Raw genomic sequence first — 54,787 nt, forward strand, 5'->3', positions numbered from 1 at the left:
TGAGAGGCGGGGACTGCTTCTAACTCTCCTGTCCTGAACACTGGCCACAGCACCGCCGGCCCCACTTCCCATATCTAAACAGAGGGCCCTTTCTCCTTGCCTTCCTCCTTGTAGCTTTCTCTGTTCATGGGAGGAAGTTGAAGAGGTGACTCTCTCTCCCTGGCATGCCTGAAAGGAGGGTGTCTGAGCACCCCAGGAAGGCTGGGGTGGGGGCTGGCCTGGGCAGGGGTTGCTGGACCCTCCTCAAAGCACAGAGATGAACTGACAGGTTCGACGGTGTGGAAGGTCACACTGAGAAGAGTCCCTGGTGGACAGAGGAAGACTTGGCTCCAAGTTCAAAGGAGACTGAGCCAGCAGAAACGTTAAGCAACTATCAACTTGAGGGAAAACAAGAAAGCTGTGCCAAGATGAAAATGTAATTATCATGAGTGCACTTGGCTCGGCAGTGCACATTTACACAGTCAGAAGAAGGGAAGCACTGAGCCAGGTTAAAAATAAAACTGTGATAACAGCTCCAGCCAGAGGCGAGGGGTGGGTGGGGGTGTGAGGCACTATCACCTCCTCTACCAGAACAGGAAGGACACAGTGCTTTCCCACACCGCTCCCCTCAGCACAAAGGCCGGGCTGATCTGTGGGGCACCCACGGGTCAGGGGAGGGCATCAAATCCTAACCCAATCCCCTGGGTCGTTCCTCTCCTTCCTGGGACTTGTCACATTGCCATTTCCTGTTCAGTTTGTGTTTCCATTTGAGAACATCTTGGTGGATGCACGGCCATGGAAAGTCTGGGTTGCCTCCATCTAAGCAGGTTTTGTGTCTTCCATCCTGGATGGAGTAGCTCAGTTCCCACATTCGTTGTTTGGGCTCCTCCTCTCCTGGGGGCCCAGCTGCGAGCCTGGAGGCCGAGGCTAGGGCAGCCCTTGTACTTGGGGTCTAACAGCTGGCCTTGGTTTCCTACAGTCTCCCCCTCCCCCAGGTTGTGAGCATAAGTGAGGACATGGGAAAGAGTCCTGCAGTGGGCCTGGCACACAGCAGGTGCCCAGTAAATGTAAAGATTAAATCATAAAGAGAAGACTGAGACGAGGTCCCAGCCCTCATGTAGCTTTTTTTTTTGAAACTTCAGTTCAGTTCAGTCGCTCAGTGTGTCCGACTCTTTGCGACCCCATGAATCACAGCACGCCAGGCCTCCCTGTCCATCACCAACTCCCGGAGTTCACTCAGACTCACGTCCATCGAGTCAGTGATACCATCCAGCCATCTCATCCTCTGTCGTTCCCTTCTCCTCTTGCCCCCAATCCCTCCCAGCATCAGAGTCTTTTCCAGTGAGTCAACTCTTCGCATGGAGGTGGCCAAAGTACTGGAGTTTCAGCTTTAGCATCATTCCTTCCAAAGAAATCCCAGGGCTGATCTCCTTCAGAATGGACTGGGTGGATCTCCTTGCAGTCCAAGGGACTCTCAAGAGTCTTCTCCAACACCACAGTTCAAAAGCATCAATTCTTCGGCGCTCAGCCTTCTTCACAGTCCAACTCTCACATCCATACATGACCACAGGAAAAACCACAGCCTTGACTAGACGGACCTTTGTTGGCAAAGTAATGTCTCTGCTTTTCAATATGCTACCTAGGTTGGTCATAACTTTCCTTCCAAGGAGTAAGCGTCTTTTAATTTCATGGCTGCAGTCACCATCTGCAGTGATTTTGGAGCCCCCCAAAATAAAGTCTTAATTAAATAACTTTTGGCTGTGCTGGGTCTTTGCTGCTGTGTGGGCTTTTCTCTAGTCACCGTGAGCAGGGCTACTCTCTAGTTGCTGTACTTGGGCTTCTCAGTGCAATGCCTTCTCTTGCTGTAGAGCACGGGCTCTAGGGCATGTGAGCTTCTTTAATTGCGGCTCCCGAGCTCTAGGCACACGGGCTTCAGTGGCTGTGGTGCACAGGCTTAGTTGCCCCTTGGTATGGGGGATCTTCCCAGACCAGGGATCGAACCCGTGTCCCCTGCACTTGCAGGCAGATTCTTCTTTTTTTTTTTTTTAATTAACTAATTAATTAATTATTTTTTTTTAAGTTAGTTAATTTATTTTCGGCTGTGCTGGGTCTTTGTTGCTATGCGTGGGCTTTCTCTAGTTGCCACAAGTGGGGGATCCTCTTTGTTACTGCGGTACTTGGGCTTCTCATTGAGGTGGCTTCTCTTGCTGCAGAGCACGGGCTCTCGGTTGCAGGGGCTTCAGGAGTTGCAGCACACAGGCTCAGGAGTTGTGGCATGCAGACTTAGTTGCCCCGCAGCACGTGTGGAATCTTCGAGGACCAAGGCTTGAACTTGCATCCGCTGCAATGGCAAGTGGATTCTTAACCACTGGACCACCAGGGAAGTCCTAATTTATTTATTTTTAATTGAAGGATAATTGCTTTATGATATGGCAGGCAGATTCTTAACCACTGGACCACCAGGGATGTCCCACTCATGGAGCTTTTGAAAACATTACAGATTTTTTTTGAGGGGAGGGTCTATATCTAGATTTACAGAGCAATTTCTCATTAAATTTCCTGCTTCTACTTCCTAACGTTGAGCTTGGGAGAACAATTTAACTTCTTTGCATTGGTTTCTTTTCATGTAATAACAGGAATCAGATTCTCTACTCCTTCCCTCCCAGAAATGCAGTGCAAAGGTGAACCTGGCTCCATGAGCTGAGAGAATGTATTAAGGAGGAGGCAGAGGAAAACGTGGCAACTGAGGCCTTCCTGGGCCGGCGGCGGGGGCGGGGCGGGGGGGGGCGGCGGTGCGGGAATGTGGCACCACTGGTTCCTGCCCACCCCCAGGAGATGGTGGGTTTGGGGTTGTGAGATTTCGGGGGAACATCTGAAGAATTCTCTCCCTGCTCTCTGCCAGGATCCCTGGGAAGGTCCGTGAAACCCCACTTTCAACCCATTCTCCGCCACGGGGATCCCAGGCTTCAGCCACATCTCATTACCTGCCACATCCTTGTAGTCATCTATATTGTCACACCTGCATGGCTGGCTATGAGTCCACCGCCCCCCCCACCCACACATTCCATCCTGAAGGGTCCCACCTAAACCCTGCTGGCCTGTGGACCCCTTGTCCCTGCTGTGTTCCTAACTGGTCAGGAGCTGTCCCTTCCTCTGTCCTCAGGTGGCACTTTAGAGGCAGGTGTTGCATTGGTTGTGCAGAGGTAAAGGGCACTGGCTTGGGTGTGTGGCCTGGGACTCGGACTTGAAGCCAGACCCTTGCCCACCAATGAGAACACTGATCACAGTGCTGTCACCCAGCGTGGGGTTGCGAGCCACATGGTCACAGAGGAAGTGCAGTGGGTCTGGAGGGTGGCAAGAGGCAAACTTTCCTGGGGAAAAGCGTATAGCACCTATTTTTGGCCTGGCTGGCCATGTGACGTGTGGTGTGACAGCCACAGCCCATCATGCTGTGAAGAAGCAACGGGGTTTAAAAATGGGCAGAGGGTCAGTCTGTGGGTTGGGGTTCCCAGAACTCACTAGAGACCAGCAGTTCTCTGGGAGTGAGCACACCGGGGCGAGGCGCGGGGGAAAGAGCACTTGGGTGCCTGCTGGGAATGCAGTGGGTGCATGTCCAACCCACTGGATCAGACTCACTGTGGGGCTGGGTGTCTGTGTAACACAAGTGGCAGGTCATCAGCAGGGGGGACAAGCCCAAATGGGACCCTGAGCCCCATGCCATGCTGGCCTGCTTGGGAAGGTGCTAGGCACTGGGGAGGAAGGAGAGGTGGGAACAGAGCCTGAGACCACCCGACGCTGAAGCAGACCCTAAGGGTCATTGCTGTCTTGGAAACCTCTCTTGGCTTTCCTTGTCATTTCAAGACTCCTCCTGTTCCACCCAGAACCTCCCAGGGTGTACTAGTGGTAAAGAATCCACCCGCCAATGCAGGAGTCACAGGAAACAAGGGTTTGATCCTTGGGTCAGGAAGAGACCCTGGAGGAGGAAACAGCAACCCTCTCCAGTATTCTTCTTGCCTGTAGAATTCCACGGACAGAGGAGCCTGGCGGGCTACCGTCCATGGGGTCACAAGGAGTCAGACACGACTGAGCACACACACAGTTCTTCCTCCACTGCAGCACCTCACTGGCTCCCCAGTTCCCACTGAATCCCGAAGGTGGGTGTTGCTGTGCCTGGCCCACTGGGCTCCCCTGGCACCCTTGTGGGCATCTTCCATGAAGTGGCCATGTGCCCCCTCTGCACATCTGCTCCCTCCTCCTTCCCTCTCCCTCCTCCTCCCTCCCCTCTGGTTCTGGGTGCCAGCCCAGTGGCAGCCTCTTGGCCCAGCAGGACCTCTCCAGAAAGATCTCACATCCTCCATCACTGGGAAGCCCCTGCAGCTCAGGGTGGTGGGGTGGGGGTGGGGGTGGGGTGCGGGGTGGGTGGGGGAGTGGTGGGGGTGGGTGGGTGGGGGTGGGGGGGTGGTGGGGGTGGGGTGGGTGGGGGTGGGGGGGGTGGGGGTGTGGGGGGGTGGGGGTGTGGGGGTGGGGGGGAGGGCGGAGTCTGCGTTCTGACTTCTCCCGCTTATGTTTTCTTGCTCCAGGAACTAGCCGCATGGGCTCCATGGGTCAGCCTTGCTGCTGGCACCCAGAGGCGCAGGGTGAGTGAGCAGTGGGGGGCTCGGGGGGGGGGGCTGGGGTGGAGGACCAGGTACACCCCTCCCCCTCAGGGCAAGTAGCTCCAGGGTCTTAGGCCAGTTCCTCGAAGGTGCCCTTTTCTATCTGTAAAATGAGGGTGGGGGGTCCGCCTCTCAGGAAGCTGGGATGAAGTGCAGGAAGCTCTCAGCAGAACCTAGGAACATGGAGGCTGGGCAAGGTCAGGGCCAAGCCAGGTCTAGGTCAGGGCCAAGGCCAGGTCGCAGCCCAGCCAGGCTGCTGAGGGAGGCAGGGCAGAGAGGAGGAGGGGAGAGCGTGACACCCAGAAGGCGGCCACCGCTGGGGTGAGGCAGAGGGCAAGCAGGGAAGGAACATTTGCCTAGATCTGGGTGTGGCACTCCCACAGGGAGTGACCCTAGGAATCACGTGGGTGGGAGGCCGGCCTGGCTGACAGGCCAGCCAGCCGACCCTGGGCTAAGTGCTGGATGGGTACCAGGGAGATATAATCCCTTCAGTTCAGTTCAGTTGCTCAGTCGTGTCCGACTCTTTGTGACCCCATGAATAGCATCACACCAGGCCTCCCTGTCCACCACCAACTCCCGGAGTTCACTCAGACTCATGTCCATCCAGTCGGTGATGCCATCCAGCCATTATTAAAATTCCTATTGACTAAGGCTGCACTACCCCCGTGGGTGGGGGCAGGAGAGGAAAGAGGCTGCAGGCGCCTGGACACTATGGGGCACCTCTGGGAAATGGGATTGAAGGGGTTTTCACCTTAGAAACGGATTTCTGTATTCTCCAAATTGTCTATGAAAGCCATGTATTAATTTTATAACCAGAAAAGCATGCAACTATAAATTAAGTTAATGAAACGTAAACACAGAAATCAAGGGACCCACCCGCTCCCCCATCAGCGGGCTCTCTTCCTAGCTGCGGGAGGGCTGGAAGCGGGAAAATGAGCCTAGCTGGAAGCAGGGGCTGGCGGGCAACGGGCCAGGAATGCGACGGGCCAGGGCCCCCGCGGAGTCAGGTGGGAAGCCTACTGCCAGCCTCATCCTCTCGCCCCTCCCTCTCCACTTCCTTCCGATCACCCCGGCGACCACATTTAGGGCTCACTATTTTACCCCAAGAGTTTCTCATCGCAGCAACTCCACCACTCCCATAGTTTGCATTAGACCTTCCTGTCGCGTTGCTGGGCGTGGACGGGCGGAACCCGCTAGCCCCGCGGTGGCCGCCCGCGGAGGCGCACCGGTGGGGCCCCGGCCAAGAGGGATTCGTCCTCTTTCAGGGACGCTCAGACGACAGATGGCCCCACGAAGACCCAAACCGACCGTTTTCAACTCCAATGCCGGCCTCAGTCTAGCAGTCTGTAGCCAGTGGGGGAAGCCACTCCTCCGCAGCCTAGGGGGGTCTCAGCCGCAAGCCCCGGGATCCTGGAGCCTCCTTCCGGAACCCTTTCCTTAGGGGCCCTCGGGGCGGGGCAGGAAGGTCTGCAGTCGCGACTTTTCTTTTCTTTGCCCCCTCCTGGCTCAGGCGTCCCCAGGTCCGCACGCGGAGCCTCCGTCTGCCGCGGGGCGACCTGCCGGGTGCGGACAATCAGATCCTGAGCCTCACGCTCCACCGCGTGCGCTGCGCACCGGCTCGCGGCTCCTGCAATCTGAGCACCGGCCGCCCGCAGGTGCTTCCTGGTGCTTTACCTGTCGGCCTCAAAGAACCCCTACAGCAACTCAGTGTAGTGATGGGGAGACAGGCTCCTACCTTGCTCAGGTCACCTCCAAAACTGGCCAACTCCCCGGGGGCGCGTAAACCGGGCCTCCTCTCGGAGGAGAGGCCAGGCGGGGGCTGAGCGGAGAGGAGTGTGGCGGGTAATGGGGCAGAGAGGACGCATTCCGGGGCTGAGCAGGGCTAAGACAGGCTTATCTGGATTCACGCGGGGAGCTGGTGCAGCAGGACCACCCAGGACGGGCGTCCTGACACGGGGCACGTGGAAACGCGTAGGGACAGGGCAGCGTCCGGATGTATTGGGCCCTCGGGCTCCACATCCCAGCAAGATCGCTGGCCAGGGCGGCGCCCACGCTGCAGGGAGCTGGGCGCTGGGAGGGGCAGCGGGTCAGAGCCTGGCATCTGCAGCCCGGCTGTTCGCAGGTCCCCGTCCGCTCTCACGCGCAGCCCGGTGGGGTTTGGGAAACCCGAGAGCAGAGCTAGGGGCTGGAGATCATCAGGAAGTCCTTGCGGCGGGCCCCGAAGGACCGGGTGGACAAGGATGGACTGCGGGGTGTTTGCCCCGAGGCTTTCCCGGAAGCCATCCTTCCACGACTGCGTGGGACCCCTGGACCCGCTCGGAGGACCGCGTCCTGCGGAGGCTGAAGGCGTTCCGGGGCCGAGAAAGGGCCCGCGCTGGGATCCAACCATCCCCCACCCCCAGCATCTCCGCATCTGCGCCCTCCGCGCCCCAACTCCTCTGCAGAAACCCACGCGGGCCGTGGGCGCCCTCGTGCGACAGAAGAATTAACTAGCGCCGCCAGCACGAGGCGCAGGGTCTGTCCAGGGACCATCAGGACCGCGAGGTACCGCTGGGAGGCCCTCAGAGGGAACAGAGGAGCTGTGGCTCAGCGCTGGGAAGGGCAGAGCTGCTGAGGGAGCGGGGCGGCCGGGAAGGGCAAAGCCGGGGGTAGGCTTTCCAGGGTGACCATGGCCACGACCCCTGGGGAGGCAGGGGCTGCTGTAAAGCTGAAGGGGCTCCATCCTGCCCAGGGGTGGAGGCAGAGGGCAAGAGGCTCCAGTGAGGTGGCCAGGGCAGAAGCCCAGTGGGGGTGGAACCTGATGCTGGGTTGGATGTGACGGGGGACTGCATGCAAGCAAGGTGACATGTAAGCTAAGGTGGCACCCTGGTTTGGGGTTTGGGTGGCTATGTGAGTGCCAGTGCCATTTCTTCTGAAGGGGGATGCACTGCGGGGTGGTGGGGCAGGTTGGGATGGGAACCAAGAAGTACACTTTAAGATTCCCTCAGTTTCAGGTGGAGACCCAGAGAGAGGTGGAGGCTGCAATGAAAGTGTCAGGGTATTGGGATGTGACCTCATTACCCAGGAAGATGAAGGCAGAGACGGAAGGGGCCCCAGGATTAAAAACTAACATATCCATTTTGCAGCAGCTGGACAGTCTTTTCCTTTAATCGAGAAAGCATGGACTGCACAGAAAGGGCAAAAAGCAAACCTGAAGTGCAGGCTGCCTTGCGGGCCTCTGGAGCTGGCCAGGGGCCCAGCCACTGGGAGTCAGGCAAGGAAGCAGGCCTCCAGTCCAGGGGCCAAGCCCGGGCCTCCCTCCCTAGATGGCTCAGGAAACAAGCCTGATTGGATGCAGAGGATCCAAGTGTTGATGATCAGGTCCAGTGATGCTGGGACCCATAGAACAGAGCTGCTCCTGGAATGCATCTCCCAGTGTCTTGGCACTGGCTGCCAGGAGGTCGTTCCTGGATGCCAGCTGGATTAGCGTGGTGTCTGCATGCACCATGGCCCTAAGTGTACCCAACAGTCATTACTTTGTGTCTTCCTTAGATCAGGGCTTCCCTGGTGGCTCAGATGGTAAAGAATCTGCTTGTAATGTGGGAGATTTGGGTTTGATCCCTGGCTCAGACCTCTGGGTCAGAAAGATCCCCTGGAGGAGGGAATGGCTACTCAGTCCAGTATTCTTGCCTGGAGAATTCCATGGACAGAGGAGCCTGGCGGGCTGCAGTCCATGGAATCATAAAGAGTTGGACATGACTGAGCAACTAACACTTTTTCACTTTCACTCCTTAGGCCTGGCAGAGCTGCAGAACGAGAGAATGTCTCCTGACACACTTTAAAGAAGTTGCAGGTGCCACCAGATGGGTGGGGATATGACTGGGTGGTGGGCTCGGCCTTTTCCACGCTCCAGGAAGCCTCCCCAGCAGTTCCATTAGGCTTGGTCGCAGGCTGGCAACAGGTTCTAGCCAAAGAAAGCTGGTCTAGCAGGCACTGGTCAGACATCCACCCTGGCCCTGCAGAGGCGGTGATAGCAGGACTACAGACAGGGTGGGAGCGCCGGACCTGAGAGCTGGCTTCTGGGGCTTCCTCCAGGGACATTTCTCTCCAGCCCCAGTCCAGATCCATGTTGTGAAGTCGCCCCTATAAGTCCTGGCATGATGTCTCTGAGGTGCCTGCAGCCTTCAGTCCTCTGCTCTCTTCCTCCCCCGAGGGCACTTTTGACAGGCACAAGCAAACACACTCGTGTACTTCACACTTGATCTCCTCCAGCGTTCTAACTCATCATTCCCCAGATCACACTGAGGGTGGGATTAACCAACCACACCTGCCCTGGGCGGCGGGGCGGGGCCGAAGGCGGGGCCAGGCGCCCCAGGACCCCGCCGTCTGCACCGCAGCCCCGCCCCCCTGTGGCCCCGCCCTACTCCTCTCTGAAGCCTAACAGCCGGCGCGGGCAGGATCGCGACTCCTGTTTCCGCCCGGCAGTCAGAGTGCCGGACCAGCTTCCGGCAGCGTGTGCCGCTTCAGCCCAGCGGCTTCCAGCCGGCTGTGAGTCTTCCCTGGGAAGATGGGGAAAGTGAGGAGCCTGAGGGCCCGGGTGCACCAGGTTGCCGTGAGGCCCACGGGGGAGGCAGCCCCCGGCCTCGCGTCCCCCGCCCGGGAGGTAGCCCCTCTGCAGGCCTCGACTGGTGGAGTCGCGGGGAAGGTAAGCTGAGGATACTGCGGGCGGTAGGGGTGGGAAGGGGGAGCGGGTGGAAGAAGGGGGCCGCGGGCCGGAGTCGGGCGCCACACGGTGCGGCCCTAGGGTCCCCTGCCGCCCCCCGAAGCGTCCCTGCGGCCCCAGGACCGCCCTCGGCGGGCTTTGCCGCACGGTCTGTGAGCTTTCCCGGTCCACGAAGTGTCGTGGCCTCCGTGGACCGCCAGGCTCGGAGCAAGAGGTTGATTTGCTCCGCGTCTGGAGTTATGCGAGGGAGAACCAGAAACCTTCCACCTCGACTTCTAGAAATCTGCGCGAAAAAGGTAAATATTCCTTTACGTCGTAGCTGCGCTCCAAGGAAAGGAAAGGGGATTCCCAGGATTAAAGAAAAAAGGAAGAGCAAACTGAAGAGATCATGCTGTACCCTGGAGCTGTTCCCTCCCGGTCCCCCATCCCCTGCCTCGACGGTCCCCTCAGCCCTCCCGGCCCTGAGCAGCCGCTCGTCTTTGCCTGTGTCTGTACGTTTCACATGGATGGGGTCGTGTAGGTTTCCGCCTTTGAGTTTGGTTTTTTGGACTTAGCACAGTGTTTTCAGCTCTCACGCAGGTTGTGTGATGTTTAACAATGCTTCATTCTTTTTTATGGTGGAATCACCTTCCACTGTGTGGTTAGACCGTGTTTTGTTTATCCAGGTGCTGACCCTGGAGCTGCCTGGAAGCATTTACTGGTGTTTGTAGTCAAGGGGCCAACACTTGGACAGTGGACAAAACCCTCTTGGTTTGTGGGAACCATGGCTTTGGGTCAGTAATGCTGAAGAAAACAACCATGTTTGTTAAGCATTTGCTATGTGCCAGTCACCTTACATCTTTGTAACAGTCCCAGCCCTCATTTTGCAGGGAAAAAAACTGAGAGTTTAAATGAACTACCAAGGGCATTCAGCTGCTGATGGAGGAGCTGATGTGTGATCCCAGGATCTGGCATCAATGCCCTGGCTTTCATAAAACTTTATTGGGATAGAATTCATGCCATAAAATTCATCCATTTAAAGTGTACAATTCATTGGGCATTTTAAAAAGAATATTCACAGATTTGTGCAACCATCACTACCAATTTCTGAACGTTTTTGTCACCGCCAAAGGAAATCCCATACTTAGCATCAGTCATTCTGGCAACCACAAATCTGCTTTCTGTCTCTATATATTTGCCTCTCCTGGGCATTTCATATAAATGGAATTAATACAATATGTGGCCTTTTGTGTCAGGGTTTTTTCACTGAACATGTTTTTGAGGTTTGTTCTTATAGCATTATTTTCCTAGCACTTATTTCTCTGTTGTCCTCATTCTTTTTATGGCTGGAAAATATTCCATTGTCTGAATAAACCAGACCACTCTGCATTTTGTTTATCCATTCATAAGTTGGTGGATAGATTGTTTCTAATTTTTGGCTGTCATGCTGCTGCTCTGCACTAATTTTCCTGTGGATTCATGGGACGGAATTGCTAGGATGTATAGAATTCTAAGTTGAGCTTTTTGATGAATTGCCAGTTTACTTTCCACAATGGTGGCACCATTTTACATTCCCACCAGCAATACATGAGGGCTCCAATTTCTCCACATCCTCACCAGCAATGGTTGTTGTCTGTCTTTTTGATTATATCCATCCTGCTGCATGTCAGGTGGTATTCACTCTTTAGATTTGCATTTCCCTAAAAGAGTCGGACACGGCTGAGCGACTGAACTGAACTGAACTGAAGAGATAATGAATAATGTTGAATTTTTTTCTTTTTTTCTGGGCTTGTTAGCTGTTTATCTTTGGAGAAATGTCTTTTCAAGTCCTTTGCTCACTTAAAAGTTGTTGTTTCTCTTTCTGTTGAGTTGTCAGAGTTATATATTCCGGATACTAAACTTTATCAGATAAATATGGTTTGCAAATATTTTTTCCACTTCAGTGGGTTGTCTTTTTATTTTCTTGATATTACCCTTGGAAGCATAGAATTTTTAATTGTTGTAACATCAGTTTCTCCTGTTTTCCCTTGTTGCTTGTCCTTTGGGTGTTGTGAAATGTCAGGGTTTAGTTGAAAGGCTCAGGGGAGTCTGAGCAGTTTGGTCATGGCTCTGTCTCTTTGTTGGTGTTCTCTGATGAGACATTGTCATCGTACTTCCCTGGTTCTTTAGACATGCTCTCTTTCAGTCCTGTGGCTGAGATGAGGTCATTGCCAAGTCCAGCACGTGGGCCCCTCGGACACAGCTTCTGTTGCCTAGGTCTTTTTTCCAGTCTGTCTGCGTGTGTCCTGCTCTGTTGTTCTTGAAAGCTGGCTGTCTTCGGTAGTGCTGGTGTTTGCAGGTCATCTCGGTTGTTCCCTGGCCTGGCTCAGCTCCTGTGTAACAGACCATTCTACACCAGTGTGCACCCTCCTGTCTGCCTATTATGTTTTCTTGTTTTTGTGTTGTAGCCTGGCAGCCTGGGTCGGCGCAAGCCTCTTACTGTCAGATTGTGCTTCAGCCCCCGTGGCCATAGAAACCTTTGCCCTTTACCGCTGGGTGTGCCTGTGTGGCTGGGAGGCTGCCTTCACAGTTCAGTCCCACCTTCAGCAGGGACTGGAGGCTTTGCGAGTGCAGTTGGTCACTCCTGAGCCAGTGCAGCCTTGAGCTCACACTGCTTCCAACCTGCCATCATGCTGCTTCCTGGAAGCTACCCCCAGGCCAGGGCAGCATGGTGCCTGGCCAGTGTCTGCTCAGAGGTTGTACCTAAGCTGCCGGGTTACTGACGCCCCTTCCAAGGCCCCCGTCCTGGAGCTTGGACCTGAATGAGGTGGCCGGGCCTCGGAGGCGGGGTCTGGGGTAGCATGGTGTGCCAGGCAGAGTGACCTGGAGGGTTGTGAGACCTCGGTGTGGGATGAATATGGTCAGAGACCCAGAGATTGCTGGGAGAGTGTGGAGGTGGAGGAGCAGCCATGAATGACAGGAAGAGTAAGATGGTGGGAGGTTTGGGAGGAAACCTGGGTCCCGTCTCGGGGGTTCCTGAATGTTGTGATTTGTAATTGTTACTGATCCTGGGTCTAGTCTCAGATGGTCCCGAGGCTGGAGCCAGGCCCAGGGGCGGGCGTTGGGGGGTGGGGGATGAGCTGAGGCTGCAAGGAGCATGTGACCTGAGAGTCCTGGTGCCTGGGGTGGGGGTGGGCCTTGGGTTCCTCTCCAGCTCCTGCTCTGGAGAAGCCAGGGTCTGGCCCTTGCTGAGGGGTCTTGAAGCTGCAGAGCGAGTCTTAAGTCTCCTGACTTGCCTCTTCAGGAGTTGGCTTGCCTGAACGCTGATGTGTTTGCTGGGACCACGATAGACCCCAGTGCCTTGGTGCAGCAGCTGGACGTGGAGACGAGGAGCGTCACCTCCATCAGGAGAGGTGAGAGCTGAGAGCGAACAGCATGGACCTCGGGGTGGGGAGCTTCGGTGCAGGCGAGCTTCCACATGCCCACAGGCACAGGCCGGAGCGCAGCTCAGGTCGCCCTGTGCACCTTATATGTGCTTTTATTTATTTATTGGGCTGCTTCGGTGTTAGTTGTGGCATATGGGATCTGGTTCCCTGACCAGGGATGGAACCCAGGCCCTCTGCACTGGGGGCATGGAGTCTTAGCCACTGGACAACCAGGGAAGCCCAAGAGGTGTTTTTTCTTTAGTGGAAAGTTTTAAAGATGTGCTGAATAGAAAGATGGTATTAAACATTCCATGTGCCTATCTCCTACCTTTAGCACACAGCGCTGGGCTATTTTGAGGCAAACAGCATTTCCGTCAGGAATCCTTTAGTCTGTATTTCTTAGGGCTCTTAGAAAAAAAAGACATACATGCCTACAGGGCTGTTAGCATACCTGAACACGTCGGTTGTAATAACCTTATTGCAGGTGAGCAAAGTAGAAGGAGCCCCTGTCTCCCTGACGCCTCAGGCAGGATCCAGGGTGCACTGTGGCCCCCAAGCCCCTCTTCCTTCCCTTTTGTATCGTGGGGAGAGGTCTTTCCGACTGCACACCCCCCATTTCGGGCTTTGTGACACTGTTAGCCCGGTGTCCTGTCTGGGCTGGTCCTGGAGCAGGGGGCGGCTCTCCTGCCCTGGGCAGCCACACCTCGTCCGCTCTCGGCAGGTGAAGCCTTCATGCCACCTATGCTAGCTGCGTGTTTACGGCTGAGCGATTGAGAGAAGCGTTCTCAGTCCTGTTGAAGCACTCTGGCCTCCAGGGCAGGGCTTCCGGTGTTCAGCATTATTTTTCTGAATTTCCATGTACAGTCTGTGAACTGCTGCTGGAGTTATAAGTTGTAGTTATTTCACAGGTAAGCCTGTGTTGAGTGTTTCCTGTGAGATCGTGTTGTTTGCAGCTTGGTTTGGATTTTTTTTTTTTTTCACTGGAGAGTTATCCAGATCTCCTTGCTATTCTTTGTACATTGAGACTGTAGGGAGGGAAGCCTTCTCGTCTCTGCCCTCCTAGATTCTCAGCTAGGACCCTGCAGGTTAGACTAAGAGAAGACAGATTAACAAGAGAAAAACAGAAAAACTGCTGTGTGCAGGTCACATCCCGTGACCGTGTGCAGGCTTCGCCCAGGCCTCAGTGACGGCTCAGAGGCGTGGTGAGCACCTGGGCCTCTGGAGCGTCTGAGGAGCAGCAGCAGTGCTGTGGGTGGTGAGCATGGGGAGGTTCGTGTGTGCGGCTCCCTGTGGTCCTGATTCTGGCGTCCTCATGGCGTTAAACCTCCCCGGAGGAGGGGACCCAGGCAGACCTCACCTCAGAAGCTCCCAGCTTAGGTCAGATGAGGGGAGTCGCAACCTGCTGGCTCTGTTGGCTCCAGCCCGGAGTAATCCCGGCTCCCAGAGCGGTGTGTTTTCAGCGCCATCTTCTCACCCTCAGACCCTCCTGCTGCTTCTTGGGCTGGATCCTGCAGAGCTCTGGCTGCGTCCTGCCCGAGTACTTGCCCGTGCTCAGGGGTGGGGATCGGGGGGGTACCAGGGCACTTGCCCTCGGGAGGGCAGGAAGGGTCTGGGGTCACGGCCACTCAGGCCCCTTTGGTGACACACACGATCCAGCAGTTTTGTGTGTTAACTGGTTCTCCTGTGGTTTGTGTACTGGGCAGTTTTGATCACTTTTCTTAATCATGAAGAATTTTTATGTGTTATGGAGAGCAGCTCTTTATCATTTTGGGCAAAAACTCTTCCAGGGTTTTTGAGTTGCCGAGGGAGCTAGTCCTCCAGGGAGCCGATGGGTGCTGCCGTCCCTGCCCTCCTACATACCTCTGTCTTTCTCACTCTGTCCATTGGCAAGTGCTGGGCACTTGGCGCTCAGCGTGGCACTCGGACATCTCACCTCCGTCCGGGGCTCGCATTCCTGCCACAGGAGGCTCGCATTCCTGCGGCAGCTGACAGACGTCCCCTCGCTGTGAGCCATGTCCACAGAGGCACAGCACACGGATCCCCACTTACCTGAGAGGGTGGGTCCCGCAGGGAACAGCCCACAACCCAGCACTGCCTCTGACCTCCCTGTAGTGGGACCTCCATGTGGGGCTCAGGGGACCCAGCAGAGAAGCCGTGCTGCCACTGGCGTCCCTGAGAGGTGTGCAGGGAATGGAGGGACACGGCCATGCTCTGCTGGCGCTGCATCTTGAGCATCTGTTACCTGCGTCCGTCAGGCGAGCGTGGCGTCTGCTGGGCAGGTGTGCTGTGGGCCTGCTCGGGACTCGTCCGGGCCCCTTCAGCCTCGCGCTGGTGAGGGGCTGATGCACACGCACTGTATCCTGTGCAGACGAGGCTGCGGCACCAGCGGAGGGGGAGGGCAACGTAGCCGAGCTCAGAGCCACGCAGCCGCCCTGGGAGTGACTGCAGGCCCGCCCCTGGCACAGCTGCGGTGCTGTCTCAGCTCTTGCTGTCCTTCCCCCGTGCACCGTGTGGGTGGGGTGGGTCTGAGGCTTTGCACCCAGTTCGGGGAGGCCTGGGCCGGCACCAGGACCACTGGGGCCCCATCCCAGACCTGCCGAACCTTGTCTTCACACACCCCTCCAGAAGTCTCTGATGCTGCCAGGTTTAGGATACTGGCCCACAGCCTAGTGGGTCCTGCCTCTCAACTATGGGAGCACAGAAGTGCCCATCTCCTCCTGGACCCAGGGTCCTCTTGGTCCTGAGCTGTGATGGGCTGTCATTGGGTCTCCTGATCAGTCCTCGTGGTCCTGGTCGCTGTCTCTGAGGTGGCAGCGCCTTGGCGCATGCCTGTGGGCATGACAGCCTGTGCTCATAGGACTGTCTCAGTGCGCCGAAGACACTCAGTTACCCTGAGCCTTCACGCTGAGTCTGAGGGGTCGTCGGAAAGGCCGCCACAGACAGCGTGGGCTGCCCGGGGAGCGTGGCTGATCAGAAAGATGAGGTGTCACTTCGAGGTGGAGGGGACACTAAAATCTGAGTGGCATGGCCTGAAAACCACAGGGGTGCTAGAGGGGCAGGGAGAGAAGAAAGGAAGGTGTTTTCTTCTATGGGCTGGTCAGGGAGGAGAAGGAGCCACGGAGGAGAACATCTCTTATAGTCTGAGGGGCTGGCATGCAGGGCCAGGAGGCAGAAGACGGGGACTGGCCGGCTCTTGGAAAGCAGTCTCTCCCCAGTCAGAAGCCTTTTTGAAAAAAAAAAAAGTCATAGTGTACAGAAAGCTAAAGGAGAATGGCAGGAGGAGAGGGCCCAGAGCTTGGAGCTCAGCAGCGGGCTATGTGCCTGTGGCCTTGCGGCTGGCAGAGCCCCGAGAGCCCCAGTGCCGAGGGTGGAGAAGGTGGGTGGGCGGCCTGAGGCCGTGTGCTCAGGAGCCTCCCGCTGAGGGTCGGGGTAATACCAGGCCTTATTTCTGTGTTGGGGTTGAGACAAGTCTGTAACTGTGGAATACTGGGAACGGTGCCTGGGCCTGGCCTTAGGATGGGGAAGCTGTGGGCCTGACTGGCCACACGTCCCGTTGAGTGGGCCTCCTCTCTGCAGGCCGAGGCGCCTGGTTCCCAGTGGCAGGTGTCTGTCACTGTGCCCACACCTCCCTCTGCAGCAGCAGACTTGCTTCCGCATTGACCCGTGCCTTGGCTCCCTTGGGCGCTGGGCCTCGCAGCCCCCTGGGTTTGAGCTGGAGTGGTGGCCAGGGCAGACACAGGTCATGGGGAACGTGGTGTCCAGTGACTCAGCTCTGCTTGTGACCTGCTGGGCCGTGCAGGCAGGGTACCTGTCCACCTGGACGAGAGCGTCCTCACTGCGGGCTGGGGGCAGGCAGCTCTACTGTCCAGCTCCCTGGCCCCTGTGGGCACGTGCTACACTGCCCTGTGGTCATGTGGTCCCAGAGACTGGTGGTGCCCCCCTCCCCGGGGTCTGCTGTGCCCCCTCCCCTGCAGCCTGGACTCAGTGGGGCTGGTGGACCCCAGGGTAGGGGGGCTGGTGGGCCTTGCTGGTGGCATCTCTCTCAGGGCTCCCTTTGGGAGCCCTGCCAGCCAAGGACTGCCCCCTTCTGATTCAGGCAGGGGCTCAGCCTCCTAGGGGGAAGCACTGGGTTCTGAGGTGATGGGCCTCCCCACCCTGCAGACCGCCCCCACCCACCACCAGCAGGACTCAGCTCTGGGTGGGGACCGGGGACTGGAGGGCCAGTAGAGGTCTGGGGCCCTTCTGGGCTCCCACGTCCTCTTCCCATGGGGTGCCACTGGCCAGTTCTGTTTCTAGTTCTATATTCCCTTGCACTGCGACCATGCAGGAAACAAGCTCTGTGCTCAGATAAGCGCCTGGGTGTCCCCAGTCCTCTGTACCCTGGGCTGGACAGTCCCCACCCCTAGACTCAAGCGGAGGCATGAGCAGGTGGAGGACAGGCCTGGTCGGGGATGCAGGAGCAGAAGGACCAGAGAGAGGAGGTGGCCATGCAGCGTGTCTGCAGGGGCTCTGGGCGGAGAAGTTGGGGATGTGACAATGGTGAGTGGCCCTGCTGGCCTGGAGGTCGCGGTGGAGGGACCGGGTTTTGGGGGCTCCTGTCTTGTCTCCCGGGGGCCCCAGGCAGAGAGCTCTGTGCCTGACCTTCCCTCTCTCTGTAGCCGAGCTCCCCCTGCTGACCGGCTACCACGGTCTCCTCTGAAACTCAGGCAGCTGCTCAGCAGAGGGCAGCAGTGCTGCATCTGGTCCTCAGGCCTGTCCTGCCTGGGGGAGGAGAAGAGGCTTGGGCAGGCTGACCTCAGGCATTGGAGTATCTGAGCACCTCCCAGAGGGGCTTGAAGCTCCCCATCAGACCTCCCCACCTTTCCTGCAGCTGTGAGGTCAGGGCTGTGACAGAATCCAGTTCTCCTCACTCCTCTCCAAGTGGAATAGGAGGTGTCCAGGCTGAGAGGAAGCTGCCATCCATTGCATCCGGCCCTGGGTGGGGTCCGCTTTGGGTTGGAGGGGTGGTGGTTGGCTCTCCCCTCGGTCCCCCTGACCTCCAGAGGATGCGGAGGGGAGGCCTGGAGGTCTTCGGTGGACAGCAGCGTGTGTGGGTCTGGGGGCTGGAGGATACCACACTGTCCTGGTCCTGGCTGTGGCGCTGGTTGCCTGCTGCTGGAGGCGCTGTGACCTCTGTGGCCGCAAGCTCTGCGCACCTCCCCTTCTTGCCCAGGCTCTTGCCTCCTTGCCATGGGGAGGCCCTGAGGGGAGGAGCCCACAGCTTCTGGGGACACCCTGACCCTGACTGGCAGGGCCTGTGTTCTGGGTGCTCGACCAGTGAGTTGGAGGGCACAGGCCACTGCGTTGGGCCTGCTGGCAGCTGGAGGCAGGGAAGGCCACTGCTGGGCTCGTCTTGCTGTCGTCTGGTCAAGCCCTTTCTGCCTGACAGGGAAGTTGGGAAGGGCAGTCAGATCCAGCCCGGAGGACTCTGCCTGCATGGCATCAAGGGAAGGGCTGGGCCCTTGGGCCAGTGGGAGGAGGAGGAGGAGGACAGATGTTTCTCAGTGCCTCTTCTTGGCTCTGGGTGGGCTCTTGGCTGGTGCCACAGGCAGGAGGATTTGGCTGTGGCGTGGCTGCATGAGGATGCATCCGGACAGGCCTGGGGTGCCAAGGAGCTGGGTGCACTGGGACCTCCAGGGCCCCGCAGGCAGTGGGGGTCAGAATCACGGGGCAGGAAAGTGGATGGTTGCTGGCCTGTTGCATACAGCACAGGACACAGGTGGTTAGAGGGGGAGACGATGGCAGGAAGCGTCCAGCCTGGCACCAAGTCCCTGCCCTCCTCCTCCTCCTAGTGGGAGGGCCGCCCTCAGGCCACCCTCTGGATCAGCCCTGAGGTTGGGTTCAAGTCACTGGGCTCAGGTCTCTATAAGGAGCCGTGCTTCCCCAGGGAGCGGGCTGGGCTTTATCGGCCATTCCTTCTGTCCCAGTGAGTTTTCACTTGAAGTGACCCTCTCACCTGAAGCATCACTAAGATGCTCACGGTTCTGCAGCGCAGGTTTCACAGCAGCCGATGTGGAGGTATGCGTTGGTCACCCTGCCTTCCCCAACGCCTGGGCCTCACAGGGTCGGCATGCTGGGACCTGTTTCCTGAGTGTGAGTCGGGGGTCCTGGCTGCTGAGAAGGGGTCCTGGGTGGTACAGGGTGGGCTTGACCCACCTGCCAACTTGTCCCTTGATCACAGGCTGCAGACTTAGGATTCCATCAGTCTCCATGTGTCGTAGACTCTTTTTTTTGAAATGATTTCAAAATCTTAGAGAAGTTACGGGATTGGGGCAGAAAGGTGGCTTCCTGGACCTTTGGGGACAGGTGTCCGGCTTGAGTCTTGTCCGAGGTCCCCATGTAAGGCTGCCCTCTGCCTCCTGCCACCGCCCCCCTTACTCAGCTCCCCTCCCGGACAAGCCGTCCTCACCTCACCCCTGTAGCCTGGCACCCGCGTGGGCCCCGCCGTGCAGGCCCTCTGTCCCGCCTCCCTGCCTGGGCACCTGCAGCCCGCTGACCAGCCCCGGGTGACTGGCGGCCCTTCCTGCTAGGGATGAGGGGCCAGGGTGAGTGGGGAGGAGAGTGGGTCAGCCTGGGGCACGGGCAGAGGTTAGGCATGAGGCTGTGGGTGTGGGCTGTGACTTGGAGAAGAGGTGGGAGCCCCGTGGGAGTCCTGGCTTCCCTGAACTGACTGAGCAGTAGGCCACCCTGACAAGCGTATGTCCTCTCAGCTTCTACTTAGATGCCGGAAGTCTGCGGCCATTGGATCTTGGAGAGTGCACCCGCCGGGTGTGTGTGTTGTCTCTGGGGAGACCAGTGAGAGCCCAGTGTGCGGGCGGCCTGCAGCCCCTGGGTCCCGGGTGTCCCGCAGCCACGGCCAGGCGCGGCGGCGGGCGCCCTGAGCAGAGGTGCAACCTGGGCTCCTGGTCTGTCCTGCTCACACGTGTTCTCTTGGCAGGTGCTGAGGCCAAGACTGTTCTGCCCAAGAAGGAGAAGCTGAAGCTGAGGCGCGAGCGGTGGCTGCAGAGTAAGCTTCCCCGTCCTGTCCTGTCCCGTCCCCAGTGGACCCTTGTCCTGGGCTGGCTCAGAACCCGGCCTCTGGGTGGTCCGGGCCCTGGAGGAGGCAGCCTGCACTATAACAGGCAGATGGCAGCGGGGTGGCCCTGTCACCCATGCGAGGGTCTGCACGGCCTTACCTCACTCCCCACCAGGAGTGTCACCCACTCTCGGGGGTAAAACGTCAGAGAGGGAGTGCCTGAGGGTCAGGTGATTTATGACACGAAATTTCTCAGATCACCTTCCTGGCCTGCGTGTGGCCCTCGGGGTCCCTGGCAGAAGCTGCCGTTCACCCACTGGTGGGGTCAGGGACCCCGGCCTTCGCCCTCTTATGGGGGTGCCTTGGCCTGCCTATCAGGGTGGGTTTCTTCTTAATAATTTTGGAAAATATACTTATTTTTCATGATGCTGAATATTTGCTGGTGTTTTTCTGAAGGTTTTCTTGTGAACATTGTTTTGTTGTTTTTTTTTCTTACAGTTATCTTTTTAGTCTGATTTTGCTGACTTTTAAAACTACTTTGAAATGTTTTTTTATGTTCTCACACCGTTAAAATATGACCAGCATTATTTTTTTCCTTGAAGGTTTTAAACAAATTATATGTTTAATAAATTCAAAATTTTTAGAGAAATGTATCAGTTTCATCCATAATTGTTAATTTTAAGTTTTCTTTGAGTTTTTGGATGTGTCTTAAGGAAATGTCCATTCATGCATTTTCTTTTCCACGGTCTGTAGCATGGGGTTGTGCAAAATATTCTTTGTAAAATGGATTTGGAAAGTTAATAGGCCGGGACCACTGGACCCCTGAATATTCTGGGCTATAGTTCTCTGATGATGTTTAAGTTTTCTTCTGTGACGGTTGGCCTTTTTTTAACTACTTGAGCTAATCTTGGTCACTCACTCATTTTCCCATAAAACCATCTAATCAGATCTCAGCCTTTATTGGCAGAGTTGCTAGTTTCTCATTATTTAACCTCTTTATTACTCTTTATTTGTATCCCCTTCTCTCTCTTCTGATTGATTTTGTCTTATCTGTTCCAGGAATGCCTGTCTTTAGTTGTCGTCTCCTGTTTTGTTTTCTAAATTGTTAGTTTCTGTTGTTTTAATACCCTGTTCTTGGTTTCTCCAGGTTTGTTTTAGTGACTTAGTCATTTATTTTTGAACAAAAGGCTAAATGTTAGCCTCTGACTGTAGCTTTAGCTACAGCTCCCAGATTTCTTTCACTGAGTACTTTATTATGAAAAGTTTTGTACAGAAAAGTGGGAAGAATTTTACAGCGGACACCCATTTGCCCACCATCCAGACTTTACCATGAGCGCATCACTTCTTTATCACGGCTGTCTGTCTGTCTGGTCCAGCCACCAACCCTTGTTTTAGCTGTATGTTCCAAAGTGGATTACAGATTGAGCACACTTTCTCCCTAGTAACTCTGCTAGAGGTCAGTATTTGTTTACGGTTCGTTTTAGTTTTGATCTTGAGGTAACGTTTGCATGTGGTGGCCTGGGCCTTCAGTGTGCTGTGTGGTGACTTGGGGCCAGTGCGCGCGCACACATCAGAGTCCTCTCGGGACGTCGGCCGGGCCCCGCCCCCAAAGGCAGCTCCGTCTGCTCTTTTCAGGTCGAGTTCAGGCTTCGCTGCTCTGGACGTCGGGTAAGGGCAGTCTTTGTGTGTCTGGGTTCTCCTGCTCAGCTGGGCGTTGGGCTCATCTGTGCTGGGTGGAGCTGTGGTCTGGGCCTGTGTGTTGCTGAGAAGTGTTTCCTTATGTGGACACACTGCTTGGTATCCACTTTCCTGTGGATGGACACCTGGTGTCTTTTCTCTTTTTAGCTGCTGTGAATAGGCTGCGATGAACATTCTTCACAAGTCTTTTTGTGGACATATGTTTTCATTTCTCCTGGGTAAACACTTGGAATGGAATGCTGGGTCATAGGGCAGGTGTATGTTTAGTTTTACAAGCAGCTCCCAGACGTTCCTCTCCTGTGGTTGTACGCTTACGCCCCCGACAGCGCGGGGGAGTTGGGGTTGCTCACAGCCCCTCCAGCACGCCAGTCCTGCAGTCCTGGCCGTTCTGCTGAGCGTGAGGTGCCTGTCACTGTGGTGAATGGGCGTTTCGTCTGCTGCTGCCCACTGGGGCGTCCTGACGCCCAGGCCTTGTTTCCCGAGGCTCCTGAGGGCTCTTTATTATTGAGCTCCAGGAATCCTCTGTCCTGGAGGTCAGTCTCCTCAAATGTGTTTTGCAGATAATTTTCTCCCAGACTGTAACTTGCCTATTTATTTTCTCAACACTTTTTTTTTTAAACTGAACAGAAGTCTAATTTTGAGGACACTGATTTTGTCTCTTTTCTTTGCATGTTTAGTGTGTGAGCACGTTCATATGTGTGTGCACGCGTGCGTGTGCCTTGTTTAAGGAGACTGCCCAGTCCCAAGACAGGACGATAAATCCTACCCTTCTGAAAACTTTATGGTTTTAGCTTTGATATTTAGATTTCTGATCCATCTTGATTTATGTTTGTCTGTGATATGAAGCACTGGTTCAGGGTTTTCTTTCCTTGCGTTTCATCAGTGTTTGTCATAAACACTCTCTCCTTGCGCAGTCATCCTGATGTCTGTGGAAAGCTAACGCCTCTCACCATGGTTCTGCTCACTGACCCTCCTCGGTTCCAGCCTGTTGAAGCTGCAGCTGTGAAGCAGGTCCTGGGGTTGGACAAGGAAGTCCTATGTCTGTCCCTCAGTTTCAAGACCGCTTTGGGGGGTCCAGGTTCTTAGCATTCCCGTGTGACTCTGATCACAGGCTGGTCAATGTCTTAAAGCCGCCACCTCCACCTGGTGCAGTAGTGACCTATGGATCATCGCTTTGAACCCGTGCATCAGTTCAGAAGTGCTGTTTTAACAAGGCCGGGTCTTCATCCACGGACACGGTAATTTTTCCTTTAATCTTTTGTTGTTGTTCAGTCACTAAATTGTGTCCGACTGTTTTTGACCCCATGGACTGCAGCATGCGAGGCTCCTCTGCCCTTCAGTTCAGTTCAGTCGCTCAGTCGTGTCCGACTCTTTGCAACCCCAGGAACTGCAGCACACCAGGCCTCCCTATCCATCACCAACTCCCAGAGTCCACCCAAACCCATGTCCATTGAGTCTGATGCCATCCAACCATCTCATCCTCTGTCGTCCCCTTCTCCTGCCCTCAGTCTTTCCCAGCATCAGGATCTTCTCAAATGAGTCAGCTCTTCGTATCACGTGGCCAGAGTATTGGAGTTTCAGCTTCAACATCAGTCCTTCCAATGATCACCCAGGACTGATCTCCTTTAGGATGACTAGTTGGATCTCCTTGCAATCCAAGGGACTCTCAAGAGTCTTCTCCAACACCACAGTTGAAAAGCATCAATTCTTCGGCGCTCAGCTTTCTTCACAAACTCTCACATCCATACATGACCACTGGAAAAACCATAGCCTTGACTAGACAGACCTTTGTTGGCAAAGTAATGTCTCTGCTTTTTAATATGCTATCTAGGTTGGTCATAACTTTCCTTCCAAGGAGTAAGCGTCTTTTAAGTTCTTCTTCACTTTCTGCCATAAGGGTCTTGTCATTTGCAAACCTGAGGTTATTGATATTTCTCCTAGCAATCTTGATTCCAGCTTGTGCTTCCTCCAGCCCAGCATTTCTCATGATATACTCTGCATACAAGTTAATAAGCATGGTGACAATATACAGCCTTGATGTACTCCTTTTCCTACTTGGAACCAGTCTGTTGTTCCATGTCCAGTTCTAACTGTTGCTTCCTGACCTGCATACAGGTTTCTCAAGAGGCAGGTCAGGTGGTCTGATATTCCCATCTCTTCCAGAATTTTCCACAGTTTATTGTGATCCACACAGTCAAAGTCTTTGGCATAGTCAATGAAGCACTGCCCTTCACTGTCTCCCAAAGTTTGCTCTGATTCATGTCCATTAAGTTGGTGATGCCATTCAAACATCTCATCCTTTGTCATCCCCTTCTCCTCCCACCTTCAATCTTTCCCAGTATCAGGGTCTTTTCAAATGAGTCAGCTCTCTGCAGCAGGTGGCCAGAGTATTGGAGTTTCAGCTTCAACATCAGTCCTTCCAATGATCACCCAGGACTGATCTCCTTTAGGATGGACTGGTTGGATCTCCTTGCAGTCCAAGGGACTCTCGAGAGTTCTCCAACACCACAGTTCAAAAGCATCCATTCTTCGACATTTAGCTTTCTTTGTCAACCAACTCTCACATCGGTACACGACTACTGGAAAAACCATAGCTTTGACTGTATGGACCTTTGTTGGCAAAGTAATGTCTTTACTTTTTAATACGCAGTCTAGGTTTGTCATAGCTTTCTTTCCAAGGAGCAAATGTCTTTTAATTTCATGGCTGCAGTCATCATCTGCAGTGATTTTAGAGCCCAAGGAAATAAAATCTGCCACTGTTTTCTTTGTTTCTCCCATCTGTTTGTCATGAAGTGATGGGACCGGATGCAATGATCTTAGTTTTTTGAATGTTGACTTTTAAGCCAGCTTTTTCACCCTCCTCTTTCACCTTCATCAAGGCCTCTTGAGCCTTTTTAGTTCCTCTTCATCTTTGCCCTTAGGGTAGTATTATATGCATATCTGAGGTTGTTGATATTTCTTCTGGAAATCTTCATTCCAGCTTATGATTCTTCCAGCATTTCGTGTGGAGTACTCTGCATATAAGTTAAATAAACAAAGTGACAATCCACAGCATTGTCATACTCCTTTCCCGACTTTGAACCAGTCAGTTGTTCCATGTCTGGTTCTTCTGTTGATTCTTGAGCCGTATACAGGTTTCCCAGGAGACAGGTAAGGTGGTCTGATATTCCAGTCTCTAAGAATTTTCCATAGTTTGCTGTGATCCACACAGTCAAAGGCTTTAGCTTAGTCAGTGAAGCAGAATTTTTTTGAAGCTCCCTTGGTTTCTCCATAATCCAACAAACGTTGGCAATTTGATCTCTGGTTCCTCTGCCTCTTTGAAACCTAGTTTGTACATTTCCTTTCATGTAAATTTTTCTCAATTTCTGTCATCCTGTTGTGTGATTTTCAGAGTAGAGGTCTTAGATTTTTTTTGTTTGGATAAGCTTATTGCTAACTGTTCATTAGCTTATTGCTAATAGTTTTTGAAGCTATTATAAATGGAATTCACAAAAGTTTCATTTTCCAGTTTTTACTATGTATTATTATATTATCATTTATTAATTACTATTAACTCTGTATCCTCTGATCTTGTTAAAATTGTGTGTTCTGGTAATTATCCTGTGGATTTGGTAGAATGTTTTACATAAACGATCGTGCTACAATACTTAAGATAGAGACAGTTTTACCTCTCTTTCCAGTCTCTGTTTTATGTCTTCTCTTCCTACTGCAGCAGCTAGAGGGGGTGAGGATTGTTTCTAGTCTCTGGGAGCCAAGGGCCCATGGTCACTGTCCTGTGAGCTTGCTTTGCTCAGGGTCAGTAACCTCAGGCCACGTTGGGGCATAAAGCCGGTAGTGCTCACTCGAGCTCTGTTTGTTATGGGTGAGCTGATGCGGGCAGGGAAGCAGGGGAGGGTGACCAGGGTGGACGGACCCTCCAGGGAGCTGTGCCTGACCTTCTGGGCACCACGTGGACTACAGGCCCTGTTGGCACTGCGGCAGGCTTGAGGCGATGGGGGGAGGAACTGCTTGCTCGTGTCGCCCACCCCGGGCTCGGAGTCGCCCTCACCTGGGCTCAGCTGGGTCAGCGTGGGTCTGCACTGTCCCTTCTGTGGCCTGCTTCACCAGAGAGTGTCTGGTGTGTATGAGACGCGGTTTCTGGTAGATAGTGTCTCAGATCGGGGAAGTTCTTCCTGTTCTTGGTTTCCTTGTGATCTTTATCCTGAGTGGGCAGTGAATTCTGTCAGATTCTGTGGACACTTCTTGTGGTAACTGCGGCCTTTTTTGAAGCAGCCGCTGCAGTGACTCGCCGGCACGTGTGCCCGTGTTGTGCCGTCGTTGCACACCTCAGATGTGTGCTGGGTGGACCCCACCTGTTACTAACCTAAGACGCTGATGTGCTGGCTCCTCTGTAGGCAGACAGGTGTCCTGTGTCCTGCCAGGAGCCAGGCCTGCCCTGCCCTCTCTGGTCCCCTGCAGCCTTGGTGCTGGGCCTGCCAGGAAGGGAGCTACCTGTCCCTTCCCCTGCCTGACCCCTGACCCCCAACTCCTCCTGGGTGCTAGGCTCCCCGGGAAGAGGCACCAGCTTCACAAGCTGAATAAATTGCCCTGGCAGCATGGAGAGCCCTGGATCGTTGCCTTTAAATCCTGGTGTCCCAACACTGAGGGGTGGCCTGGGCCAGGGCCCAATGACCCGGAGGAAGGTGGTCTTGGTCCCACAGCCCAGCTCTCTGGAGTGAGGTGCAGGCCCCTGGACTGCGGCAGCCTGCTTGCGGCTGGGGCAGGTGTGTCCTGCTGGGCTTGTCTGGCTCGCCCTTGCTGGGCTTCTCTGGGCCTCTGGGGGTGACTGCTAGCTGGGAGGGGCTGCTCCTGCCAGGCTTCCCAAGTAGTCAGTTTCTGGAAATTACTCTCTTTTGGAGATGCCTGTGGGGGTCAGCACGCACCCCTCACATTTCACACACACCTCCCGCACTCGGGGTGGGCTGTCCTGAGTTGCCCAGCCCCCGTTTTCCTGGCCTGCCCTGTGTCTGGTGTCATCACCGCTCCCCTGGTTACCGTGCCCACCTCCATCACCTCTCACACCTGCCCTGAGGGGCAGCTGGGCAGCCACACACCCACATCCCCTTGCAAGGAAGAGGTCCCCTGTCGGGCCCGCCTAGGCCACTGGCTGTCACCTCTCTCCTGGCTTCTCCTGGCCCCTTGGCTGCACTCAGTCCACCGACCGCTCGTCGGGAAGGTGCTTCCAGTTTTTTTTTTAGAGGAGATTCAGTCTGCAGCTGGTTATTTATAGCCCAGTAAAACTCGCACAGTAGGGAGGCGGGGAGCGTCTCTGCTGTGGTCTAGCCGTCCCAGATCCATCACAGCCTCATTTCCCAGCTTTTTAGAAGCAGAGCTTTTTTTTTTTTTTTTTAAGGAATCTAATACAGAACAATTAACAAATCGCTTTTCACAGATTCAGGCAGCCTCCCGGAGCAAGGTCTGCACACAGACTAGTGAGCTGCCGGGTCCGCACACCACACTGTGGAGACAACGTGCTTGAGAGCGTGTTTTATTAACAGTTTCAGAATACACACCGCTTATAAAATGGAATTCAGATCTCGAGGCCCTTCCGTGTGTGGTGGCCACAGCCCTGCTGGCCGACAGCGGCCTCACCCAGCGGCTCACCCACGCCCTGCCCTCCACCTGGCACCCTGGACCTGGGCCCTGTCACCCTGTCTCTCTGGCCAGTGCCCCTGCCCCTCCTCACAGCCCCCACATCGTGCAGGAGCCCCCTGGAGACCCCCCCTTGCTTTGCACCTGGCCAGTGTTGGGGACCCTTCACCCTGTCACCACCTCCCATGGGGACCACTTCTCTTTTCTGGGCGCATCCCCAAGAAGCTGACTGGGGGGCAGAGGGGAGGGTACCAGCTGCTCTGACTCTGCAGGCCCCTCTGTCTGCCCACCCCTCCGCCCACCCCCTCCTCCAGGCCTCAGGGCCCTGGCCTCCCCAAGGGCAGCTCCTCTGCCTGCAGCCCGTCTCCCCAGGCTTGTAATTCCACAGCCATCTCCAGGATTAAGGGGAGCAAGTCGCTTGGGCTGCACCCCTCTACCCCCTCCCACCCTGGGTTCCCAGCTAAGCTCTGGCTATGCAGGCTGGGAGCCGGGACCCTCTGCTGCTAAAGTCCATGGCCGAACACTTATCCTCCTGGGTCCTCTCTCACTGACCCTGTGTCCCTCTTCCTCAGAGATTGAAGCCATAAAGCTGGCGGAACAGAAGCTCAAGGCGGAGAGGAGGCGGAGGGCCACGGTGGTGGTGGGGGACCTGCAGCCCCTGAGGGACGCCCTCCCTGAGCTGTTGGAGCTGGAGGCTGGCGGCCGGTGGCCCCCTACCCGACGGTGAGTGTCGTGTCCGCAGGAGAGGCTGAGCAGTGGTGTGGCCGGGCCGGGCACTGACCCTGCAGAGGCCCGTCTTGACTTGGGACACCCTTGTCTCAGGCCCAACCATGAGGTGGGGGCCCTGGGCCTTCTCAGGAGTGGGTGCCCGGTGGTGCATCAATGGCCTCCCACAGCCACTCAGCCGGGCGCTGTGCCTGGGGGTCCCTCCAGCTCCATTTTCCCACCCGTTGCCCAGCCACTGCCCTTGTCACCCCAGCCCCCTGCCCCAGGCTGGGCCTTCCTCCTGGGGCTCGTCCTGCTCCCCTGGGACCCCGTGCTGCAGAAGAGTGTCCTGCTGTGCACCAGCCAGGTGTGACCGTGGCTTGGCTTCAGGACGAATGGGGAGTTGGAGGCCTTCCTGTCCTATCATGGTTCCTGGACCTTCATCGTTGCCTTTGTCTTTGATTTTGTCTTTTTGAAATAATTCTTTTTCCTGCTGAATACCCCTCTGAGGAGGAAGGGTTGGGGTGGTGGGTGACAGGCTCAGGGCCCCTTGGCTGCAGAGTTAGGTGGTCAGTTCTAGCCAGTCTGGGATGGGAGTGCCCAGAGCGTGGGGTCCAGACAAGGAGTGGCCATCGGAGCTGAGGTTTGGTGATGGAGCTGGAGCCTGAAATGCGCATTCCATTCCTGGTTCTTGAACAAAAATGTGACCCGGTCAAGCGTCCTCACCCTGCTTGCAGTTTTCTCATCCAAAAAATGTGCTTGGTGCTCCCAGAGGGGAGAGGGCTGTGCGGACACCGGCCTTCAGCGGAGGAGGGCCCTGCGAGGCGGCCGGGGCGGGGGGCGCTCTCCCGGCCACTGTCACCCCGCCCCCAACTGCCTCTTGGCACCAGGAGCTGTCTGCCGAGGTAAACGTTATTCTAGAGCAGAGTTTGATGATAGAAAAGTTACGATGGTGATGCCCAGAGTCACACGGCTCTCCTCACGTCTGACGTCAGCCTGTGCATTTTTCATAGTCAGGAACCAGCTTCATTCATAAATAATAGTCGGCTAAAAGCTCAGTCTGTTCAGACTCCTCAGTTTCCCCTACTGACCTTCTGCTGCCCCAGGGCTCCAGCCAGGCCCCCACATGACATGCAGCCATCGTGTCCCCTCAGAGCTCCTCTGGGCTGTGACAGTCTTTCAGACCTTCTTGCCTTTAACGACCTTGACGGTTTGGAGGAGGAGCCAGGCGTTTTTCAGGACGCCCCTCAGGGAAGACCACAGAGGGGAGGGGCCCTTCTCACCACGTCCGGTCAGGGTGCGTGCTGTCACGTGACCTCCATGGTGGACGCTGACCGTGGTCGCCCGGCTCAGGCAAGTCTGGCAGGTGTCTCCACTGTGCTGCCACCACCTCCCACCGTCCTCTGGAAGGAGGTCGCTGTGCCCACCCCCCACCCGAGGAGGGGCGCTCCCCTCCCCTGAGGACGGGACAGCTGCAGAGCCACGTGGATCCTCCTGGTTTCCTTCTCTGTCACTTGTTTACGTCAGGCTGGCCCCGGGGGTATTTATTTATTTTATGCTTTGGGCCGTGATCCAGTACTGTTGCTGTTCTGTTGCTGAACCGGCTCTGGCACTGGCCCTCGGGAGTTCCTCGATTGGCTCTGCTGTCCCACCCCGACACTCCCATCTGTGGGGGCTGTTGTGTTTTGTTTCTGAGTACGTCCCTTCCTCGGGCACAAGATGCTCCAGGCTCATCTAGGCATTTCCTGTTCCTGTCTGAGAGTCAGTGTTCCTCCAGGGAGCCTAGTCCCTTCCGCTGGAAATGGTGTAAGAGACCACGATCTGGGTGCCGACGTCTGACCACGGCTGGGGAGTCCTGGCCCCTCTCCGCAGGCTGGGGTCCCCAAGACCACTCTTAGGCTTTGCGATTCCCACGGGACTGTTACCCTCACAGTCACGATTAGAGTGAGCTGAGGAAGGAGGGACGTGGGGAGGGCCCAGGAGAGTCACCACCGTGGGCCCCAGGGGGCAGCCCTGGAGTCTCGCCCAGGACCGCAGGGGTCCTGCCACACTCGGCCCTGGGGTGGGCTGTGAGGCCGCAGGCTTCGATCCCTCCCCTCCATCCTGTGCCCTCCTCCCGTTGGCAGGGTGGAGTGGAATTGTCAGCCACGGAGGTCTGCTGGGCCGGGTGTTTGACCTCTTCTGCTTCACAAGGGCAGGGCTTTCGGGGCCTGGTGCAGGAATGCCCACCCTCCCAGCTCCCCCCGGCATCAGAGTTGGGCAGGATATGTTGTGGGGCAGCTTTGTGCCTGGGAACCCAGACCCCAAGTGCCTTGCCTGGGTCCAGTCGCCTGCTGGGATACCCCAACAGAGGCCCTGGGCTGCCCCAGGTTCATCCCACATCTGGGTGGTGTGGGGAGAGCCCGAGGTTCTGAGTGGGCCCAGTGGGCTGTTGGGTGTTCCCCCCGACAGGTGGCACTGCCCAGCACTGACCTGGCCCTCAAGCCCCTGGAGAGCCTGAGGGGCCCAAGACCAGAGCAGGTGGTGCTCTGCCAGTGGGCTACGCTCACCAGGGAGAAGGGTTGAGTCTAGAGAACGTGGTTCCCCCATGGTCCAAAGGTTGTAGAGGACGAGAGCGGGTGGCCTGACACGGGGGGGCCTGACCCTGGGAGCGGGCGCCTGTCACCAGCTGGGCTTCCTGGACCTTGGGGCCTCGGGATCATCCACCAGTGCTGTGGATTGAGACGAGAGTCCCATTTGGTTTTGGGCCCCAGTCCCCTTGGGGTGGGTGCCACAAGGGTTTGTTCACATCGGAGGGGTAGGGATGGGGTAGCACAAGAGCCCCGAAGCTGAGAGCCACCTGGGCCCACTTGCATCCCCAGGCACTGGGTGCCAGCTGAAGGGAGCCTGTCAGGACAGCACTGGCCTGTCTTGCATTCTGGGAAACAGACTTCTGCTGGAGCAACTTCCCCAAGGGTTACCCCAGGGCATTCAGCACCCAGAGCCGCAGCCCCCAGTGCTGGCAGGGCCAGGGTCGTCTTCCAGCTCTGTGGGTCTCGGGAAAGGGCAGCTGCTTCGGTTCTGGCAGGAAGGTCTCTGTCCACTCTTTGTCGCTTCTCAGTGCGCTCGGCCCTGCAGCAGAGCTACCCAGGTGCTGGGTGAGCTGGGGCCCCAGCCTTTGAAGCGGGTGGGCAGGACCTGGGCTGGTGTCTGGTGTGAATGTCCCCGCCCTGGGCCGCTGGGGTGAGCACGGGGGGGTCAGTTCCCTGCGCCCCCGTGGCCTCCGGGAATCCACCCTGCCTGCCTTTGTCCAAAATGGAAAACCCCAGCGGGGAGGGGCGTGCCATTCCCGTGAGCAGCCTGCCAGGCCCTGGACATGTCCTGAGGCTTGGGTGAGGGTCCTGCCTCTCCTTGCCACCCTCCCCATGTCACCCTAGGCTGCCTCTGGACCCTGAGGGGACTCCCAGGGGTGTGCTTGCACCTTGGGGCCCTTGACTGTCAGAGCAGGAAGAGGCCGTGGGAGGCCTTCTTACCTGAACTAGATGGGGATGAAGATTCAGGGCATGAAGTCCCCAGGCCTCCTGACTTCCCAGCATGGAGGCGCCACCTCCTGGGTGGGGGGCGTGGCTGGGGGAAGGGAGAACCAGGCCCTCCGGATTGGCAAGGGTGGGGCCTCTGGGAGCTCTGTGGTGGACACAGAGAGGGGTCAGTGGTGAAAGGAACAGGGCCACAGTGTCCGGGGGCTGTCCTGGAGCTCTGGAGCGGGAGGGAGTCGGGATGAAGTAGCCCCAGAGCAGCTGAACAGGGAACAGAGGGAACATGAATAAGAAATGGGGGCTCCTGGTCTGCAGGCCAGAGTTAGGTGGTGTTTCAGGACTCACAGGTTTTCTGGGTTCCCGTTCTGCCAGGTCCTTCCTGCCGTGTCGCATCTGTAGCCTTCCAAGCCAGCCGAGAGCCCTGTGTAGACTGTGGCCTCCAGTCGAGACTCGAATGTGTGCCACGCTGACCCCTTTCTCCGTGTCCCCAGCAGGGCGGCCAGCAGACCCCGGCCCGCCGAGCTGAGCCGGATGAGCGCCATGCAGAGACTCCAGCTCCTGTGAGTACCACACGCCCTGCCCCCTGTCCCCAAACACACACCCGCAAAGGACGCCCGGTGTCCTGCCTGCCTCCACATGGCCCATCCAGGGCTTCCCCCACCTGAGTCCTTGGTGTGTTGGGGCTCAGCCTGGGGGGCGTGGACGACTGTCTCCAGGGACCAGGAAGCCCCTTCCCCTGGAGTGCTGAGGGCAGCCGCTGGGTCTTGGGGGGCCGCCCTTGGGACCCGGGTCCCAGGTGTCTTGGGAGTGTGGACACCTGGCCAATCAGTCAGCCATCTGTTGGGGTCTAAAGTCTCCCTGTTAACAGCACAGAAAGCTGGGGCATGGTGGGGTTTGACCTTGTCTTTGGGCACGCACCTGTGGAGGGTACAGGCTGGGCTCTCCACCCTGCCTCGCCACAGTGCCGTGGAGGGCCCACCACCCTGAGGTCCGGACAAGGTCACCTCAGTTTCAGTGGCAGAGATGTCCCTAGAGGCACCTGACCAGGTCACCCATGGCTGTGCTGGGCTGCAGGGCCGAGGTGTGAGCCGGCCCTGGCGCCTCAGGGAGGTGACGTGGCCGGCTGGGCTTAGGGATGGGCACAGAGAGGCAGCCCCCCCCGTGGACTCAGGGCCCAGGGCCTTCTGCAGGAAGGGTGGGCCCACTGCAGACCCCCATCACCACTGGGCCCGGCACCCCTGCTCCTGTGGGACCAAGCTGGCGAGGAGCTGCCGTGTGAGGTCTTGAGTGTGCAGTGCGCATTCCCCGCCTTAGACAGCAGCTCCTTGTCACAGTTGTGGCGAATGAGGGGCCTGTGTGCCCACCAACAGGCCCTAGGACAGCCCCTCCGCTCCTACCTGAAGTGCCCCCTCCCCCGGGCTTCAGACACCCATCTGCCCCCACACCCAGACCCACCAGGCAGAATCTCAGAGCCCCGCAGCCTGCCTCACACCCCGCCCTGTCCAGCCCTGGACCAGCCCTGTGCTGGTGTCCCTCCCTGCGGGGTGGCTGTGCCGAGGCTGGCCCTGCGGTTGCTGGTTGCTCTGCACCCACCCTTCCCACTGACCTCCGCTCTCCATTCTTGCAGCGAGGAAGAACGGACGCGGTTCCAGGAGCTGCTGGCCAGTCCGGCCTATAGAGCCAGCCCTCTGCTGGCCATCGGGCGGCAGTTGGCCGAGCAGATGCAGCTGGAGGGCGGTGGGCAGCCCTGACCCCGTGGGGCGTGTGAGAGCACCGAGGCCACCCACGAGGAGGTGCCCAGGGCCGGCTTGGCCACTGTCCCCTGGGCTGCCAGCCCCTTCTTCCGCGACACGGCTGCTGTGCTTGGCAAAGGTGGGAGACAGGCAGTTGACACGGGAGTATTGTGACGACACATTTATTTTTGCAATAAAAACACTGCTGGAAAACCCAAGGTGTCCATGGAGCTCAGTGCCCGCCCCACAGGAGGTGGTGCAGCCATGCGGCCGGCCTTCTCCTCCCTTTTCTCTTCCGTCTGGGTTTGTGGGCAGTGACTTGCACACATGTGTCATATTAAGAGACAAGCCTTCTGGCTTGGTCCTCTGGGGGCTCCAGGCTGACTGCGGCTGGATGCAGCTTGGCCACCTTCTCGCAGTGCCCTCTCTCAGGGCCTCTGACCTCTGCCTGATGTCAGGACCTTCTCCTTGACCTCACCTGTGGGGCTGGGGGGAGGACGGGGAGGTGCGGGGCGAGCCCGACGCTGCCGTCCTCTACAGCGGCCATCCACTGCCCTCCACTGCGGCGGACTCGCCGGGAATGTGGCAGAGAAGCCGAAACCGTCTGGGGATGCCGCCCGCCCCCAGCAGAGTGCCCTGCCGCCCAGACGGTTGGGGGTGGGGTGGGGGAGGAGGGCAGGTGGGAGAGACCCCCTCTCCCTCCCCACTCTTGGGAGCCTGCTGGCTGCCGTCTCTGACCCGGAGGGACTTCTGTGCTGCTTACCTTGTTTTTAATCTTCATAGAATGCGCTTGGATTATTTGGTAATAAAATTAAGTGACAAACGATTGGGTGGTTTTCATGTGCGTTTTAAACTCGGTTTGCTTTCGGGCTCTGAAGGCTGGTGAGCCTGGGCTGCGGTGTCCGCCCTACAGGGCCTTTGAGGGGTTCTGGTCATGGATGGGGCTCCCCAGCCAGGTGTTCTGCGGCTCCCAGCAGTGGGCGGAGGCAGGGGCAGAGTCCCGCGAGCCCCCAGGCCTTCCAAAGTGTGCAGCCCCAGGCCTCGGAGAGGGAGTGGGGGCTGGGGGAGAGGGGAGTGGGCCAGTGGAGGAGCCCCCTGAGGGGTGTGGACGTGTGGCAGAGTGGCCTGGGCAGTGGTGTCACTCAGCAGAAGGAGCAGCGGCTGCTAGGCGGAGGGAGCGAGGGCTCCAAGCAAGACAGATGGGACGCCAGGGCAGAGTCCGTGGCGGCGGGGGTGGTGGGTCCCCTAGGAAGACGGACCTCAGTCAACATGACAAGCAGTGGGCACCTGCTGCTGGCCTGGAGGCGCAGGGGGCAGGATGTGAGCATCAAGGAGAGGGGACTTGAGAGTGGGGACAGCAGAGCCCTGGGGGGGTGCTAGTGTCCTGGGTAAGGCCCTGGTCAGCGTCGCCTGGGGCCCCCAGTGAATCCCTCTGCTGCTCTGTGGGGCAGGGCTCAGGACAGGGGAGGGAGGGGTCGGCCTGGGGACCGGGGGGGTGGAGGGCTGGCTCGTGCGGGGGCCACACCCTCTGATGTGGGTGCTTAGTTGCTCAGTCTCTTTGTGACCCCACTGACTGTAGCCCACCAGTCTCCTCTCTCATGGGATTCTCCAGGCAAGAGTACTGGAGTGGGTAGCCATGCCCTCCTTTAGGGGATCTTCCCCAACCAGGGATCGAGCCCAGGTCTCCCGCATTGCAGGCATTCTTTACCAGCTGAGCCACCAGGGAAGCTTCTGTGTCCCGCATCGGTTCTGGTGTCACCCAGCCTACAGCAAGCCGGCCCTGTTTGTGCCCGGCATTGGGCATCTCAGATTCGGTGTCCTGGGTGGGCATCCACTAGGTGGGGCCCGTCAGGGAGGGGACGGTGCACAGACAAGGCTCCCGGGATGACTGAGGTCCCGAGCCGCCTTCAGCCAGGTTTGCACGACTCCAGATGTGCCGCTGCTTGAACGCTCCTTGCTCAGTGATAACGCCGGTGACTCAGCCTGGCTGAGGTCATGGTGCTGAGAGGCTTTCAGGGTTCCCAGGGTCAGGAGCTCCGGAGGCAGGGGTGGTGGGGGGTGGTGAGGGGTTGGAGGGCTTTCACAGCGGCTGCCGCTCTGTCCTGTCTTATCTCTCTAAAGAGGCTCAAGTGACAGGTTAAAGTGTCGCTACAGGCGTACTCCTGATGTTGGATCATGTTTCTAAAGTCTTCCTTAAGGTTAAGAAATCTTTATTTTTAGATTCTGGGGAGAAAGTCTGTGATTATTTGTATCTCTGAATCCAAGTGTTTCCTCTGGTGCCACAGAGGCTTCCAGACCGTGGGCCTCCTGCTGGGCCTGAGCCTCGTCCCTCCTGTTCCTCTGGTCCCTTCCCTCCAGAGGGAAACTGAGCCTGGAGACAGGGGCCTCTTTCCAGCTGGTGCTGGCCACCCATGACCCCACTTACCCTTGACCTCACCCTCAGTTTAGGCCAACACCAGGTGTGCCACAACACGAGGCTCGGTGTACCCCGGGGGAGCAGCCCCTTTGCCCCCCAGCGCCCTTCTGCCTTGGGTCTGGTTTCTAGCTCAGCGGTAATTACTCCCACCTCAGCGTCTCCTGGGCTGGGAGCAGAGTAATTACATAATGATGTTTAATTAGAGTGCCAGGCCCAAGTCAGCCCTCCAGCTGCAGAGCTCCTACAGGGAACGAGTGGGCCGGCCTCCTACAGCTGCCCGGGCCTGAGGACCTGGCCTGGATGACCCAGTACCCCCCCTTCCCAGAGCTGATGCACCCTCATGCTCGTCGCATCATCAGCAGGGCGCACCTCCAGCTCCGTCTCATTTGGCCAACCCTTGCAGGCCTAATCTGTGGCCAGCCGAGCCACCCCACCAGGTGAAGAGACCCCTCCCTACAGGGACCTCTGTCTGGTGGGGCAGGCCCAGCTGTCCTGTCAGCCTAGTCTGGGGCTGGAGGAAGAGGCAGCGGGGCAGCAGCAAGTGTGAGTGAGGGGGTACCAGCTCTGTGCTTGCGGAACTCACACCCCAGAGCAGACAGCGGCAGAGGCCCCGGGCAGGCCCCTCCTGGCTGTGCGTCTGCATGGATGGGGCCTTCCTGACTGTGCACAGATGGGGTTCTGGAGGCACTGGGCTGGGTGGCCAGTATGCAAGGGTGGGTTTGTCCTGGACCTGGGATTACCACAGAGCAGGCTGGGGACACTGTCCTGCTGAGGCCCAGGATGAGGGGTGCCTTGGTCATCTGCTAGTCCCTACTACAGACTGCTAGTAACAAAGAACTGTGGCTGATGATGTTTAAAATGGGAAGGGTTGCCCCTCGTATGATGAGGGTCTGGAAGCAGGCAGTCCAAGTCTTCAGGGTGTCATCAGCAGCCCAGGTGCCACTGTCCTCTACTCATCCTGGTGCTAATGAAGCTGCCAGTGCCCCAGCCATCACGTCACACTCCAGGCAGGAAAGGGGGAGAGGCAGAGGGAAAACAGCAAGAGGAATGGGGAAACCTGCTCTACTCCCATTTTAAGGTCTCCTCAGAGTCCCACCCAGGGATGTCCCTTCTCAGCTCACTGGCCAGGACTGGGTTATGTGCCCTCCCTAGACTCCAGGGGAGCTGGGCAGGCAGGGACAGTCTCTGCTATGGAGAGCAAGGCTCTTGCACCTCTGTGTGGGGGGTGAGTTGAGATTTGGACACCAGGCAGGTCTGGGACACTGCTCTGGGCCTGCAGAGACCTCAGCTATGGCTAGGCCATATCCTGGGGAGGAGCTGGGCATGGCCCTGTCCTTGCCCCAGCCCCACTCAGGTGGCCCAGCTGTCTTCCCGAAGGCCCCGTCCACTCGACCTGTGGCCCAGGGCTCTGCTCACGCACAGGCCCTCTGGGGCCTGGTCACTGTGACAGTGCCCCTGGGTTTCCTGCCTGGCCACAGGAGAGTCTGCCTGCTGGGCTGGTCTCCTGAGCCCCTGCCAGGCCACCTCCTTCGTGGAGCCTGCCTGTAGCCCCTTGGGCAGACCCACCCTCCTTCCCTCCCTGGCTGCCCTCCTCCTGTCCCCTGGGTGGACCCCAGGGCTCCTTTCCCAGAGTCAGGTCAGGCTGACCTGCTGTCCTCTTTGGGGCCCCCCTGCCCTGGGTCCCAGGCTCTTCCAGGAGAAGCTTACAGACTTGACCCAGTGGATTCCCGTCCACTGTTAGCTCTTCCTGCCTGAGGCTACACGTCTGAGTGTCATCAAGCATCCCTGGGGTCCCATCCCAGGGTCTCGTGTGTGTCCTGTTGGAGTCACTTCACCGAGTTCTGAAGTCACCAGGATACGTACTCGCTCTGACTGTGTTGACCGGACACAGCCAGCTTCGCCTGCCTCATCCGAGGCTTAGGAGTTGCTTCTTACATATTTAATGTTGTAACAACATGTTAACATTCAGTTACATTGTAAGGGTCTGGACTGCAATCAGGGTGGGTGGGCTTGCTCCTGTTCTGGTGGAGGACGTGTTTAAAAGCCGCACCTGTGTTGTAACTACAGGGGCTGACACTTCAGTTTAGAAGCAGACGCTGCAGGCACAAGGTAGGTGTTTGCTCTTGCCCTCGCTCCGCTCCGAATAGGAAGGAAGCCCCCTGTTCCTCTCTCGAGCACTTCTCCCGGAGATGCTGAGTTTTACTGAATTCCTTCTTGGCTCCTGCTCAGAGTCATGTGTTTTTGTTATTACTTTTCCCGCTGGGGGGTGGATGGCGCGATCAGTTTTCCACGCGCCACACGGCTTTGCATTCCTGGGGTCACAGCTTGTCTGCTCTGTTCACACGTGACCTGCACCCTTCCCTGGCTCCTTCCCGAAGCCGAGAGGTGGGGCACTGCTTTTGAACCACGAGACTTTCTTGTGGGTCCCCAGGAAGCTTTCCACAGTGTCCACAAGCTTCCTCTTGGTGGACTGGGGAGGGGGCGTTTCCTCTAGCCCCTGTCCCACCCTGACCCCGAGGCTGGACCTCGCCCTGCTCCCTACAGAGGGAGGGGCTGGGCCTCAGCCCCTTCTGCTTCAGGCTCCCCTGGAATCCCAGGCAGGGCTTTGTCCTGGTCTGGCCCCCACCCTGAACTCCCCCTGGGGTGGATCCTGCACAGCCACCCTGGCCCGCCCCTTGGATGTCCTGTTGTCTGGCTGATGTCCCGGTCCCAACATCTCAGAAGGAGCAGATGGCTATGTTGGGACCGCCACCTGCTCTGGGGTCCCACAAGGTCCCTAACCAGGGCCCTCCCCTCCTGCTTGGCCTCTGGAGCCTGCTGGTGTCCCTTGTCATCATGTGACAAAACCTGTTTCGCAAGGAATTTTCCAAGTCCAGTGAACAGTGGGCACCAGTGCCCTGGCCACATCAGGACAGACATGACTAGCCAATCACCAACACTCCCAGCACGATGGAACCTCAAAGCTCGCCTCTGTGGGTGGCCTAGAAGCAGCTCCTCGTGACTGGGGTGCAGGTAGGGCACCCGCCCCTTCTGTCCTTGTCTCTGTGGTAGAGAGCCCCTATGGTCCGTCCTGAGGCTGTGCACTGAGCCCCCTCCTCCCCTGGCTCAAGGTGGGCCTTTGTCCTCTGCTCCCTGGGGTTGGGACAGCCCCAGACTTGATCTGGACATGACAGCATGTAACACACAGCACTGTGGGGGCAGCTTCCAGAGTCGGGGCGACCCTGCATGCCACGCACTGAGCTGTGTGGTCACCCCCAGCGCTGCAGATGGTGGCCTGTCCCCCAGCTTAGTCCTGTATGAGGGTGGCTGGTTCACAGTGGCCTTGCTGTGCCAGCCAGGGTCCAGCCTGACTGTGAGGCTGCGACCTTGGGAGTGTTTGTCACAGCAGCAGAACCTAGCGTCGTGTGACAGATACGCCTCCTCCTGGTTCCCACCGGGGAGACCTAGGAGAAGACACAGGTCGTCGCTGAGGCCAGGGCAGGGCACCACCAGCAGGGCTGCCAGGAATATTGGGAAATAAGAATTTTCTGCAAGAAAGAAACAGCAGATCAGACGTGCTTCCAGGAAACAGAGGCTCCCTTGGGTACTTTCATGCTGAAAGTCTGGCTGCTCCTGTCTGTCCCTGTTAGAGGCAGCACCTGGGGTGTGGGAAACGTACACCAGGCCTGTAGAAGAGATTCCGTGAGCTCTGAGTTCTCCAACACGCACGGTGGAGCCAAAATCAACCTGAGTCGCACTCAGCTCACGTGTGTGTGCTAAGTTGTGTCCAACTCTTTGTGATTCCCTGGACTGTAGCCTGCCAGGCTCCTCTGTCCATGGAATTCTCCAGGCAAGAAGAGTGGGTAACCATTTCCTTCTCAAGGGGCTCTTCTGGACCCAGAGATCGAACACGTGTCTCCTGCATTGCAGGCAGCTTCTTTACCGCTGAGACACCTGGGAAGCCCTAGAGCCACACTCAGAGAGCATGCAAAAAGAACAGATGTTCAGAGAGCCTTGAGCCCCAGGGGGAGCCATGGGGCATGACGGAGGCCTGGAAAAGAGCAGCGCAGAGGACACTCCCCAGGGAAGCTTCAGAAGGCAGCCAGAAATGCACTCGGAGGAGAACTTATCACTGTAAGTGTTTTCATTATACACAAGAGAGAATAAAAAATACATGAACTAAGCTTTCAATTCCAGACTGGAGGGAAGAAAAATAAGACAGCCCGAAGCCCAAGGAAGCAGCAGAAATATGTGAAAAAAGGGGAAAGTGGCTGGTTTGGCAAGTAGAAAAACCATAGAATTGGTACTCCTGAGACCTTGAACGTCCCCGGGGAGCTGCCTCTGGTGAGTCGGGTGTCTCCCCTGGGCGGCCGTCAGGGGAGGGGCACCCCCCACTCGCTCCCCCAGGACCTCTATGCTGCCAGGAGCTCCTTCCTTGCTGTGCTTTCCAGGCACTGGTGGGGGCTTTGGTTCTTGGCTCATCCTGCCGTTTCCAACAAGGAGAAAGATTCGACTGCGGCACAGGGAGCTGGGCCCCCAGGACAGAGCAGGGGTCACTGGCCGCCCAGGGATTGGTTGTTTCCCATGGCCGAGTAATCACGCAGTGGTTTGGGAAGAGAGCCAGGGCTCTGATGGCCAGGCGTCTGGAGGCCTGAAGAGCCACGAGGGCCGGGAAAGACCACGGCACCTCATCCAGGGCCAGCCGAACTGGGGGCCTGAGCCCACGGCTAGTGCCCAAAGGCACCGCACCAGGGTGAGTCCCAGCCGCCCTGCCCATCCTGGCCGGGACAGCTGTCTACAGATGTCAGGTGTCCAGGTGCCTTGGGAGTCCACGGCCACATGTCAGGCCCCCAACACAGGGCCCCTGTCCTGAAGGAAACCAGGCACTGTTCCCCCACCTGCGCCCCAGAACCAAGCTCGGCTGGCTGAGCCCCCTGGAGGAAGCAGGGGTCTCTCTGGAGCCCTTGAGGGGAGCATCGGGGGCGGGCCCTTGGCTGGGGACCCTCGTCCCTGCTGTGGCTCCTCTCCCTCTGCCTCTTGGCGTCGGCCCGGCTCCGGGGCCGCGAGCAGAGACACACAGCTGCTCGGAGCAAAGCGAAAGTTGTTTGTATGAAGCTGAACAAGACTGTCATATATTAAAGGCAGCTGTAAAACAGGACTTAGCCTTGTAATAATATTTTGGTTTTATTTGCACTATGTGCATCCTGAAAAATGTGAGTGTGACCTCAGCCCAGGGGTGGTCACACTCCGAGCCCTGGAGTGTTTCTGCTGCCGGTCAAGACTCTGGGGCTCCCAGTTCCAGGCGCCCCTACAGGGCCCTCACAGACAGTGGCCTCAAAGGGGTGAAATGTGGCCAGGCATCCTCCGTGGCTCACCTCTGGAACTGCGGCCCATGGGAGTTAACACAGGAGGCATCAGGTGTTCCCCATCCCCAGCTCTGGACCGAAGGTCGTCGTGTGCCGTCTTCCTGGATTCCTTCTGGCCCCTTGATGTAAATGCCACCGTTGTCCTGGGTCACACACAAGGACGCCGAGGCTCAGGGAGGTCGGGCCCCTCTTCCACTGAGGGGAGCCTGAGGCCCGGGTCCCCAGCTCACGAGAGCCTGCTGGCATGGCCCCCACGGCGCTGTGGCCTCGGGACAGACAGTCACGCGACCCTGTCCACACCGGGCTCTGGGAGGCCGTGCAGCCCCCACACAACGGGAGGAGACAGGCAGCTGTGGGCAGGTGCACCGTGAGGCTTCGGCCAACTCGTGTCCTGGAAACGGACCCTCTGGCCTCCAACCTTCAGGCGGAGCAGCCAGAAACCATGGAGACCAGGCGAGCGGCTGTGTGAAGCTGCTGCTTTTGGGGCAATTTGTGAGGTGGGGACAGATAGCTCATACCCCAGAGTCCTGGACACCTGAGTGAGGGGTGGCTTCAGCAGCCAGAGCCCAGCAGGCTGCCCCAGCCCTGTCCCACCACAGCCAACCCTCGGCCCCCCGAGGCGGAGGCCGACCTTGACCTTCCCTGGAGCTGGCTGCCTTGCAGCCCCGAGCTCCCCAGCCCAGCCAGGCCCCAGCCAGTGTGTCCATGCATACCCGGCTCCTGTCCGGCGCAAGCCCCTCGACCCCTGGCCAGGCCCACCCCCGTCTCCTCCTTCCTCTCCCCAAGCCCACCCTGGGGCCTGGCCGTTCAGGGTGTCCTCACTCATGGCCCTAGGCCCCTTGCTTGCCAATGTCTCCTGGGACTTCATCCTGGCCTCACTCGTCACCCTCCCCCACCCCCAACTGCCCTTTCCGATGCCTCTCCTGGGACCAAGGGGTTTCCCTGGATCCCAGCCCTGCCCAGAGGCTCCAGAACCCAGGCAGGCTCTGTGCATCCCTCCCCTCCTCCTCTCCTGACTCCCACACCTGCCCAAGCCCCACGCCTGTCCTAGTACCCACACCTGCCCCCTCCCCAGACCTGCCCCCTCCCCAGACATGCCCCCTCCCCACACCTGCCCTCCCCACACCTGTCCCATCCCCATACCATGCCCCATCCCCTGCATCTGCCCCCTCCCTACACCTGCCCCCTCCCCTGCACCTACCCCCTCCCCACACCTGCCCCCTCCCCTGCACCTACCCTCTCCCCACACCTGCCCCCTCACCTGCACCTGCCCCCTCCCCACACATATCCCAGCCCCACGCCTGCCCCCTCCCCATGCCTGCCCCCTCCCCACACATATCCCAGCCCCAGGCCTGCCCCCTCCCCACACCTGCCCCCTCCCCACGCATATCCCCTCCCCATGCCTGCCCCCTCCCCACACATATCCCAGCCCCATGCCTGCCCCCTCCCCACACCTGTCCCATCCCCATACCATGCCCCATCCCCTGCATCTGCCCCTTCCCTACACCTGCCCCCTCCCCTGCACCTACCCCCTCCCCACACCTGCCCCCTCCCCACACCTGCCCCCTCCCCACACATATCCCAGCCCCACAGCTGCCCCCTCCCCTGCACCTACCCCCTCCCCACACCTGCCCCCTCCCCTGTACCTGTCCCATCCCCACACCTACCCCCTCCCCACACCTGCCCCCTCCCCACACATATCCCAGCCCCACGGCTGCCCCCTCCCCTGCACCTACCCCCTCCCCACACCCCCCCTCCCCAGACCTGCCCCCTCCCCTGTACCTGTCCCATCCCCACACCTGCCCCCCCACACCTGTCCCATCCCCATACCATGCCCCATCCCCTGCACCTGCCCCCTCCCTACACCTGTCCCCCCCATACCTGTCCCATCCTTACACCTGCCCCTCCCCACACCTGCCCCCTCCCCACACCTATCCCATCCCCATACATGCCCCATCCCCAGTGGGCATGTCAAGCTACCATTCAGGCTACAAAACCCAAGTCAGGCACCACGGAACACCATGGGGATGACGGAACTCCAGGTGCAGTGGAGTGAACCACGCAGCCCCTGCTGGCCATGTACTACGAAGAGGTGTGAGGTGCCATGTGGTCATGAGCACTGGACTCTGCCCATGGTGATGCCGCCAGGGAACCCTGGGGCTGGGATGATCTTTTTCCGCCCTTAGATGAGTCCTGGAGATTCTGAGACTCTGGAGGGAGTCTTGGCCAGCCAGTGACTGACCCAGGGGAAACCTGGGCCCTCCCTGAGGGTCCCCATCTGTTCAAGCACAGGGCCAGGTCTCTGCCTGTGTCCCCAGGGCTGCGGGCTATAGGTGGGATGGCTCAGGACATCTGGGGAGGGGAAGAGGGGTGACTGGGGGCGGCTGTCAAGCACAAGAGGCTGGGTGTTTAGTCAGTGATTCTGCATTCCTGCATGCTATAAACAGAATTCCCACTTGACTTTTGTTTAGGAGACTTTATTAATGATTTACATTTCTGCTCAATTGTTTATTAGGTGTTAAGTTGATATTCCTACAACTGCGCCCTGCTGCTGAGACTGGGGCCTCTGAGTGTGTGCACGAGTGTATATGTATACTCGTATGTGTGTGTCCAAATATGCGTACACAGTGCATTCACATGCGTGCAGGCTCACACGTGCCCCTTGCACATGTGTGTGTACACATGTTTGTGTGTGCTTGCTCTTGAGCTCCTGGGTCCTGGTGTCTGTTTGCTTGAGGGTTGATGACCTGCAGAGGGGGATTCTGCAGCAGTTGATGCCGGGGGAGCCATGCTCTAAGGGAGGGTCCCCCTAGCTCTGCCATTTCCTGTTTAGAGCCGCTCCCAACCTGGAGGACTGAGTGGCCCCGCCATCTGCCTCAAGGGGCCCACGTGAGCTGCTGCCTTTGACTGGCAGGTCCAGACAGAGCCTGTTTAATCAGATGGTGTTTCCAGGAACAAATAACAAACACACTTTCTGGAAGCAGCAGGAACAGCCTGTCTCCCTGGAGAGGAAGGAAAACAAGAAGCTGCTGGGGGCCACAGCCAGGACAGCTGGAGCCGCTGGGGCCTGAGCTCACCAGCCGGCTTGTGGGAAGCTCCTCTGCATGTGCAAAGGCCCTGAGCACGGCAGCCTGCAGCCTGAGTCTGGGGGCCCAACCCCAGCCAGAGCAGGCAGGGTGAGTGGGTGGGGTGGAGTGTGGCCGGGGCCAGCTCTGGGCTGGAGAAAGGAAGAGCAGGGACCCAAGACTTCATGTGCTGCTTCTGTGACCTGGGGCCTTCTGGGTGGGGCTGGCGCATGTGCATTGTGGGGGCTTTGCGGGCTCTGGTCGGGGGCAGAGCTGCCCCTGCAGGGCTGGCCTCAGGCATCCGCTCCCCAGGCAAGCTCCTTGGAGGTGCCTCGCTTCCAACATCCCTCCAAGCCCAGCTGTGATGTGGGGGAGGGGACCTTGCCCTCAGAGGTAGGTCTGTGGCCTCTCCCCTCCCCGCCCCTGACCCCCTCACAGGGAGGAGGGCAATGTCCTTAGGCAGCAGGGGCTCCTGACCCAAGTCCTGCAGGATTCACGTAGAACATTCTTTAGAAAGCCACAGATTTCCTTCTAAATCTCAGTCCTGCTGAGAGTTAAGAGGAGGCTGTGCCCACGTAGCCCTCTCTGCTTCTTGGAATTTGACCTGTTCCCATTGTGCACCCAAGCCACCCCACTCAGCTTAAGCCATCTGCTGAGGCCACAGCCCTGGGCAGGTTGAAGCAGCCAGGGGGTGGAGGGCTCCTGTGGGTGGGCTCAGGGGGCACCGTCTGCTCTGCCCACCAGACAGAGATGGGAGGGGTGAGCAAGGGTCTGTAAACAGTGAAGTGCTCTGCGCACACTGTGCTCCCAGGGCTAGGTGGCTCAGTGGGGGGCGGGGATTGGGGGGGCTCCCCTTGGGGGAGGGGAGGGGCAGGGGCTGCAGTGTCCGGTGGCCTTCTCATGGTGTGGTGCCTGGTGGCCAATACTCATGGTGAAGGAGGAGATTTGGGGCCCTGGAGTCTGTCCAAGGCCGTGGCTCCCAGCTGCGTGCAGGCCACCTTGGGCCTGGGGTATGGGTTCCCTGGGGCTGGGTGGAAACAGAAATCCAGATCTGAGACCTCTTCCGGGTGATTCTCAAGTGCGGTGGGTGCGAGACCCCTTGGCCAGCATGCAAGTCAGGGAGAGCATGCTCTAGTGGTGTTTCTGGGGAGGCCGGGCTATGGGCCCCGGGGGTGCGGGGAGGCCAGGAGCCGCTGGGCGGTTGGAGGCCAAGCCTTCCAGCCTCTAACCTGGATGGGTTGTGGGTGAGTTCTCCTCGCCGTCCCTGTGTGACCTGGAGGAGCTCGGGATCTCTCTGTGGTGGGGGCATCATCACAGGCCTGGTGCTGGGCGCATCCGGGTGAAACACCTTTTATTTTTAGTCTGGGTTTTCAGCTTTGCAGGCAGCTGAGGACTTGGTGATGCTGTCACCTGGATCTCGCCTCTGAGCTAGGAGCTGGGGTGTCAGCCCTGCGCGCTTGCCTCCTGCCTAGAATCGTTGGTTCCTGAGGACACACTGGTGTGGGGAGGAAGAGGGCCACGGGGGTCAGGAGCCAGCCCTGGGCGAGCGGCCACGGGGGCAGTTTGGCCGCAAACAGACAAAGCCCCTGCAGGCCACGGCCCCTGGCTCAGCAAGGGAGGCTGTGGGAGGTACCCCAGGACTTGAAGGGGCCCCCAACCCCTGCCTGGGGCCTGGGGACGGGGACACAGGGAACTGCAGCCCTGAGTCTGCTGGCCTCTGCCAGCCTCAGGCGCCTCCCTCCTGGTGCCCTGGACCCACGGCCACCCCGAGGCCAGCAGAGGAGGGGCCACTGCAGAGGGCTGGGGGTGCCCAAGGCTCAGATGCCCCGGCTCCAGGTGGGCATCAGGCCTGGCCTCTCCTGGCTGCTGGAACGGCCGGGTGCTCTGGGTGCTGCCAGCTCTGGGTGCTGGTTGGGCCCTGCCCCCCTCAGCCCCCACAGATGGAGAGGTGATCTGAAGCCAAGGCCATGAGCCCCAGAAACCTGGCTGGGCTGGCACCTGGCTCTCCTAGCCCCAGCCTCCCATGGGTGTGACCAGTGCCGTGAGAGGTGTCTCTGAGGCCGGTGATGGCAACCGTGGGGACTCAGCCTCCCCCCACCTACCTTCCCCTGCCCCCTCTCCACGGAGCTGCCCTGCGCAGGCCAGCTGCCTGGTGATGGCGTGGGGACTCGCTGACCTGGCCCCGCTTCCCGAGGGTCCTGGATGTGGGGTCCAGCAGAACCCCAGCTGTCCTGGCTGGAGGCGGGCCCCCATCAAGTGCTGCTTGGCTTCTTTGGGGGAAGCTGTAGGGGCAGATGAGGGCTCCAGAGGGGGAAGCTCACCCCAAAAGAGTGTTTGGGGATGTCCCCCCTCAACTCCAGTTTCCCTCATCTGCAGGGGCTGGACCACACGGCCTTGGAGCCTCCCCAGTGCCCGCCGCCCCCTGCCACGTTCCTGAGGACCTGCGGTCTCCATACTCATTGACACTGCAGCAAGGACCCTGACGAGGTGACAGCCGCCTCCTCTCTTCCTGCTGGTTTCGGGCTGGGGGAGGGGGCACGGCTAGAACCGGGAGAGTGACTCTCGAGCTATTTTGTACCCAGTCAGGTGCATCTCAGAGAAGGCGTTTGCTTTATCGCTGGAGGAGCAGGTGAGGGTGTGGGGGCCACACGGCCCAGAGCTGGGGCCAAATAACCTCGGCCCAGGGTCTGGGCCCCCCACCTTGCCTGCAGAAACCCCAAATGGCTTAATGATGCAAGACAAGCAACTCAGGCCACCCCTCTGTGCGTGTCTGTATCCTCACCTCTTCTTACGAGGACACCATCCCTGTTGGCCTGAGTGCCCCCCTAGTGATATGATATCATTTTAACCTTTAACCTTTTAAAGGCCCTATTTCCTAATACAGCCCTGTTCTGAGTCCCTAGGGTTGGAGGCTTCACCATCAGCTTTTGGGGGCACAGCTCAGCCCATGATAGGGGCGTTAGCAACCTCAGGTTTGGGGTGCACTGGCTGCCCACCTGCCCATCTGGCTGCTGGCATGTCTGGGCATCTGGAATGTTTAGGATCACAGAGGCTGAGTGTCTGAGGTGAAGAGAGGCCAGTTGGGGGGCATCTTGCCTGTGGGCCTGTCCTGAGCTGGGTTCACACCCCCACCTTGTTGGTCTCCCCAGCCCTCCCATCTGTAAGAAGAGCCACGCCCGCTGTTGAGCAGCTCTGCGAGCCCTGCCCACCACACACACAAGGGCTGAGCCCACCCACTCAGGACGGGGACACTCAGAACGGGTGTCACAGGCCCCCTCAGCATGGGGCAGGGCCCTGTGTCCTGTCACCTGGGTCCGTCTGCCCACTGCTGGCCCTGCCTTCCTGTAGCCACACTTCACGCTGTTTGGGGGGCTACAGTCTGATGACTCAGATTGTAAAGAATCCACCCGCAATGTAGGAGACAAGGGTTCGATTCCTGGGTTGAGAAAATCCTCTGGAGAAGGGAATGGCTACCCACTCCAGTATTCTTGCCTGGAGAATTCCGTGGACAGAGGAGCCTGGTGGGCTACAGTCCACGGGGTTGCATAGAGTCGGACATGACTGAGTGATTAGCACTTTCACTTTCCTCCTCTGACTGTCTCTCTTCTGTGTTTCCAGGCTTGGTGTTCACTTTTCTCTGCTGGGAGAAGGGGCACCATCCAGCCCAGAGCCTAGAGAAGTGGAGAAACAGCCATCATGTGGCCCACATATGAGGGAGGTTTCAAAGTCCTGTTCTGAAGGAAGCCACCATCAGGAGGCCAGGACCTGTCTGACTCACCCTCTGTGCTGTTATTCTGATGCAACTTCATTCAAAGTCAGTGTCAGGAGCTCTGGGTCAGTATCAGCTGTTAGGTGAAAAGTGGATTCTTTGGCCAAATTAGTTTGGGGGATGCAGAGTTAGGCAAGGTTGAAAACAGGCCCTGCAGCAGCCTTAGCAGTGCCTTTAATGGGCCAATGCGAACTCTGAACCTCAGGGGAGGGGGGTGGCAGCAGGATTCTCAAACTAATTGGTGTTTTAATTTTGGGGGAAAATTTCACGAGGCCAGTGTCTTATGAACATATTTTGATAATGCTTCTTTAGAACAGCCAACAGTGGAAAATATAGGGCAGAGATCTTTAAAAAACTACACCTTAACTCTTCCTCACTTTCTTCTTATTGTTTAAAATCTGAGAAGGGACTTCTCAGTCCAGCCTCCCGCCTCGCCTGCCCCTCTCCTGCAGACGTGGTGGTGGGGGGTGGGGGTGGGCAAGGTCCCTTTCTGCCCAGGAAGAGACCAGCTGCCAGGCATTCAGGCACCTCCTCTCTCTAACTGGATTCTCGTTGGGTTTCTTAGGTCCTGAGGATGCCCTCGATGCTCCCTTGACTTCAGTGACCCCAAATGCTCTTTTCTTTAAAAACGTCGCAAATACAGGATTGTTGGATTTGAACCAGTGTCCACAGGTGCTGGACATGGGTGTCAGGATGCCACAGCATCTGGCCACTTTCTCCAGCGTGATCACGGCAGGGGATGGGAGTTTGTGTGGGTGTAGATGGCCTGCCACGGGGTTGCAAAGAGGTGGACACGACTTAGCAACTGAACAACAACAAAAAGGCAGCCTGCCACCTGCGCCCCCAGCTGCCCGGCAGAGGCCAGCTCCACTCCGTCTCTTCAGCCCCACTTGTGTGTGGCTTTCTGATTCGCGTCTTTGCATCCTGGGGTTTCCCCTAAGGACTGGAGGAATTACGATGGGAGCCTTGCAGGCCGGTGAACCAGGAGGGTCTCTGGGACTCCGGCCAGTGCCAGCTTCAAGGCTTGGCCTCGCCAACACAGTTGATTAGAAGCCCTCCCACAGGCACCACTGTCCTTGACCAGGGGGGCCGGGGGCACCGGGCCAGTCTCCTTTTGGCACTGAAGCTGGAGACAGTGAGAGGTCAAGGACAGGCAGAAAGAGCAGCCCTGTCGCTCCGTCCACGGTGACCTCACTTTCCAGATGCCTCCACAGTGTGGGCAGCGGAGTGAGACCCAGGACAGTGGCCAGTGGACCCCCGGACGCATGGTGCCACCCTGTCTCCTGCCCGCAGCCTTCAGGCCCGTCGGGGGCCTGGACGCGGCGGGTCTGGGCTTGGCGCTGCGCCGGTGGGAAGGACCACGAGGAGTTTGAACAAAGGCAGTGGAAGCATCCATCCAGCGAGTTCTGAGCTGTGTTTCTGCAAAGCTGTGCCTAAATGGCATTTTGATAAGTTAATTTCCCATCGGCTTGTTGGAATTTTGGCAATACTTTCTCTTTTTCTCATCACAGTTACGTTTCCCGGCTCATGGTGGGCCCCTGAGCGGCAGGTGCACGCACAGCTGCATGCTGGCTGTGTCCTCGCCACGTGGGACACCCAGCGAGGTCGTCATAAGAGGGCTTTCCTGAAGGAGCGAGGACGTGCCAGGGGTGACCCTGGGGGCTGGGGTCCAGGTTGGGCTTGGCTGTGGCCCCGTGGGCTCCTCCTGGGTCAACCATGTCCCGGCTGCATTAAGGCTCAGGGTCAGAAGCGTCCTTCATGTGGGAAGTGACCACAGGCTCTGGGGAGTGACCACAGGCTCTCTGAGACCCCACCCCTTCCCTCCAGGTACCAATCAGCCTCAAACCCCACCTTCCTCCTGGTCCACTGTGGCTCCCTGACCCTGTGGACTGTTGTTCTCCAGGTGGCAATCTGGCCTTTTCAAGTTGAGCTGCTCTGAACCCAGGCCCCACCTACCCTGTCTCTTCCGCATGCACCCCCTGCCCCATTCTCTCTGTCTGGTCCTGGGGGGCAGAGTCCAAACCCCCGGCTGTGCTGACGTCTCTTGGGCAGCAGGGGGTCCCAGAGGCCTCAGCTTGGAGCGATTAGGGCTGTCACAGGCACCCAAGCCCCCTCCTTGCTGGCTGCATTTCCTGTCTGCTCTGCCATGGCTATCAGCCTGCTTTGGCCCAGAAGAGAGTGTCTCACTTCTAAGCAGAGGTGTTCAGGGCCCTTGTGTGGTCAGCAGTGTCCTGCTGTCTCCTGCTCTGGCCCTAGAGTAACTCCCTGGGCAACCCTCCCAGGCAGGGAGTGTGGTGGGGGTGGGGGGCTGTCGTGAGATCTGGGGCCTGCTGGGGACGCAGGGTGATCCAGCCCACCCAGGACACACTCGGAAATCAGGAAGGTGGCCAGACACAGCTCCAGTCTCAGGGGACCATGGCCCAGAGGCGCCTGGGTTTTTAAAACTGCACTAGAATGAAACCGGAGCTCCGCCACGGGCCTGGATCTTCAGATGAGCGTGGCCTGGACTTTCCCTGTTTCTTTCTTTCTCCAGAAGTTCTTGGCGAGAGAGCTGATTGTGTGAAATTTTTTCCGGGCAAGGGTAATTTCCAATTATTCTATGATATTTGCAAACACTGCAAGAGCAAGCAGATCTGTGCTGTGATGTTTTCCAAGAAATAAAGTCTCTCCAAGTGGCCCTAACTGCTTCCTCCAATGGCGCAGAGAGAACGGGGCCCTCTGCCCGCTCGCTCGGCACCAGTCCTGCGGGCAGTGGTGTGAGCAGGGTCTCAACAGGCGTCTCAGGCCCTGGTCTGGGAACGTGTGCGTTCCTTCTCTGAGTTCTTTGTGGAAAGGCAGAGCCCAAAGCTCAGGTACAGTCTCAGCACAGCCCACCTGTCACTCAGGCCAAGGTGGCTTGTGGCCTTGTCCCTGTCTCCTGTCCCCTCCAGCTGTCCCCAGGTGGGCTCTGTGGTGTGTGCTCCTCTTCTGGGCTGATGCCCCCGCCCCAGGACTGCCACCCCCCAGCCCCCTGCCATCTGCCTCAGCAGGCACTGCTCCCCTGAGATGACCGGCTTCCAACAGTTCTCCAGATTTAAGATGGTATTTAGTCCCCACTGGTGCACATGTTCACAGTCAAGCTAATGCACTTGCCCAGGTGAACTCGGCAAGTTCTCCGTAAGGATGAGAATGCGGGAAGAGCTCAGGTGCCTCCAGCAGGCACCACGTGCCTACGGTGGGGTCGTTCATAGGACAGGAAGGACCACGCTGGCCTTCACACGGCATGGACCAAACTTCAGTGCATTTTTCCAAGTGAAGGAAGCCGGAGCCCAGAGCCCACTTCCTGTCGGAGCCCATTTCTGTGACATCCTGGGGAACGTAAGACTGCCGCCTTGGAGAACAGGTGTGACTGCCCTCTGCCGGTTGGCACTGGGACAGTCTGACCCCACAGGAGCCGGAACCCGGAGCCGTGGACATTCATGTGACCAGAGGCCCAGTGGCCATAGCTTGGAGCTGGGACACAACCTCTGGGCACGCCATTCACTGTCCTTGGCTTGTGCATAAGCAGCCAGCTCCGTGGGTTCTACATCTAGAGTCGCCATCCCAGCCCCCTGCTCATCTTCCTAGAAGAGGCCATGTTTCTGAGTTGGCCTCTTACAGAGGGGAAGCTGGCACCAGCTCTGGGGCTTGGGGGACCTGTGATGTCCGGTCCAATGGCTCTGCCAGGTGCAGGCACGGTGATATGGTGGCAGGAAGCCCAGAGCGAGTGGGTTGGGGTGGGGGCACTCAGGAGCCAGAGCTGCCTCTAAGGTCATCCTGTCCAAGTGGCTCGGCTGGAGGGGATAAGACTTGTGGGGACGCAGCTGGCTCATGGCTCAGTTGGGCCCAGAAACCTCGGCTCCTGAAATCCTCCGCTGCCCCACAGTGTCTGTAGAAGGAAGAGCCCCGGATCCAGCCAAGGGCATGAGGGGAGGCTCCTAAAGGTGGGGGCCCAGGGTGGCTTACTGCAGGCATCTCAGAGACCAGCAGTGGCCCGTGCAGGGGCAGGTGGTCCTGGCAGGTGCTGAGCTGGGCAGTCAGGACCTTGAGCCGCTGCTCTGCACTCAGGCCTCGATCTCTGGCCCTGAGCCTGACAGTCTGACTGGCATGTCCCGGTGGGGTCTCAGCTAGCTGAGCAGGGGAGCTGGCATGCTCGGGTACGTGGGAGATGACCCTCCCACCTCTGCAGGAATGAATGCAGGAGTCACGTCCATCTGTCCTGATGTTTGTGTGCCAGGGAGGGCTGTGGACAGACGCACAGACCTCTGCCTGTCTTAGCACCTCCTTGAAGAGGAGGCCAGGGATCACAGAACCAAAATTCTCTAGGTCTCCCCAGCTGCATACCTTCTGGGGTGATGGGTGCACAGGGGAGCCAGGTGGCCCTAATATTTCAGAGTCAGAGGATGCGTTACATGTGGGAGTCTATAGCAAGCAGCTGCTGGAGAGATTCAAGGAGACTGAAGGCTGCCTCTGCCTGGCGGTGGGGCCTGGCCGGGCTCCCTCCTCCCGCCTCTATGCCTCTTCGTACCCTGACACCAGGCCCTGGGACCCAGGTCAGACTCTGCGGACACAGGCACAGTAGCCGAGGGCCAGGCGCACCCGGCACACTGCCTCCCCCACCCCAAGGTTGACTCCTGCGGTCTGCTCAGCTTACCACACTGTAAACACAACATACTTCGAGTTAGAAATCAATGGCAGATGTGAGCAGATTAGGCCTCCGAGGGACAGGCATGGGGGAGGGCTGGCGGCCAGCCAAGGCCAGAAGAAGCTGCAGCTGTTGCAGCAAGATGCCAGGGCACCCACGGCATGAGGGTGTCTGGGTCAGGGCAGCCTAGACTGCTCCTTGAGAGCTGCAGAGGAGACCAGTTCCTGGCGGCCCTGGGCGCATACTCCCCAAAGGTGGGCACAGGCCTGTCCCTTGGCTCTGGAGCACAGCGGACATGCATTGGCATTCATGCTCATTTTAGCCATAGTTGTCATCTTTTAAAACAATCCTCTCTTTCAGAATTTAAAAAAATTGAGGTATAATTCACATACCTTGCAATTCATCCTTTAAAAGCGTCATTCAGCATCATTTCGCACGTGCATACTGTTGTATGAAGGACACCGTCCCCTCTCTAGTTCCAGAACTTTTCCATGACCACAAACACAAACCCGGCTTCCCTGGTAGCTCAGCAGTAAAGGATTATTCTGTAATGCAGGACCCACAGGAGACCTGGGTTCAATCCCTGGGTCAGGAAAGATTCCCTGAAGAAGGAAATGGCAACCCACTCCAGTATTCTTGCCTGAAGAATCCCATGGACAGAGGAGCCCGGTGGACTACAGTCCATAGGATTGCCAAGAGTCAGACATGACTGAAGTGACTGAGCACGCACGCACACACGCAAACACAAACCGTGCTCACTAGCCATCCCATCCATTCTGCCCCACACCCAGCCTCGCCACCATGGCTCTGCTATTTGTGTCTATGGGTTTCCCTATCTGGATGTTTCCTATGAATGGACTCAGACAGTGTGGGATTTTCTGAACCTGACTTCCTTTCCTGAGCATAGACTTTCAAGGCTCCTGAAAACTGTAGCACGTCAGTGGTGTTCCTTTTCACGGCTAAGTAATGTTTCATGGATGGACCACACTGTGTTCACCCCTTTATCGCTGATGGACATTGGGGTTGTTTTCACCTTCTGACTATTATGAATGATAGTGAAGTGAACATTCTTGTACAAGGTTTTACGTGTTTCTCCACCTAGAAGTGGAATTTCTGGGTCATACAGAAACTGTTTCTAACGACTTAAGTCTGTAAATGGAGAAATACATTTGTTCCATCTTTTATCTTTACCTTTCCCAATGTTCTTTAATTTTTTTCTTTCTTTTTGGCTGTGCCAGGCTGCATGCCAGCTGACCAGGGATTGAACTCGAGCCTTCTGCATTGGGAGTGAAGAGTCTTAACCACTGGACCACCAGGCAAGTCCCCAATGTTCTTTCCTTTTTAATGTCAATTGCAGTGACCATCTAGTGCCCTTCCATTTCAACCCAAAGTCCTCTCTTTAGTGTTTCTTGTAGGGTAGGCTTGCTAGTGATGGGTTCTGTCAGATTTTATTTACTTTTATTCATTTTGTTAAAATTAAGAACTGTGTGTATCATCAGTTCAGTTCAGTTCAGTTCAGTCACTCAGTCCTGTCCAACTCTTTGCGACCCCATGAATCGCAGCACGGATCACCATTTCCCAGAGTTCACTGAGACTCAAGTCCATCGAATCAATGATGCCATCCAGCCATCTCATCCTCTGTTGTCCCCTTCTCCTCTTGCCCCCAATCCCTCCCAGCATCAGAGTCTTTTCCAATGAGCCAACTCTTTGCATGAGGTGGCCAAAGTACTGGAGTTTCAGCTTTAGCATCATTCCTTCCAAAGAAATCCCAGGGCTGATCTCCTTCAGAATGGACTGGGTGGATCTCCTTGCAGTCCAAGGGACTCTCAAGAGTCTTCTCCAACACCACAGCTCAAAAGCATCAATATTTACAAATGTGTGTATTCTTTCTTTTTATCACTGAATCTTGTTATTCTGTTTGTGTGTCTTTTGTGTTCTCACTGTTGTCCCACTGCTTGGCTTGCAGGGTCTTAGTTCGCTGACCAAGGACTGAACGAGGGCCATGGCAGCGACAGTGCCGAGTCCTAACCCCATTTACGTGTCTTAGCTTCCCTTTCACTTTGCGGGGTGGTTTCACTGTACATAAAATTCTTGGTTGACCGTCTGTCTTCCAGCACTGTGAATGTGATCTCCATGGTTTCTGATGAGAAATTAACGCTCAGCCTTTCTCACGCTCCCTACTTCTCTACTGCCGCCTTTAAGATCATTAAGTATGATGTATCCAGAGATGGGGATCCCTTTGAGTTTATCCTAGAGTTCATTGAGCTTCTACAGTGTGTAAATTGATGTTTTTCATCAAATCTGCGAAGCTGTAGGTCATTAGTTTTTCAAGTATTCTCTCTGGTCCTTCCTTCTGCCTTTTTCTTGACCCTTTGATGTGTGTTTTGGGTGCTAGTGGTGCCCTCAGGTCTTTGAGGCTCTGTTCCTTTTGCTTTCTTTTCTTCCTCTGTTGTTCTGCTCCTCACCTATCTTCA

General features: G+C 57.5%; 1 protein-coding gene and 1 long non-coding RNA gene across 6 annotated transcripts; both read left to right on the forward strand.

Annotated features, from left to right (window-relative positions):
* Positions 1-9,026: 9,026 nt before the first annotated feature.
* FAM207A (family with sequence similarity 207 member A) lies at positions 9,027-33,273 on the forward strand. Of its 3 annotated transcripts, none has more exons than XM_027547721.1 (6): positions 9,027-9,318; positions 12,599-12,707; positions 19,696-19,764; positions 27,675-27,825; positions 31,695-31,882; positions 32,950-33,273. In XM_027547721.1, exons 1-5 carry the CDS (start codon positions 9,181-9,183, stop codon positions 31,846-31,848), a joined length of 621 nt encoding a protein of 206 aa, XP_027403522.1. In that variant the 5' UTR covers positions 9,027-9,180; the 3' UTR covers positions 31,849-31,882; positions 32,950-33,273. The 3 variants fall into 3 exon arrangements, with proteins under 3 accessions (XP_027403522.1, XP_027403504.1, XP_027403511.1); XM_027547703.1 differs by having other exon boundaries at positions 9,041-9,318; positions 31,814-31,882; XM_027547710.1 differs by having other exon boundaries at positions 9,078-9,318; positions 31,817-31,882; positions 32,950-33,268.
* A 6,137-nt stretch (positions 33,274-39,410) lies between these two features.
* Positions 39,411-53,592, forward strand: LOC113895910. Of its 3 annotated transcripts, none has more exons than XR_003511950.1 (4): positions 39,411-39,794; positions 46,258-46,368; positions 47,500-47,715; positions 48,216-50,321. It is a non-coding gene; the product is annotated as an uncharacterized LOC113895910 (long non-coding RNA). The 3 variants fall into 3 exon arrangements; XR_003511949.1 differs by lacking the exons at positions 39,411-39,794; positions 48,216-50,321 and adding exons at positions 43,816-43,992; positions 53,552-53,592; XR_003511948.1 differs by lacking the exon at positions 39,411-39,794 and adding an exon at positions 43,816-43,992.
* The last annotated feature ends 1,195 nt before the right edge of the window (positions 53,593-54,787 follow it).

Source organism: Bos indicus x Bos taurus, chromosome 1 (genome assembly GCF_003369695.1).
Source record: "Bos indicus x Bos taurus breed Angus x Brahman F1 hybrid chromosome 1, Bos_hybrid_MaternalHap_v2.0, whole genome shotgun sequence".
Taxonomy (NCBI): Eukaryota; Metazoa; Chordata; class Mammalia; order Artiodactyla; family Bovidae; genus Bos; species Bos indicus x Bos taurus.

Excerpts from the sequence above, each read along its gene's own strand:
- FAM207A (XM_027547703.1), top strand. The coding sequence starts at position 9,181 with ATGGGGAAAGTGAGGAGCCTGAGGGCCCGGGTGCACCAGGTTGCCGTG. Across the intron at positions 12,708-19,695 it reads CGTCACCTCCATCAGGAGAG|GTGCTGAGGCCAAGACTGTT; the intron begins GTGAGAGCTGAG and ends TTCTCTTGGCAG. Across the intron at positions 27,826-31,813 it reads CGGTGGCCCCCTACCCGACG|CAGGGCGGCCAGCAGACCCC; the intron begins GTGAGTGTCGTG and ends CCGTGTCCCCAG.